Source organism: Capsicum annuum, chromosome 10 (genome assembly GCF_002878395.1).
Source record: "Capsicum annuum cultivar UCD-10X-F1 chromosome 10, UCD10Xv1.1, whole genome shotgun sequence".
Taxonomy (NCBI): Eukaryota; Viridiplantae; Streptophyta; class Magnoliopsida; order Solanales; family Solanaceae; genus Capsicum; species Capsicum annuum.
Genome location: NC_061120.1, coordinates 167,247,543 through 167,319,631, shown reverse-complemented (window position 1 = coordinate 167,319,631; position 72,089 = coordinate 167,247,543). Strand labels below are relative to the sequence as shown.

The window sequence follows — 72,089 nt, the reverse complement described above, 5'->3', positions numbered from 1 at the left end:
CTTTAGTTAACGCGATCGCGATTAAATGATCGTAATCGCGACTCAGTGGCCCGCAATTGCTATATTTGAGGCTATTTATCAGCCTAGACCAAAAATCCTTCCTGTCCATTTCTTCCCATTAGCTTAATTAAATAATATAACATAATTTTTAGATGTAAATGTTGATAATTAAGGCTTTTGTGTTTTCACAGGTTTTGAAAGCTAAAGATGGGTGATTTTGATCAAATCCGCCTCATGGTCGTAGAGTGCAAAACATTGTACTATGCTGACCTCTCAAAGACAAAGCTACTTCCAGAGAGAGGCATATACTTGGAAAAGGTACTAGAGAAGCTCCTGGCATTCCATGATAGACTTATAGCCACAAGGTTGAGATGTTTCATCCCAGATCTATGTTGGGTGAATAAACATTAGGTGAGGAATTGTACACTAACCTCAGGATAGTATCCTTCTCTGAAATAATTTTACAGCTCTGGGGGAAGAATGTTCACTTCAGGGCTAAGCAGATAAATGACCTTTATGGGATATCAGATAAGGACATAGATCAATTTGAGGCAAAAGGGTGTGAGCCGGGAAGTTTGTTAGTTAAAAAGTTGTGTCCTGGTAGAGATGTATCTTGGCCTATCACCAAAATAGGAATATCATTACATGACTTCATGGATGAGGCGAGGATATAAGTATCCATCATTTGTAGCCGGGTTTCCCCATGTACTCACATAACCTATGTCCTGGATGTTCTAGTCTGAATGGTTGCATGTATCTTAGACAACATTCCTTTGAATGTTGGACGGCTTGTGCTTTCAAAAATATGGCATTTCAAGAACTGAAGTGACTCCTTACACTTATTTACTTCTTTGATTACTGAGCTTTGCAGGAGAATCGAGGTTGAGAAGTATCTCGGGGATACTTGGGTGTGTCTAAAGAACCCACCCCATTTACCCTCTCATGATTCGGGGTGAAGGTGCACTTAGTAAGAGCAAAATGAGAAATATCGACTTAGGCAAGTCGATAGATGAGGACACAGACTTTTACAGGTTATCCACAGTAGGGACATTTGAGGAGATCTCGGTTGAGATTAGCGTAGTCAGAAAGCTGGTGTCTAGGTTGCTTACATCGCTAGGAGGGCCATCTATAGCTCGCCATTCTTATGTGGCTTAGACTGACTTTGAGCAGTTCTTAGAAAACCTGCAGGAGCAGGGGGCCAACATTTCTAGGTTTGAGAGGGCCTACTTGTCCCTGGCACAGCTGCATAGAGAGCTCAAGAAGTCTCATAATAAGATAAAAAAGAGGGAGAAGAAGAGAGATAAGTTCTTTACTAAGATGTGGATGGGGGTGAAGGGCCTGTAGAAGATCCTAAAACCCAAGGATAAACTTCCTTCTCCCTGGGCTGATAAGGATGATGAGGTCCCAGCTACATGGTCAGATTCAGAGGATATCGAGATCGAAAGAGACGACAATTCTTGATGCGATTACATGGAGCACCCTTTACTCTTTTATTATGCTTTCATGTTTATGCGGTGAGATCACTGCAAGCTTTTAGTCGGGGGTGCCTGTCTCCATGGTAGTCGTAGTTATTTGATAGGTCTATTTTATTTGGATATTTGTGGATGCTTTTATTTGTTTTTGTATAATTTGGATGATTATATTTTTATTTTGGGTTGGAATATTTAGGCACCTTTATTGTGCCTACATTTCATGGATTAGTTGTTTGTTTTATTCTTAGATTTTTAGTTTATCTTTATCTTTTTTATGGTGATGTTGGACAAGTCTTTCGCTATGATAGATTGAGTGACGACATTCTTAAGGTAAAATCATCGTGATTAGATTTGGAGCCATAAATATAAGGGAAGTCTAAGTACTCGTAGCATTGGAGTTTTGTGATCGCCCTTATGCCTATGGTAAAGTCTGAGTAGCCGTATGGTTTGCCCTCATGAGAGCCAAAATGTGAGATGATGGCATGGTTTGGTGCCACTAATGGCAAATTTTGCATGGTGTAAATTCAAAGCAAACACTCCCCCCATCAAAAAGTTTTGAGAACCAAGGGCGTGGTGTGAACAATAACAATGCTTTCCCTCTTTTTCTTACTCCAAAGTCCTTAGTTTTTAATACATGGTAAATACCTCATTTTTCTCTTTAGTAGGAAATGCAATTGAGCCTTCTTGAAAAGTTTGCATTTCATGTGCGGTGAGCATAGGTATTAACTCTTATGCTTGCTTGTATCATCTAAAACTAGCCCCGTTAGTCTCTCAAGGCTAATCGTGATTACGCTTGGTTGGTGAAATGATCTTAGGCCTTCTTTGTGAACATAGGAACCCATTTTTGCCTAAATAGCCTACCCATACATGGAATAGTATCCATAGTCACCTATTTGATACTTTAAGCATTTCTTTGGTAATGACATTACAAGCCTTGAACCATTGGAAGTTTACCCCTTTTTTGAACCCTACCCTCTTTGAACTTAAAAATATAACTTGAGGCCAAAAGGCTAAGTTGGGGGTGGTAAGTTTTGGAAGAGGTAACCTTGGGCCATGGTAGTGTCAATGGATGCCTAAAAACTAAACAAAGAGAGTAAGTGAAAAAAGTTAAAAAGAAAGAAAGCATCAAAATAAGGAAAAAACATGGATTGAACAAAAGAAATGATTGAGAAAAAAATACTTTCAAAGAATTGGGTGGATCAAAGTAGTGAAGGTAGGCAGGTGTGTGAAATAAAAACAAATGAAGTGGCCCATGGTCCAAATATTAATTAAATAGTGTGATGTAGATGTTTGATTAAATAGTGTAATGTAGATGTTCAAGGAGGGTGTAGTCACTTTGTGCCCAAAGGATATCATATCATTTCTCGAGCCTACATTACAAGCTTGAAAAAGCCCTTTGCGATCTCCAACCAAGTGTTTTCATGGTAGTGGCGATTGAAAATAAGGGAAAGCATATGGTATGATACTCGCTCGCATTAAGAGATTCCTTGTGAGAGTGAGTGTTTGCACTTAAATCCCTTATTGCATGATAGATAATTTAGTGAGTGGGATTTCTTTTTTGTGAGGAGGCATATAGACTAATGGAGGCAGGAAATTGTCATCTTCTGAAAATAAGTCAAAGGAGTATATTTGAGTTGTTATCGATGGAGAGTCACTTCTAGAATGTTAGTCATTGTTGCATTGTTATTCTTTAAAATCGTTTGCATCTTTGAAATTGTGCTTCATTTGTAGGGAAGTTATGAAAACAGCTTTACCCATGCTTGAGACCTGCTTGTTGGTGCTAACCAAGTTTGAAGTTATTGTGATTATTTGGTCGTATAAATGGGCTTATAATTGCATAGTCTCATTGAGTACGAAGAAGTGTTGCATGAGGACGAGCAAAGGTTTAAGTTGGGGGTGTTGATGAGCGGTAAAATACAACTTATTTACATCAAAATTTGTGCACACTACTATGGTTAAATAGTGTTAATGAGACAAATTTGTCATTTGAAAGCACTAATTCCCATGTTTTGCAGGTTCACAGGTAAATAGAAGAAAACTAGTGAAGTAAACTAAAAAAGGAACAAAAAGGGAAAAGTAGTGCAAAGCTAGAAACTCAGGAGCAAGGCCTGACCCTCAATTACCGCGATCGCGGTCTGAGGGTCATGATCGCGACAAGGCAAGATTAGTCAAGGTTGGCGATCGCGATGGGATCATCCCGATAGTGGGAGCCGCTATCGCGATCAAGCAATGGTGGTTGCGATCACGTGGCCAAATGCTCATGGCAGTTTTGTAATTTCCCACAACTAGTTCCAATTCTCTACAGGTCAAAAACCCTTTCACTTTTGCGATATCTCCAACTAGAATTCAAGTTTTTGGCATTATAAAACTCTACTAAATTGTAAAAGATTATTGTGGTTAATTTTCCAAGGATTTTAGATGCAATTGAAGTTGAATTTGAGAATACTCTTGCTTATCCTTTTTAGTGGAAACTTTGAATGTCAATTTGGGTATATTTCTTCTTTCAAACTACATGAGTAGCTAAACATCCATCTTAGGATTATGTTGAAATAGGGTGCAAATATGTGTGAGTCTTGATTGATAGTTTAGATTCTTGGTTAATGATGTTGGGTTCCACTAACACTTTATTGTTAAATTGGAGTTTGTGGGTGAAAGCCCCAAATTCCCAAAATCACACATCATCCTTGAAAGATGAATGTGGGTATTAATTTAGATCCAATATCATCCTTGAAAGAGGGATATGGGTAACAAGTATTTGTGAACAATAATTAGATATTAGATTATTCCTTTACATTGTCTTAGGAATAAAGGTGGATTGTGAATTTGCTATGTCATGGGCATATTCGTAGAAATAAGGATGCCCCATTGAGGTTTTGGGTTAATTTTTTTACCACACCCATGAGGTATTTGATAGAATCCATGGGTGATATTTTTGGCCTTTGGTTGAAAGACTAACTCCAAAACCCCTTCCCTATCCTACCCAGATACTCTTTGACTAGAATTTGAATGTGAGTCTCATGTACCCATACATTTGGATGGAGCCGTATGACGCGAGAGTGTCACGTACGGTTCCTTTGAGAAGGGTGCGATACCATTTTACCCTAGGAAAACATAATTCGAAGACCATTATCCTATTGGAATTTCATCTACAACTGTTGCTCTATATTGGTGGTTCAAGTATATTTTGTCTAGAAATCCTTTGAAAGCATACCCCCCCTAATTTTAATTTATGTCTTACTTTTTGTTTACATTACGGGTAATACTTAGTAACTTTCAACACGCATAAGATTTGAATATTAGTTACACTCCTTGTGGATTCGACCCCAACTCAAGTTGGGTTATTATATTGGACAACGATCATCCTACACCCAAAATATGGTATAGGTGAGTGTGATCAATCTTCTACTCATTTAATTCCTAACAGATATTACATTGAACCTTAGTAGTTCCTTCTATTCGAGTATAAAAATTTCAGACAATAATAATTCTTTTTAGATCTTACAGGAGGCCCGAAAAGAAGATTAACCAATTCAAATTGAACTTTAACCTTACTGGATCCAATTTAACATCAACATCATCATCATTTTCATCTGTGTCTACAGTTTTTACTTTATTCTCTTCTTCTATAACATAATTTTCATGAGCCTCTAATTAATTCATATCGTGAGCACCTACACCGAGTTTATTATCAAAGGGTTTGCAAAGTTACCGAGGAAACATGAGTATATCGAGTATTTGAACTACCTCTACCATAATTGAAACTAATTTATTTCTTAATACCACTACCACTTCTGGGACATAAATTTCTAACACTTTTATCGACTTTCCTTAATTTTTTCATATTATAAATTATGCTAAATAATATTCAAAAAGAACATACTATACAAATAAATATTCAACAAATAATACACTTTATAAACTCAAAAGTAAGAAATAGAATAATAATACCAAATTGCCGAAGTATCCAAAAATTGATCAATTGAGTACTTTTGGAAACATCCGCTTGATATTTTTAGCGGCTAAATAATATAATATAACTGAGCATTTTATGAAATAATTAGAATAATTTAGAGAGATTGAGATTTGAGAGAATGCGATAGTTGTGAATTATGAAAAAATGGTTTAAAATGGCATGGATTTATAGGATAAAATTTTGAATGTATTTATTTTTTAAAAAATCAGCCTAAAAGGCGGTTCGGTCCTCAAAGGTCCAAAATAACCTTTTCAAGAAGCACAAGCTGACACAACAGTCTCTCTCTCTCTCTCTCTCTATCTATCTATCTATCTATCTATCTATCTATCTATCTATCTATATATGTATATAAAATATCTTACCAGGATGATCCAATGCATTGGTGGGCCTGATCTGATCTCTGATTTGGGCCGATCTATTGATCTCTATTGATCTGTCTGCCTAGCCTCCCACCCCTTACCTTTATCGATTTTGGATTGGGTCCAGTTTGATTTCATAATGACCTAGTCTAATTGGGCTAAAACTGGGCCAACCCGACCCATTTTATAGTCTTACCCTATCAAAAAAGGAAAAAAATAATGAAGTCTTATTCTATTTACACAGAATAAGTCAACTTTGTACCAGCTGCAGTGTAAATGGATGTCATTGTGTTTTAACTAGCTCTAATCTTCCATTAATCATGAAAATATTTAGTGCTTAAATCCCCAAGATATACAGGTCATTTTGGATTTTTGTCTTAGGACTTTCTCCTCTATAGTACTCCATTTTTCAAGTTCTGCAAGAGTATTCCTTTCCTGATCAAATAGATCCAGAAAAAGTGGATCATTCTGTAATTTACCTTGAATAAATTGTAATTTTTTTCTAGCTTGTCCATTATCTATTTATTGTTTGACATATATGCATTTATGCTTTTTCATTCCATCTCCAAGGCTTTCAACTTACTCTACATAACTTGCATAGCTTTCTCTATATAATGTTTATTCCATACTGATTTGAAAACATCTGGAAAGTTAGGGTGCTCTATAACATTAAGGTACAGTCTGAATGGTATAACATGGAGCATTCTTTGTTGACTGCATTTTAAGAGGATTGGAAAGTGATTTGAGACTGAGGGGTTGAGGAAATGAGCAACCACATGCCCATGCTTATAATACCTCGAGTGTTAGGAAGTCAAAATTAAACTAAAAACGAACTCATAAGGTCCCTAAATTGAGTGTAGAACACTCCGAGATAGTTTCAAATGTGTTGGGAAAGGTTTGGGCATAGAAAATAGGTTATGCATCATGAGGGGGCCAACACGCAATAGCCCTTCTCCTTGAGGGGGCCCTTGAGGTATCACTGCCTCGCCCTCGTACCATCTTTGTATCGCGAGGCTATGCCTCCACGTTGGTTCCCGCGCTATTACCTCTCTTATTGTTGTTGATGGGATATTGTTTTATTATGTTTTAAGGGTGTTTGGATCTTTTCACATCCTATAAACCATCCTACCTTCACTTAACCTATTTCTAAACCTTAAAACTTTTGTATTCTCTCAAAAGATTCATTCTCTAATTCAAAAACTCAACTTGAAAGCTTTAAGGATAGGGTTCAAGATCAGGGGTTATCTTTTTGCACTTGGAAAAATTCTCGCCAATAAGGCATGTTGAAAACTTCTTTACTTTAATTATAATTATTTTGTGCTTTTGTTTAATAATCATATGTGTTAATGATTATTTTAAAATCAACGATTGAGGGATTTGGTTGTCGTAGACTCATATTGATTTTCCCTTGTCTTAATGGTTTTATATGTTTAAATAATGATTTGTAAACTGAAGTGTGACTTACAAAAAGAGTGGATTTGGTATCTTGATTTCATAAGGGATATGGTTTTTGCATGGTAAAAATATGAACCTCCACCTATTTCATAACTTGGTTTTAATGGGGATTTTATAATGTGTAACTCGTCCTTTGAAACATTGTATAACACTAATGGAAAATGTATTACATTGGATTTTCAATTTGAATTCGGAGTTTAAATCGTTTAAGGGAACAATATGGCATAATTTTAATGGCTTGCAATGTGGGAATTCCTTAATGAAGACTCTGTGGTTAAAAATGTACAAAATGTTTTAATTGGGCTTTAATGGGAATTGTGTATCTTCCCAAGAAGGTGTAATCCTTGTGACAAAAACTTGAAACCAAGTTTGCCAACATTGGAGATCAATGACCACTATGTGCTTGCTTCACGCAGTTGTACATAGTTATTCGTTTGGGAGGTTATTGTCAATTGGATAACATGGATTGAGGCACCACAGGATAGGGGTACCAGACCCATATAGCTCGTGGGTTACTGAAGGTCGATGTAAGATACATAGTTCAAGATTAAATTTTTAATGGTGATATATTAACGTTATAGGTCTTGTGCCCCTTATTTTATTATTATTATGGAGTATAGTCATGTGTTTTATAACTAATATTGGTACGAGTATATTTTATCCCTTTCCTTGGGTTGCATGCTAGTATTCACTATATTGACCATCCCGGACTCTATATTATTTCATGATGTAGGTTTGGAGGCCTTTTGTTGTGAACTTGTGCAATGTTAGGTGGATCATTATTCTATTGGACTTCTGGTGGGAAGTGGAGAGCCCTCTATCATTTGTAAGTCCTTGTTACTTTTCCATCACTTTATCATATCCATTTTTTTGGTTTATTTTGGCATAGTTGGGGTCATGTCCCAACTTAGTAGATGTTTATGGATAGAGGCTTGTAGACAGTATTGGGTTGTTATTTTATTGAATTTACTTTTGACATACAAACTTTATCTTATTGCTTATCAAACTCCTCATACTATGGGTTGGCTTTCACATGTTTTTCTCATTTTATTATACTTATGATGAAAGGCTAAGGGGTCATCTCATGCTTTGGTAGGCTCAGGGTTCATGTCACAGCCAGGGCCCCGATTTGCATCATGACAATCTTGGTATAAAATCACGATTCAAGGTTACTGGGTATCTACAAGTTATGTCGAGTAGAGTCCCATTTATGGGTATATAGTATGCCACACTTATAAGGGGGAGACTATGAAGGATTTAGGAATATTTCCCTCCCTTGTGTTCTACTTCATGCTAGAGAGTCTAGTTACTATGGATTTCCTCTAACCCCTAAATTTCTTATGTTTTATATCATGCCTCCACGAAGATCTAATGGTCGTAGGAATTAAACTAGAACTTTCTGTCCCGACCCGATTTTCGAGTCATGATGGAGCCTACCATATCCCACTAGTAGGTAAGCCAATACCGTAACCCAGAGCTATTGTAATGGGTTACCTTGGTAAGAATGTCCAACTTGGACACTATATGTGAACACAATATATAACAACAACATTTCACAACTACGGATAGCCGATATTCAAACACAAATCCCACAACTTGATAGTATTAATACAAGAGCTTCTAAACTTGACAAGAGGAATTTACAGTCTCAAAATCTAAAATGTCTTAAATAATCTCATACATTTGTCTCGAAAGCAAAAGACAAATAAGGAAAGAGGGGAAAGAGGGCAACTCGATCTCCAAGAGCTCACCCTGTCTCCAAATAGTCAACTCACATGAACTAGCTCAACGGCGGCAACTAAATCCTGGTCTGCACCAAAAAGGTACAAAAGTGTAGTATGAGTACCAAAACACGGGTACTCAGTAGGCATCATCGGCCGACTGAGCTCAAATATAATATAAATATGATATAAAGTAAGACAATGTTCATAAAGTCAAGGGATAGGATCAAACCTGAATCTGCTTTGATACTACTGTAACAACATCTATACTACTAAAGCAATAACTTGACATACTATCTCAATATACCCCATAATCTCCATAACAACTGAGTATCATTTTGAAAATGTAAAGCCATATACACAATCGCAAATCATCTACTTTCCATAATCATCATCAACCATTTTTAGAATATAAACACAAGAACTTACCACAATGTCCCATACCACCGAAGAAGTATACGAAAGAGAGCACAACAAAGAACTCATCACGACGTCCTATACCACCGGAGAGCACACAAAAGAATATCAAACAAGAACTTATCACGGAGTCCCATACCATTGGAGAGTACACCAAAGAATACAACCAATAATATAATAAAGCACAACTACTCCATCAATTTACCCAAAACCGCGGGTAGCACAACCCCACCATGGCTCATTACCGAAATCCACTCCCGAATACCCATACCGTAATTCAACATAAAGAAAGAAACATTGTCATAGCATAGCATGTAATCATTAATTCTATAATTCATTGATAAATACTGTGAAGTCCATACTAATTAACCTTAATCTTTCAAAAGTCAAAATATTACAATTCTTAAAATCAGTAGTCATTAAGTTGGAGAAAAACTACAAGCCACCCATAGTATAGGTTATTCAACTATCATAAGGCCATTCTTTAACTAGCATCATCATGACATGATTTATCAACTAAGTCACCTCAACTTCACATGTTAGGAGATAATTTAACTAACCATTATGCAATACTATATCCATCATCACTAAGCATGCCACAATGTTAAGGTCTAGTTTCCATATTTTAATCAAGTAAAGTTCACCAACTAGTTTACTAGGTTTCTGGGTTCCAAATAATAATCATATATTTTAGAAGTAGCTAGTTATCACATAAGCCATCTTATTAGGCTAGATTTCATAATATAACCTCTTATTCAAGTCAAGCATATATATAAGGTTAGCCCTTGAATTTTTGTGCAAGTTTACACATAACGCTAAGCCTTAACTCAACATGAGGCATAAATTTCCTCTAGTAGCTAATTTAGCATCAACAAGGGTCACACCTATTATATCGTGATTGGGAACAAGAAACAAATAACAATTTACCAAGAGAGACCTAATAATTCAAGAACATAGACGGTTGGCCCCACATGGCCTAACCTTACAAATATCAATGCATATAAGTAAATTTTCTCCACACGACATCATAATGTTCTTACCTCTTCTGGATTCATCGGGTATCATCATAATATTACACATTCCTCCGGACTCAAACCGGGCATTATCATAGTATCGATATTCCTCCGAATTCATCGGGCATCATCACACATTCCACCGGACTCAAACTGAGCATCATCATAATATCACATATTCCTCCAGATTCACCAGGCATCATCATAATATCACATATTTCTCCGAATTTATCGGGCATCATCATAATATTACACATTTCACCGGACTCTAACCAGGCATCATCAAAAATCACATATTCATCCGAATTCATCGGGCATCATCAAAATATCACATATTTCTCTGAACTCGAACCAGGCATCATCATAATATCACATATTTCTCAACATTCACCGGGCATCATCATAATATCACATATTCCTCCGAACTCGAATCGGGCATCATCATAATATCACATATTTCTCAAAATTCACCGGGCATCATCATAATATTGCATATTCCTTCGAACTCAAATTAGGTATCATCATAATATCACATATTTCTCCAAATACACAAAATAAATCCACATGCATAGCCAAACCAATAAGCATACACAAAAGTTCACAATATATAAAGAAGTAGGGATGTGGGATAACACTTGCCATTTTACCTTACTAATAAGCTTCACACGTAATATGAGCATTAACAAGAGCATGAGTATTTACAAGGCATGCACAATAGTCACTTAACAAGATTATTCAAGTCATGATCACAAGATAATCTGATAATCAAGTTTAACCATCACAACTCTTATGTACAAATAATTTAGACAATCACCACGTATCTAGGTCGCTAAGCATTTACTTAGTCCAAGTTTAAGGTAGGTCAAGTCCCACTTCTAAGTCCTGAGAATGACAAGCTTACTAACACAAGTCTAGATTCTACCCAAAATTAAGCTAGGTCATCCACACCTCACCATAAGGGCTTACCAATCTTTTCTAGGTCCATAGGGAAAGTCTCTTCAAGAATCCTTCCTAATACAACCCAACACCAAGGTCATCTCCTATCTAGGCATTATATTGGTCAATACACTTCTAAGGATAGAGAATTATGCCATTCATGTATACTTAGAACAACTAGAATGTTCTCATACTAGCCATGAGACCACAATTAAGCTAACTAAGGTCCTAGACTAAGGGTCAAATATCATAACTTACAAATCCATGGCCTATAGCAATTAATCAATCCCAAGTTCACCATCTAATCGAATATCATCTAAATTCCCCACCCAATCTTGCAAGATATTAATTATTACATTACAAAAAAGCTTAATCTAGACTACGGGTAAGCCTAACCTACCTTGAATCCAAGCAACTCATGAACCAACGAGTTTCTCCTTTCCTTTCCGACAAGCTTTCTCTTCCACAAATAATGCTATCAAAAATACAATTTAAGCATTACAACAACAATGAAAATACCCATTATAGAACCATTGTGACACGGATTTCAAATGGACACCAAAACCTCAATTGGGTTTCACCCTTGAAAATGAGTTTCCAAGATCAACCCATAGCCTAATTATCTTTAGGGAGTTAAAAACCTCAAGTAATTTGAGTTAATCACTCAATTTTGGGGCTACAATTGACCCACAATGATTTAGGGGTTTTGAGTCAAGAAACCATGAAATCAATATCAAATTAGAGGAATTCTTACATTGGATTTGTAAAAATAAAATGGATTACACAAGTTGCTAAGCTTCTAATCAACCCACAAGACTCATTTTTTGTCAAAAAATATTTATGGATGCTTGAGTTTTCAAAATTCTGAAGAATGTCTCAAAAATCAGCCAAAAAGACCCTTTTATATGAGTTTAGATGGGCCCGCAAGGTCAAAACTTATTTTTGACCTCCCGGATTCATTCAGACTCCGTTTTTCACAAATGAACTCTATAACCCCACTAAATTTGACATTTTAAATGTATTGGTGAATTAATATTTTCCATCCAGGGTCATTTAGGCCACTTGTGTGTCCCATACCCATATATTTTGATTTTTAACTTTTTCACTAATGGGTAGAAATAAGCTCAGGTGCTGTGGGATCTAAACCAATGGTCTACCTATACTAAAATCACTATTACATAGTCATTTAGAATCGATGAAGATTTCTAAATGGGAAATTGGTTCTAAAAACTAATAAACTACCCGGTAACCAAACTATCAATTCCAACAAGTCATAAATGACTTTGGAAAGCTATAAAAAAGCTCTAATGGTGAAAATAAAAGGGAATATAGAAAATGACCTGTAGGATCATTACACTTTCGTCCCAACTAGGGCTAATGCTGACAAGGTTTTCCCTACCCACATAATATAGACTTGGTATAAGGCCCATACATCTGACTTCAGTTCTCTTCCTGTGGTTTCACCAATCCTAACTAGTACTTATCAAGCTTCTCGAGCTGGTGCTAACCATACTCAATCCCTACAGAGGAATGTCTCTAATGTTGAGTTTTATCATTCCATTCACATACTTGATTGAATAATAACATCACTATCCCATCAGTTAAATTATGTTGGTTCCATCACAAGATCGTCTGAGGTCACTCAGGTTTGCCAATTTATAAGGCTAAATCCACCAACTTTTATTGTTTCTAAGGTTGAGGAGTATCCTAAAGAGTTTGTGGATGAGATAGAAAAAATCTTCAGAGTCTTCCATGCTAGTGATATAGAGGGGGTGGAGTTCGTAGCCTACCAGTTGAAAGAAGTGGCTTATCAGTGGTATGATAAGTGTGAATAGTTGAGGGGTTAAAATTTTGAGCCAGCAATGTGAAGGAGTTCTCAAACACCTTTCTTGACCATTTATTTTCTCGGGAGTTGAAGGAAGCCAAGGCTGCGGAGTTTGTGAATCTGAGGCAAGAAAAAATGAGTGCCAAGGAGTATGCACTAAAATTTATCCAACTATCTCATTACTCTCCTAAGCTTGTTTTTAGGAAGCTTGCTTTAGGTCCTTCTCATGATTTGGCATTAGAGTGTAAGGCTTCTATGTTGAACAGTGACATAAATATATCAAGGTTGGTGATTTATATAAAACAGGTGAAGGATGAGAAAAAAGAAGCAGACAGGAGTGGAGGAAAGGTAGAGTACGAAGACTAATATATAGAGCAGGATACGAGCCAGCAGAATAACGAGAAATAGGATAAGCATTGGTCTAAGAGGAATACTTAGGGAAATTCTTATCCTCCAGTTTGTGCTCCAGTCCTCAAGACTTCAGGTGATCAACGTTTCCAGTCTAGTAATGACCCTAGGGCGCAGGGTGCCCAATCTCAGGATAGTGTAGCTCAATTACCCCTATTTTACCCTCTCTGCCTTTATTGTGGAAAGCCGCACCCATGGCTATTATCATAAAGAGAAGAGCTTATGCTTTAGATGTGGTTAACCCGATCATATTCAATAAGACTGCCCCTCAGCTAGGGTTGTATTTAGGGATAATTAAAATCTAATTGCCACTTCATCAACTCCTACTGTGAAGGGTGCTACTTTAAGGGTAGGAAGTGATCGGAATTACTTATATGCACTCGCTACTCATCAGGAATATGAGGCATCCCCAGATATTATTACTGGTATGTTATAACTTTTCTCTTGTGATGTTTATATCTCGCTTAATCCCAGTTTTACCCTACCCTATGTGATTCCTTATGTGGCCGTACACTTCGGTTTTGGTCCCAAAATTATTTTAGACCTCTTTTTTGTTTCTACCCTAGTGGGTGAGTCTATTATTGCTAAGAAATCCTATAGGGGTTGTGTGGAGTCCATCTTTCATAAGAACACAGTGGTAGATTTGATAGAGCTTGATATTAAGGATTTGATGTAATCTTAGGAATGGACTGGCTTCACTCATGCTATGCTTCTTTGGACTGTAGAACCAAGAAGGTCACTTCTGATTTCTCTAATGAATCGGTGATAGAGTGTGAATGGAGTTTTTTAGTTCCTAAAGGGAAGTTTATCTCTTATCTTAGAGCTCAAAGGTTGATATCTAAAAGGTGTTTGTATAATTTAGTTTGAGTCAAGGACTCTAACTCTAAAAATCCTTCCCTGTAGTCCTTTTCTATGGTTAATGAGTTTCCCAAAGCTTTTACCAATGAACTACCCAAAATTCCTCCTACTAGGGAAATAGACATTGGGATTGATCTAATACATGACACCTATCCCATCATCATTCCATCGCATATAACGTCTCCGGCTGAGTTGAAAGAGATAAAGGGGGAATTAAAATACCTCATTGATAAAGGTTTTATCAATCCTAATGTTTCTACTTAGAGCGCTTATGTACTTTTTGTGCGAAAGAAAGATGGGTCTCTTTGGATATGTATAGACTACCATCAGCTGAATAAGGTTACCATGAAATATAAGTATCCTCTTTTTAGGATTGATGATATTTTTTATCACCTTTAGGATGCTAAGTGTTTCTATACAGCAAACCTCCATTTGAGTTACCATCAGCTAAAGATTAGGGAAGCTGACATTCCAAAGACTGCTTCTGAATTGGTATGGCCATTATAAATTTTTGATTATGTCCTTTGGGTTGACTAATGCTCTGGATGCTTTCATGGATCTTATCAATTAGGTGTTTAGATAGTTCCTAAACTTATTCATCATAGTTTTTAATGATGACATCCTAGTGTACTCCAAAAGTTAGAAGGATCATGCAAATTACCTCTGATTTGGGTTGTAAACTCTTAAGGATTAGGAATTGTATGCGAAGTTTTCAAAATGCAAATTTTGGTTAAGTTTTATGACTTTTATTAGGCATGTTGTCTCTAGTTAAAGGATTAAACTGGATCCATAAAAGATTGAGGCAGTAAAGAAATAGCCTAGACCCTCGACTCCAATAGACATTAGGAGCTTCTTGGACCAAGCAGGTTATTATAGAAGATTTGTGGAAAGTTTTTGCTCCATTGTTGCATCACTTATGAGATTGAATTAAAAGAAGGTAAAGTTTTTATGATTCGATGCTTGTGAGGGTAGTTTTGTAAAATTAAAAGATCAGTTGACATCTGCTCCAGTTTTGACCCTACCTAAGGGTATTGAAGGGTTTGTGGTGTATTGTGATGCATCCCATGTAGGCCTTGGGTGTGTGCTTATGCAGCATAATAGGTTGTGGCTTATGCTTCTAGACAACTTAAAGTACACGAGAGAAATTACCCAACTCATGATCTAGAGTTAACAGCTATGGTTTTTGTATTGAAAATAAGTGTCACTATTTGTATGGGGGGAATATGGATATTTACTCAAACCATAAGAACTTGCAGTATGTATTCATCCAAAAGGATATAAACCTCAGTCAGAGGAGATGGCTTGAGTTGCTTAAGGATTATAACATAAGCCTGCGCTACCACCCAGGTAAAGCTAACATTGTTGCTGATGCTCTTAGTAGGTTGTCCATGCTGAGTTTGTCCCATATGGAGGAGGAAAAGAGATATTTAGTAAAGGATATTCATTGGTTGCAAAATATAGGAGTGCACCTATTGGACTCAGATGATGGGGAGTGGTTGTTCAAAAAGTTGCTAAATTATCTCCTAAGGCAGAAGTTAAGGAGAAATAGGTCTATGATCCTATACTTATGTAGATCAAGAATGACATGGGCTAGTATAAAGTTATGGCATTTGAAATTGGGGGAAATGGTGTTCTGTGGTATCAAGGAAACTTATGCATCCCAGATGTAGATGGGTTAAGGGAGAGGATTTTGACCAAAGGTCATATGTCTAGATATATGGTTCATCACAGTTCGATAAAGTTGTATCAGGATTTGAAGGAGATATACTGGTGGAATAACATAAAGACGAATGTAGTAAATTTCATTGCCAAATGTATGAATTGCTAGCAAGTCAAAGCGGAGAACTGGAAGCCGGGTTACACCTCTCAAGAGATAGCCTTACCAGTGTGGAAATGAGGAAATGATTAACATGGATTTTATTACTAGACTCACACGATCCCAAAATCAGTACGATTTGATTTGGATCATTATTAATAGAAGGACCAAGTCTGTTCACTTTTTGTCAATGAGGATTAATTACTCGAGGGAGTATTATGTAAAGGTATTCATTTAGGAGATAGTACAGCTGTATGGAGCCCCAGTTTCTATTACAGGCAACTTCAGTGTCTATTATATCTAATCGAGGTATGAAGTTTTGTTCTTATTTTGGTGGTCTTTTAAGGAGGGGTTGGGTATGCTGGTGACCTTAGTGTCACTTTTCACCGACAAAGGGACGGATAAGTAGAGCATATTATTCAGACATTATAAGGGATTGTGTAATTGACTTTAAGGAAAATTGGGCTGATCATCTGCCACTCATTGAGTTCACATATAATAATAGTTATCATTCCAGCATCCAAATGGCTCCTTTTGAGGCCCTTTACGGTAGCATACGTAGATTGTTGATTGAATGGTATGACATGGGTAAGACTAGGTTATTTGAGCCTGGCTTGGCATATCAAGTGATGGTAGAAGTCAAGATTATCCGAGAAAGGCTTAAGACTACTCAGAGTTGCTAAAGTCTTATGCGGATATGAGGCAAAAAGAGCTTGTGTTTGAGATTGATGATTGGGTGTTCTTGAAGGTTTTTCCTATGAAAGTAGTTATTATATTTGGGAAGAAGGGGAGCTTAGTCACCTTTATATTGTTCGTATCAAATTTTAAGGAAAATTTAGAAGGTTGCATATGAATTAAACTTACGGACAAGTTTGGCTTTGATTCATCCTATTTTTTATATGTCTATGCATAAGAAATATGTGGGTGACACTTTATTGGTAGTGCAAATTGAGAATATTTATGTGACAAGTATTCTTTATCTTACAAGGAAATTCCAATCACAACCATAGACAGGCAAGTTAAAAAAATTGAGAACTAAGGATATAGTTGTGGTAAAGGTGCTTTGGAGGAACCAAAAAGTGGAGGAATCTACATGGGAATTGGAGGAGGACATAAAATCTAAATATCCATTCTTATTTCCATTATTAGTCGAGGGTGCTTGAGGTACGTATATTGAGTTTTCTCTTAGTTCAGTTGGTTTTATTCTCTAAGACTCTCTACATTCTTTCATATGTCGTTCTAAGGGTATCTCAAGCTCTCATTCAGGGACGAATGATCCCAAGGGGGGATAATGTAACATCTAGGGTGTTAGAGAGTCAAAATTGAACTAAAACTGAACTTATAAGGTCCCTAGATTGTGCGTCGAACACCCCAGAATATTTTTAAATGCATTGGGAGAGGTTTGGGAATACAAAATAGGTCATGCATCATGAGGGGGATAATACGTGATTACCCAACATCATGAAGGGGACCGCAGGGCCTCACCCCCATAATAGGACCCCCGCCGTGAGGGGCAAGCCTCACGATGGGCCCCATGCCATGATGTTGGGCCTCTACATTGGGCTTGCACCATGACCCCTCTCATTTTCATCAAAAGGACATCGTTTTATCATGTTTTTAAAGGTATTTAGGTACTTTCACATCCTACAAACCATCTCACCTTTACTTAACCCATTTCTAAACCTTAAAACATTTGTACTCTCTCAAAAGAGTCATTTTCTACTATTAAAAATCAATTTGATACTGCAAGGCTTGGGTTTAAGATTGGGGGCTATCATTTTGCACTCCTTTGGAAAACTTCTTGTCAATAAGGCATGTTGAACACTTATATACTATAAATATCATTATTTTGTGTTTTAGCTTAATAATCATATGTGTTAATGATTATTTTAAAAGATAGGGTTAAGGGATTTGTTTGTCATATACTCATATTATTTTTTCATTGTCATAATGAATTTCTGTGTTTAAATGATGGCCTGTTAAATAAAATGTGACTTACCAAAATGGTGGATCTGGTATCTTGATTTCATAATGAATATGGTTTTTACATGGTAAAAATATGAACCTCCATCTATTTCAAACATAGTTTTAATGGGGATTTTATAGTATTTATGGAAAATAGATTGCATTGGATTTTCAATTGAAATTTGGAGTTTAAATGGTTTAAGGGAACATTATGGCATAATATTAATGGCTTGTAAGTCTTGGTATAACGATACCAATGTGGGAATATCTTAATGAAAGACTCTACAGTTAAAAATATACAATCTTTTACTTGGGCTTTAATGGGACTTGTGTAGCTTCCCAAGAAGATGTAGTCCTTGTGACCAACACTTGAAACCACGTTTGCTGATGTTAAGGCCCTACAAAAATTGTATTCTTGCTTCACACAGTTGTACACAATTATTCTTTTGCGAGGTTATTATATTTTGGTGACTTTATCCTAATCCTAGTCCACGCGGTGAACATGAATTGGGGCTCCGTCGGTTGGGGATATCAGATCTATATAGCCCATGGGATACTGAAAGTTGGTGTAAGCTACATAATTTAGGATTAAATTTTTAATGGTCATGTCTTTACATTCCAGGTCCCCTACCCCTTATTTTATTATTATTATTATGGAGTATGGTCATGTGTTTTATGACTAATTTTGGTAAAAGTATATTTTATCTCTTTTCTTGAGTTGCATGTCAGTACTCACCATATTGATCATCCCCCAATGCTACATAATTTCATGATGTAGATTCGGAGGCCTTTTCTCGTGACCCTTTGCAACATTATGTGGATTGTTGTTCTATTGGACTACTGGTGAGAAGTGGTGAGCCCTTCATCATTCAGAAGGCCTTGGTAGGCTTGGGGTGCCCGTCACAACCAGGGCTCCAGTTCGGTCCATGACAACACTATTAAATCCTTTCAAAATTTCCCAAAGCGCAATCAAAATTTTGTTGTAAATTCTAGTCTCTGCAACTTTTTTGTTGCACCAAGTATAATGACATCTAGTAGCTCTAAGTGGGGTAAGTTGCAAAAGATCAATTGTTTCCTAGAATCCTTTAGTTTCAACCATAGTGACTAGTGATCCTTGTATTAGCATATACTATCAACCATGTGGTTCATGTTATAGTATTATATTTTTATCCTATGTAAAGACAATTTATTATATTTACTTAATTTAATAAAATTCTTATTTGAATATATCATTGTGTTAACATGCATGTCCTTTATTTATATAGTAGACAATTTTGTGTATGGAGTATTTTAACTCATGCAGAAAGATTTAAAGTGTCAGTTCTTATTAGTTATAAATTAATGTTCACAATCAAAGATAGGGCTGGACAAACATCTTGATGATTGTAGCACAAGATTAAATATTATTTGATCTTAATTATGGGAGTGGTAATATCTAACTTTTTGTGCTAGTACTTTTATATGTATTGAATGGATCAACTAGAGATGTTTGTTTATGTTCTGAATTTTAATAAACAACTTCTTTAGACTATTACATGTATTTATACTCTTAATCTTGATATAATTACTATGATCTATGTGGATTGATTTATTATTTTAATCTATTAAAAGGTGAGACACTTTTATGAGTCAATATATTCCTAATAGGTTGGATGATGACAAATCACTTAGTGAAATAATCATCAGTTGATAGAACCATGTCTCGGACTTGAGATAGAAGACACCCCATTATGGTTGCATATAAGTTTTCACGTGAAAACTTTGTAGGTGGATTTTATATCTGTCATGTGAAATAAGTTAAGCATATTAATAAAGGACTAAGTTAGTCAATGAATTGAATTTTTTAGAGAATTGAATTTAATTAATTGGTGTTGGTAATTCTAACATGGGAGTCAAATAAGATGTATTGATAGATTTTGAAATTAAATTGAGGAGTGTAATTACAGATTTTTAGTAAAATAATTTATAATGTATTATGATATGATAATTCATTCATCACCAAATTAATATCATGATAGTAAGCCTCAAATAATAAATCTGCAGTCACTACCATACCTGGTTAACTAATCAATTTTAGAAAAGAAAAGGAATTTTATAGTATAAGTAATATTATTTTATTTACTGGTCTTCTATTAATAAGGAATAAAACGAGTGAATTAAAAATTAGTTTTTGACATTATGATTGTATTAAGTCTCAAAACGATTATGACATTAAACCTGTAATAAGGGAAGAATTTTTTTTTTGCATTAAAGCTGTAATAAGGGCAAAAACGTTTTGCCTCTTTCTCTTTCATTCTTTAATAGAAATTGGAAAGGTTGGTTTTTGATTGAAGTTCGTCTCTTTTTTCTGAAAAATAATTACTTGTCACTCAAGTGTTGATTAAAAAAGGTTAATCCAATTTTGGTAGAAGATTGTATATCTACCAGACAAGGCGAATAAGATATTAAATGAATTGTGTGAAAGTTTTAACAATTAAGTAGATTTCTGATTTTTGTTTTTGATTTTATAATCTAGATGTTATGTAAGTTAGACTGATGCTTGTTAATTACTTCCATTGTGTATATTCTAACACATATTCTGTCTTCAGAGAATAACAAAGCATTGAAATCTCCACTAAGTAAAAAAGTGTTGAAAGCTCCACTAAGCACCCATGGAGTTGATGCAAATTTCTGCAATTGTGTAAGGTCTTTCCATAGCTCTTCCCTCTTCTGATAATAATTTTAGACATTGATAACTATGAGATAGCTTGTGAAATTGCACAAACATGCTCAACCAAATAATGAATGAATTGATCAAACATAGTGCAAATTTGGATTTAAACCTGGCCTTTCCAACATAACCAAATTCTACCTTTCCAAGTCTTACTATAGTTACAAAAAGTATTCCATCCCTGCAATACATTTTATTGAATTTTTTGCATTGTGCCCCTTTACCTTTGTCTCTAAATAGGCAAACATATTGTAATACTCCACAAGAATCTAGACAAGTTCCCAAATTAGTCGTCACATTTTAAAAAGGTCCCCAAAGCAATTATTCCACACAAAGTACAAGTGTCATGAGCAGTTTGACACCCCCAATTTTTTGAACATTTTATTTTGGGACTTCCAGTGTTCGAAACATTGATTTTGGGCTTAAAATATGTTTAGAAATGTTAAAGGGGTCATCTCGGAGAGTTTCAGAATTTTTGGAGGAGGTTCGGGGTGATTTAGACCATGAAAGCAGTGTAACTTCATGATTTTGACATGTCACAAAGGCTACCCTCTGTGATATGCAGTGTGTCATGGAGGCAATCCTCTGCGATAGGCAACGTGTCATAGAGGCTGGCCTCCGCAATAGAAGGATAGATGATTTCAGGGTTTTTTTTGTCTTTTTCTTCCCTTTAAACACCCAATTAATGAACTATAACCCCAAATAAACATAATTTGACCACTTCTCAATCAGCTATCAGTATTCATACCTCTTCCACTTTCAAGAATAACAAGTCTAGGGTTTATTCTAACAATTCATCTCCCAAGATCCCAAGTCCAAGTTCCCTTTGAGAAGTCGAGAAAATTTAGGTATGTGGGGTTTGAACAAGGATACTCTTTCATCCTTGTGCCCAAAATCTTTGGTTTTTGCAATTAAATTTATGAGGTTTTCAGTAAGGATGCATATCTATAATACCCCGATCGTTCCTTAAGCCTAAATCTGTCTTTGGAGTGGATAGGGGTGGATTCCAAAGTGACTGATCTTTATATTGTGTTGTATCTCTCTAATTTCTACTTTTTCCATGTAGAGCATTGAATAATATTTACATCGATGCCAATTTCATCAAAATCCAACATCGAACAAGGAAGTTATGACCATTTTACTAAGCGATGTCGGAATCACCCAGGCCTGACGGTAGACCTGAAGGACCGCTAAGTCCTTAGTGGACCGTAAATTGTCCCGTCAAGCCAAAGAAGTAACCACTTTTTCTGTCCATCTTGCGATGGCCAAAATTGTAGGCCACTAAAAATTTGATGGACCGTCAAGTGAACCGTTAAGTCGAGGCAGAATGTCCTATTTTTGGCCCCCGAGTGATGGACGATCTAATGGACCGTCAGTTTTCTTACGGATCATCACTTCGGCCGTCGTATCGAGGCAGAATGTCCTAGTTTTTGCACTCAAGTGACGGACGATCTGACGGACCGTCAGTTCTTCTGATGGACCATTAGTTCGACCGTCACAGACCCCGATCAACAATTTTCAACTCTTTTTAAAAGGGCATTTTGGTCTTTTCTGTCCATTTTGGTTTTATATATATATATCCAAGTGAAGGAGAGGAGATTATTTTTCTCTCATTTATACTCCAAAATTCTCTAGAAACTAGGGTTTCTTCTAAAATCCCAAATCAAATCATCTCCAAGAAATTCAAGAATCTTCCAAAGATTTCACCAAGTTGTTCAAGAATTAAGTTCTCCAAGACAAAGGCATCAAGAAACTTAGCTCAAAAGTGTAAATAAGAGTTTCCAATCAAGCTTGTTCATTTTAAAAATCATAATCCAAGGTATGTGGGGTTTTGAACAAGATCAATTCTTTCGTTCTTGTGCTCAAAGCTTTTATTTTCATTAAGGATTTATATGATTTTGCAAGTGGGTTTATACTCAAATTACTTCATCTTGAGATTATGAGAATATAAATATTTCAAGCTTTGTTATACATGATTATTTTACAATTTCCAAGTTATGACGATATTTAATATTGTGAATTTCAAGTTTCTACCGTGAGTTGGTATTTCAAGTGCTTTCAAGATATGTGTCAAGCTTTAAGCTTCCTTATGACAAATTGGATTATTGAGTATCTTGATTCATGAGAATTGAGTTGTTACAATGAGTCTTGATATTTTCTCAAAGTTATTGATGTTGCCATGACTTAATGAACTGATGCCTTTTGATATTGAGAAAGATTGATTTGATTTAAGCCAAGTTAGGAATCCACAAATTGATTATGATTTGATAAATGAGAAAGAGATTTGACTCAGTTTTCATGATAGACCCTTGGGATGTTTCTGGTGGATTTCCTAATGCGTTTAGAGCTTGTGTCTGGGAGTAGTATTTAGCACTGAGTGGGAAATATGGTATTTCCCCCAAAACTACGTGCCACCGTAGGATTGATGTTGATTATTGTTGGCCGAAGACCGAGTATGAGATTGTGATCACTAAATTTAGGTTGTACTCCCTGGCAAAAGTACGAAGCTCCCTCCAATATGGGGTTCTCTCCTTAGTAGGGTAAAACGTTGGACTCCATGTAGCTCACATGGTTTATATCGGTTATAAGAACCTCTCATGTCCATAAGAGTCGAGTTTCTTAAATTATAGAGTCACTCTGAGTCTTAAGTTAAAATGTTGAGTTGTTTATGATGATTTGTGAGTTTTTTATCGTATGATTTATTTAAGATAAAATCTTGAAAAGTATGTTTCAATCTAACTTAAGCCAAGTGAGCCATTATTGTACCTATTCATATTTTCATGAAATCGATGATGATATTTACATTGTTACATGCACCCCCACATACTCAGTACATTCTAAAGTGCTGACCCACATATTTTCCTATGGGCTACATTTTCTCGTAATGTAGGTTCAGGTACTCAACCGCGTTAGCGATATTCGGGTGCCTCTTTTCATTTGCTAGTGGTGAGTCCTCATGGTTTGAGGACCATGCTTATATTTTGTGATACCGTTTTGTTGTTATGGCTTTCAGTACTGTTTGAGTCAGTTGGGAGTTTGTCCCAATATCTCCATGATTTTGATGTATAGAGGCTTTGTCAGACTAAAGGGTTGGTATGTACAGAATTTTAGTATTTTGGATTGTACAGGCTAGTTTCTTATCTTATTTCAGTATGTTTATGATATGTCATTCTCTCTTATATTAGCACGACTATTGTCAAAGTGAGTTCTAGAAGTGATGGCAGGTTTAGAGGGTTAGCTTAAGGCCGTATGTGGCCTTAAGCACCGTGTGACATCTCAGGATGGGATCTTGGGGCGTTACAAGCTTAATATCAGAGCTCCTAAGGTTTAAAGAGTCCTAGGGAGTCTGACAAGCTGCATTACATAGAGTCTTAATCATCGGTGTGTAGCGCACCACATCTATGAGCAAGAGGCTACGGGACGTTTTAAGAAAAGTCATCTCTTTCTTTCAAAAGTCCATCATGCCTACGACTGTTTCCCCCTGCTATTAATTTATGTTATCTTATAGTAGAAAATGCCTCCTCATCGAGATCATAGAAATAATGAGCAACCCCAACCCGTTGATCCCCGAACGAGCATATGTCACATGCAGAATTTCGGGTAGCTTTTCAGACGCTAACCCAGGTAGTTACCGCTAATACTCAAGCTAACACTCAGGTTGCTGTTCTGCCTCTGCAAGAGAATAATTCTACTGTAGCTCAAGTTCGTGACTTTATGCGGATGAATCCGCCTAAGTTCTATGGGTTGAAGGTAGGTGAAAACCCACAGATATACTTGGATAAAGTAAGAAAGATCACCCAGATTATGCATGTGACTGAGGAAGAGAGTGTTGAAATGTCTTCCTATCGAATGAAAGATGTTACATATGATTGGGTGGAAATATAAAGGGAAAGTAGAGAGGAGAATGTTGCTCCCATGACTTGGCAGTTATTCCAGGATGTATTCTTGGACAGATTCTTTCCTCTTGAGATAAGGGAAGAAAAGATAGAGGAATTCATGAATTTGAGACAAGGCTCCATGACTATTAAGGAGTACTACCTTAGATTCAATCAGTTGTCCAAATATGCACCTCAAATGGTGGCTGACTGTAGGACCATTATGAGTAAGTTTGTGACCGGTGTGTCGAGTTACGTTATGAAAGAGTGTAGATCTGCTATGCTTACTAGGAAGATGGACCTTTCTCGGTTGATGATACATGCCCAACAGATTGAAGCTGATAAGGTGAAAGAGAGGAAGAGAGTAAGAGGGAATAAAAGAGCTAGATCAGAGCAGCAGGGATTCGGTCAGTCCAGATTCTATGAAGGGGACCGCCCTCAATTCCAGAGACATTTACTTATGCCCGCGCCTTTCTCAGTTAGTGATCCCTCACCTAGAATCAGGCAGGAGTAGGGAAACAGGCCTATCCCGTCTAAGTCTCAGGAAAATATAAGTAACAGACCTCATCCTCCTTCATGTGCCAAGTATGGTAGAGATTATTTTGGCGAGTGTTTTGTTGATCAGAGAAATTGCATTGGTTGTAGCAAGTTGGGCCACTGATTTAGAGATTGTCTGTATGCTAGATAGGGAAGTCGAGATGCTCATCCCCAGAGTCAGGCTACCAGTGCCCCCTCTCCCGTAGTCCGCCCAGTTCTTTCTCAGGGCGCCTCTTCTAAAACTATTGGCGGTTCATGCCAGAATTGCTTCTATGCTATACCACCTCGCCAGGAGCAGGAGAATTCTTTAGATTTTGTCACGGGTATGCTCCGTGTCTTTTATTTTGATGTGTATGTATTGATGGACCCCGGTTTGAGTTTCTCTTATGTGACACCTCTGGTTGCTATAAATTTTGAGATGGACCCTGATCCTATTCTGGTTTCTATCCCGGTAGGAGAATCTATCATTGCTAAGCGAGTGTATAAGAAGTGTCCTATTACTATCCTTCATTGGGTCATATGTGTTGATTTAATTAAGCTAGATATGGTTGATTTTGATATCATTTTGGGTAGAGATTGGCTTCACTAGTGCTATGCATATATAGATTGTCGTACCCGAGTGGTCAAGTTTTAGTTTCTTAAAGGGCCCGTGTTTGAGTGGTCCGGGAGTTTTGTAACTCCAAAGAGCCATTTCATATCCTACCTTAAAGATAGGAAGTTTATTTCCAAGGGTTGCATCTATCATTTGGTTCGAGTTAAAGACACCAAGTATGAGACTCCGACTATTTAGTCAGTTAGCATTGTTAGTGAGTTTCCTGATATTTTCCCAGAAGACCTTCCAGGGGTCCTACCTGATAGAGAAATAGAATTCAGGATTGATCTCCTTCCTAGCTCTCAGCCTATTTCCATCTCTCCATACCATATGGCTCCCACAGAACTTAAAGATTTGAAGGAGCAACTCAAAGATCTCTTAGAAAAAGGCTTTATCAGACCCAGTATTTCCTCGTAGGGTGCGCCTGTTCTATTTGTGTGGAAGAAAGATGGTACATTACGTATGTGCATTGACTACCGTCAGCTCAACAAGGTGACTATTTAGAACAAGTACTTTCTTTCTAGAATCGATGATTTATTTGATCAGCTACAAGGTGCAAGTTATTTCTCAAAAATAGACGTTAGACCTGGCTATTATCAGCTTAAAGTAAGAGAGTATGATATTCCAAAGTCAGCTTTCCAAACCTGCCATGATTATTTTGAGTTTCTTGTTATGTACTTTAAGCTAACCAATGCTCCAGCGACTTTCATGGATCTTATGAACTGAGTATTCAAGAGGTATCTGGATTTGCTTGTTATTGTGTTCATAGATGATATTCTTGTATATTCTCGAAGTGAGGATGACCATGCAGATTATCTTCGAATTGTGTTGGAAACCCTTAGAGCTCATCAGTTATTCGCTAAATTTAGCAAGTGTGAATTTTGGTGTAAGGTCAGTTGCTTTTCTGCATTATATTGTTTCTTCCAAAGGTATTAGAGTTGATCCTTAAAAGATCGAAGCTATGAAGAATTGGCCTAGACCTATCTCCCCATCTGATATTAGGATTTTCTTGGGTCTAGCTGGTTACTACCATCATTTTTTTGAGGGCTTCTCTTCTATCGCGTCTCCCATGACCCGATTGACCCAAAAGAAAGTTAAGTTCCAGTGGACAGATGCCTGTGAGAAGAGTTTTCAAGAGTTGAAGACTCGACGCACTTCATCCCCAGTATTAGCTTTACCTGATGGTACTGATAGTCTTGTGGTGTACTGCGATGCTTCTAGAATTGGTTTGGGTTGTGTGTTGATGCAGAGGGGTAAAGTTATAGCTTATGCCTCTAGACAGTTGAAGCCTCATGAGAAGAATTATCCAACCCATGATCTTGAATTAGCAGCTGTAGTTTTTGTTTTAAAAATCTGGAGACATTATTTGTATGTTTATGTTGATGTGTTTACTGATCACAAAAGCCTACAACATGTGTTTACTTAGAGGGAGTTGAACCTTAGACAAAGAATATGGTTAGAGTTGCTAAAAGACTATGATATGAGTGTGATGTATCACCCGGAAAAGGCCAATGTTATGACAGATGCTCTTAGTAGGTTGTCTATGGGTAGTATAGCTCATGTAGAGAATCATAAAAAAGAATTAGCTCATGATGTGCATCATTTGGCTAGGTTGGGTGTTAGATTGCTTGATTCTGCTGAAGGGATTATGTTAGTTCAGAGTAGTTTCGAGTCCTCTTTGGTCTCCGAGGTAAAAGAGAAGCAGGACAGTGATCCTAGTTTGGTCCGACTGAAGGAGTCAGTTAAGGACCAGAAGGTAGAGGTTTTCTCCCTAGGGGGAGATGGTGTGTTGAGATTGCAAGGTAGACTTTGTGTTCCGAATGTTAATGATTTGAGGCAAAGAATTTTGGCTGAAGCGCATGGCGCACGATATTCTATTCATCCCGGTGCTACCAAGATGTACCAAAATTTATGGGAAATTTATTGGTGGAATGGTATGAAAAAGGATATAGCGAAGTCCGTAGAGCAATCCAAGGTATGTGGGATTTTGAACAAGAGCAATTCTTTCGTTCTTGTGCTCAAAACTTTGATTTTCATTATGGATTTATATGATTTTGCAAGTGGGTTTATACCCAAATTACTTCATCATGAGATTATGAGAATATAAATTGTTCAAGCTTTGTTATACAAGATTATTTTACAATTTTCAAGTTATGACTTGATATTTAATATTGTGAATTTCAAGTTTCTACCGTGAGTTGGTATTTCAAGTGCTTTCAAGATATGTGTCAAGCTTTATGGATGATAGGGAAATAGTGGTCCAGAATAGTTTGGAATCATCCTTAGTGGTGGAAGTGAAGGACAAGCAGCGCAGTGATCCCATACTTAGCCAGGTACTGGATGTAGTTCAGCTGCAAAAGGTTGAGGTTTCCTTCCAAGGGGGAGATGGTGTTCTTTGTTATCAAGGTCGGCTTTGTGTTCTGAATATGGATGGACTGAGAGAAAGGATATTAGCAGAGGCTCACAGTTTGAAGTATTTGATTCACCTGGTACTACTAAGATGTACCATGACTTGAGGGAAATTTATTGGTGGAATGGTATAAAGAGGGACATAGTAGAGTTTGTAGCCAAGTATCCTAACTCTTAGCAGGTAAAGATTGAGCATCAAACGCCTGGAGGTACACTTCAGGATATTGTCATTCCTACTTGTAAATGGGAGGTCATCAATATGGATTTTGTTACGGGACTTCCTCGCACCAGATTTCAACACGATTAAATTTGGATTATCGTGGATCGAATGACCAAATTCACCTATTTCTTACCTGTTAAGATTTCATATACAACAGAATATTATGCTAACATGTATATTCACAAATTATTAAGACTCCATGGGATTCCCTTGTCCATTATTTCATATAGAGGCATACAATTCACTTTCCAGTCTTGGAAATCCTTTCAGAAAGGCCTTGATATAAAGGTGGCGCTTTGTACGACTTTTCTTCCACAGACAGATGGTGAGGTTGAGCGTATAATTCAGACACTGGAAGATATGTTAAGGGCATGTGTGATGGAATTTAAGGGAACCTTGGATGATCATTTACCTTTGATTGAGTTTACCTATAATAATAGTTATTATGCTAGTATTCAGATGGATCAATTTGAAGCATTGTACGGGCGTAGATTTCGATCATCTATGTTGGTTCGAAGTTAGTAAAGCGGCCTTGATTAGGCTGAATTTTATTCTCGAAGCTATGAAAAAAGTCCAATTGATTCATGAAAGGTTGAGGACTGCTCAAAGTCATCAAAAATCATATACAGACGTAAAGAGGAGAGAAATCAAGTTTGAAGTGAGAGATTGGGTATTCTTAAAGGTGTCATCCATGAAAGGGATAGTGATATTTGGAAAGAAACAAAAGCTAAGTCCCCGATTTGTTGGTCTGTATAAAGTAATAAGGTGAATCGGAGAGATTGCTTATGAGTTAGACCTTCCGCCAGAGTTAGCTATTGTCTACCCAGTTTTCCATGTTTGATGCTAAATAAGTGCATTAGGGATTCATACCTAGTCCCCTTAGAGAGTATTAGAGTCAAGGATAACTTATCCTATGATGAAATTTCTGTCAAAATTCTTGATAGGCAGGTCCAAAGGCTAAGAAATTAGGTTGTGGCATCAGTAAAGGTTCTTTGGAGAAACCATCGGTTGAAGCCACTTAGGAAACCGAAACAGACATGATGACCAAGTACCCTCATCTTTTTCCCTACGATTCAGTCCCTACGGAAGGTAAACCATTTCTCTTCAGCAAATTCTTCATCTCTCAGACCATCTAAGTATCTTCATATCATATCATGCATTCTTAAGTTGTTTAGTACGTGTATTAGTTGTATATTTAATGAACAGCTCAGTACGGAAATGTTAATTTTTCACCAAAATCCTCACCCTAGATAGTTTCATTCGGGGATGAATGATCCCCAGGGGGAGATATTGTAATACCCTACAGGATTATTGACAAGTTTCCATATTAGTCGTCACGTGTTAAAAAGGTCTCCAAAGCAATTATTCCACACTAAGAATAAGTGTCATGAGTATTTTGACACCCTAAATATTTTGAACATCTTATTTTTGGCCTTTCTATGTTCGAAACATTGATTTTGGCTTGAAATATATTTAGGAATATTAAAAGGGTCATCCGAGAGAGTTTCAGAATTTTTGAAGAAGGTTCGGAGTGATTTTGGACCACGGAGGTAGTGTGCCTCTGTGTTTCAACTTGTCATGGAGGCCACCCTCTGTGATATGTAGAGTGTCACAGAGGCAGTGTCCTCCGTATATGCAGTGTGTCACTAAGACAAGCCTCCGCGATAGACAACGTGTCACAGAGGCTGGCCTCAGCGATAGGCTCTGTGCCACGCTGCAGAGTAAAAAGTCATGTAGTCACTTAAGGCTTAAGGGATTTTTGGTCTTTTTCTTCCTTTAAACACCCAATTCATGAACTATAACCCCAAATAAGCATAATTTGCCATATTCTCAATCAGTTATCAACATTCATCCCTCTTCCACTTTCAACAACAATAATGCTAGGGTTTCTTTCACAAATTCATCTCCCAAGTCCCCAAGTCCAAGTTCCCTTTAAGAAGTTGAGAAAATCTAGGTATGTGAGGTTCAAACATGGATACTCTTTCATCGTTGTACCCAAAAGCTTTGGTTTTTACAATTAAATTTATGAGGTTTTAAGTTAGGGTGCATACCCAATTTTCATGTTCTTGAGATTATGGTATTATCATGTGATTTAAATGTTCAGTTTGCACAAGAATTTACCTAATCGCCTATAGAAACCTACATAGCCCAAAAAACGTTGAATTTCCTTAACTGAAATTAGCGGTGACAGCTTCAACCACTTTAATTTTTGCCTTGTCAACCTCTATGACTTTTTTCAAGATCTTGTGTCCAAGAACAATTCCTTCTTTCACCATAAAGTAGCACTTCTCCCAGTTAAGTACCAAGTTGAATTTCTCAGATAGACGCAGAGCATTGTCCAGGTGAATCAAATAGTCATCAAAAGAATTACCAACTACAGAAAAATCATACATGTTTTTACTTGCATGATTGCTATTATGGGATGAATTTCATTATTTTAACATAAAGTTTGATATTTCGATAAGAAGTTTCTATGAGATCATGAATGATTTCATGTTTAAGCATAAGTTACTAAGTTTTCTAGAAGTTTAAGAGTATAAGCTTAAGTTACAAGTACTACAACATGATTAAATTTCAACTTGATCCTATGATCTAAGATAAGACATGAAATCCACAAATTTCGTCATGAATATGGTTTAAGTAAGAGAAGCATAGTTGGTTTTCAGTTTATAAACCATATGCTATTTTAAGGTGGATTTCATAAGTATGAGCATATAAGTATATGTTTTGGTAGTAGTATTTAGCACCGATAAGGGAATTTGGGTTCAGTGCATCCTATTCTCCAGAAACTACGTGCCACAGTAGGTTTATGTTTAGGGGTCTCACCAGAGAGTGTCCCCTAGTCTACCCAATATGGGCTAAGTATAGTGATCACTTTAAGTTAAGGTTATATTCTGATAGTAAGGGTAGAACAGATCTCCCCAACGTAGGAAAGACGTTGGACTCCATGATAGCTCACATGGTTTATGTCGATTATAAGAATCTCCCACAAAAGTAAAGATTTCAGTAACTAAGTGTAATGACTCACTAAACTTATTAGATTATGCTTTATTATTCATGCTTTATGTTGTTACAACTTTCAGTATTATTCATGATCAAGGTGAGTCCCTTTACACTTAGCATGCATGTTTTGAAAGTATGTTCAGTTTAAGTTTTACTTATTACATTCACTCCCACATATTCAGTACATTCCAGAATTACTGGCCTACATATATGTCTATGTGCTACGTTGTTTCATAATGTATGTTCTAGTGTTCGTCCCTAGCAGCACGATTAATTGCGGGCACCATTTCCTACATTCAGACAGTTGGTGGGTCCTCATAATTCCAGAGTTTATGATAATTTCGGATGTTAAATGCAATTATTCCAATTACTTAACTTTCAGTTTGGGACAGCTGGGGTCTGCCCAGTGGGTTTTCAGTCATTAGATTAAAGGCTTGTCAAGACTAGTCAAATTATGTTTCTTTCCGTTTTCCACAAATTTGAAGGTTATTAAGTTACAGAGTTTTAGCTGGGATTATTCATATGATTGTTCCATTTTAAGTCTTCTTCGTTATTCATTCATGATTCACGCTTACCTTTTTGAGAGTTCAGAGCTGAGTAGATATCATGGGTTAGCTTGGATTATTCATAGTGTTAAGCACCGTGTGATGTCCAGGATACCTTCAGGTGTTACACATATCCACTTTATTCTTCAAGAAAAAAAGATGCACCTTTGTCTGCTTGTGGTCCTTATTAGGCCCCTTATGTTCCAAGTTGAAATAATCATGGGGTTGGTATGTAGAACCAACCTCCTTCTACATCTCAGTAGGCAGAGTTCGACCATATTCACACTTGTTATGAGGGAAAGAGGATTCAATAGTTTACTTCGCTCTACCAGGTGTGGTATTTGACCATTTGCTATTCTTCTGCACATTTACACTAGCCATATCTTGTTTCAAAGTTCAAACTCCGAACATAGCAAGAAGGGATACTGCTAGCTTGCAATATTTATTATCTTGAAGTTTGACTATGGTTCAGAGTTGGATGAATCTTCATGTATCGTTATTACTTTTGGTATAAAATAATCGACGTTAGTTGTTTGATTAGTGGGATAAAGGATGAACATTTCAGGATTACCTTATTGCATGTTCGATTATAAATATTAATTAATTTTGAGATTATTATATATTAAAATGGTGAGATTAACTATCTCATATAAAGGTGGGATAGTTATGAAATATACCAATCCATAAATATATCTTTATCCATCCCATCAAATAACAGAATAACCTTTAATACTATCATGCATCTTATGTTATCTAAAATTTTCTCTTCTCTTATATTATAACAGACAGTGAGGAGCTTAAGGTCGTCTTCCTTGCCGGCCAAATGTCTAATTGCTCCGTGAGTTTATTATATTAGTCTTAATTAATTATTATATATTATTTACGTATTAAAATATTAATATTATTAATTAAAAAAATAAAATAAATATTTATGACATTTTGCTTCTGCTGCTTCAATCATAATTTTACTATATCACCTCAAATTAATTATTAATAGGTCGTTTAAGTATGAAAAAATTAATAATATTGAATAAAATTATAAATTGACATAAAATAATAAATTAAATCTTTATATTTTAAATAACTTGACGTCTTATATGAGATTCATTTAAATTTTTTCACAAGTATTTTTATTGCAATCTTGCTATACCACTTCTAGTTAGTTATTATGAGTCATTTAAGATGTGTCTGCTTCGCTACTTCAATCGTGATATTTGGTTGACTCTCGAAATTATGCTAGTGTCACTTAAATTGGAATAGAAGAAAAACGATTATAAATCATATTAATTAAAAACATAAATTATTTTAAAAATATAATTGACTATCAATGCCATAAAAGTTTGGACAAGGACAGAGTATAGTAAATTACAATCTAAAGTCTTAAAATAGTAAATTACAGTGTCAAAAAGGTATTATAAATTACAATAACTAACAACTTAAAATATCTAAAAACAAATTAAAAATATTGATTATCTAAATTTTATTTGTATCACATAAATTGAGATAAAAAAAATAGCATATATTTTCTCTTATACAATAAGAGGGAGTTTGAGAAGCTTTACGTCATGCGGCTTTCTGACTTTTAATTATAATTTTACTATATCACCCCTAATTAATTATTATAAGTCATTTAAATATTAAAAATTAATAGTTATTATAAGTCATTTAAGTCAGGTCTGTTTCACTGCTTCAATCATGATTTTACTATATCAGCCTTAATTAATTATTATGACCATTTAAGCATTGTGTCACTTAAATTTTAATAGAAGAAAACGTATTATAAATAACAATAATTAAAAAGTAAATTACTCAAAAAATATAATTGACTATCAATGACACGAAAGTTTGGACAAATAGAGAACATATTATTTAAAAATTACATAAAAGGTATAATAAATTACAATAGTTAACAACTTAAAATTTCTAAAAAAATAATTGTTATATATTTCAAAAAACAATACGTAAAAAATATTATAAATCACAATAATTAACAATTTCAAAAATTAAAAAGTCAACCTGCCTACTTTGATACAGCTTCATTGGTTCTTTCCCTTGCCTCCATTTTTTTTCCTCAATTTTAATTTATTTGTCTTATTTTTTAAATCTTTTAAATATTTCAAAAAAAAATACTATAAATTACAATAATTAATAACATAAAAAATTCAAAAGATATTAAACATTTGGTCAACTCTCGAAATTATAGCACTACCACTTAAAATGAAATAAAAGAAAAATTATTATAAATCACAATAATTAGAAATTTAAATTATTTTTAAAAATATAATGTCTATCAATGTCACAAAAGTTTGAACGAGGAGAGTAACATTTATTATTTCAAAATTACATAAAAAATATTATAAAGTACAATATTTAACAATTTAAAATATCTAAAAAAAATTATCTACCATATATTCCAAAAAAAATATATTATATACCATAATAATTAACAATTTAAAAAATTCAAATGATATAAAATATATGGTTAACTTTCGAAATTATATCAGTGTCACTTAAATTGGAATAAAAAAGTAATATAAATCTTCATAATTAAAAATTTAAATTATTTTAAAAATATAACTGACTATCAATGTGATAAAAGTTTGGACAAAAAAAGTAACATATATTATTTAAAAATTACATATAAAGTATTATAATAACAGTTAACAACTTAAAATATTTAAAAATATATTAAAAATATGATTGATGATCAAATTCTATTTATATCACATGAATTACAATAAAAAATAACATATAACACGAACCCTCGTTATCTAGTATCAAATATATATTTACCTAACCCCGAAAAACGACCGTACATATTACTGATGGACGTCAACATGTCAGCATTCGAAGATACTGTAAAACATTATTGTTAAAGGTAATTTTGTCATTTAAGACTTTGCTGCAAATAGGCTCCACACATTTTCACCAATTTTGAGGGGGTAAATCAAGGGCTCATTTGAATAGCTCACATGGCCAGATAACCTTTAAAATTTACGACTTCTCTTATTTTGGTTGGGGGCCGAAATTTAATCAACAGTTATTTAAAATATATAATATTATAAGGTTAGACTGAATCTTAATACTTTTCATGGATAACTTTTAGTTTAAACTTAGTATAAAATTTAAGAAAATAACAAATACACTTTAATAAGTTAAAAATAAATAATCAAATTAAAATAATGAGAATATATTTAACATGGCTTTATATCAAATAAAAATGTAAAAATTAGATAGTCAAATCATTTGTTTTCATAAAAATCGATAGTTAAATTATTTATTTGTATGATTTTAACTTGACCCAAATTTTTAGAATTAAAGAAAATTTTAAAATCTTGTAATTTTGAATTAAAATATATAATATATGTCAAAATATTTTTTAATATTATAATTTCAAACATGTCATATGAAAAAATAAATTAAAAAGCTACAAAAAAAAAAAGACATTTTTTTGTTGGACTCAAAAAAAGCCGAGCAAATAACTAAAGCTGACTAAAAAGAAAGTATTTGTTATGCAAGGGCTATTGATAACTAATCCATCTACAATTGAATGGCAAGTCAATGTGTTAGCACACTTCTCAAAATAAAAAGTAGTTTTAAGTCATTTTGACCGATCTATAAACTCTTTCAAACACCCTCTAAAGTCAGAGCAGTCAAGTTCTTTGGAAAAAGACAAACAAGCAAATACCAATTCAAGAAAAATGTCAATTATTGTCCCCAAGAATCCTATGAAAACAATTTCCCTGTCCCCTTCAGTTTGTTTTATGTACTTTTTTTTTATGTGAAAAAAGATAATTGTATATATATAATAATATGCTTCAGTACAACATAGTTGGGGTTATATATATACTTGTGGTGATAGGCCCGTGCTCAGCACAAGCTCTAGGATTGTACAAAAGCTGAATCGATAAAAACGTTATTGGTTTATTATTATTGGGTTATTGGATTAACAGTTTTTTTAATAATTTTATAAAAAAAAATTATTAGATTTTTGGTTCGATTCGATTTTTTCTTATTGGGTAAACCGATAACCCAATAAGAATATAAATATATATATATATATATATATATATATATATATATATATATATATATAGATACATACATACATATACATATACATTAGATACTTCTCTTAATTTCTCTTTAATCTCTACAAATTAACAAAACTATTATTTCAATTATACAAACTCTTAATTTCTCCTAACAACATTTAGTTCAAACTTGAAGATTCTTGTAAACTAAAACACATTATGTAGGATTTTTGTTTGCAACTAAGATTCAATTATTTTTCATGCTAGTTACTACTATTTCTATTTTATGAGTATTTTTTTATCTGTTAAACCGAAAATCGAACCGTTAAGGACTAAAACCGATAAACCGAAAACCAATAAAAAATATCTTATTGGTTTAGCATATTTAAAAATCGAAAACCGATAAACCGAACCGATAATATGTAAAACCGAACCAAACTGACCGATGCACACCCCTAACGAACACAATATGCTAAACTTTAATTTTTAAAATTATTATAGAATCAATGAAATAAATTATTATTATTAAATAATTTTAAATAATTAAAGTTTTTAATTATTTAATTTATATTATTTTCTTAATTTTATTTTAAGTGACACTACTTTCGAAAGTTAAGCAAATATCACGATTGAAGTAGCGAAGCAGACATGTCTTAAATGACTTATAATAACTAATTAGAAGTGATATAATAAAATTTCTATAAAAAATACTTGTAAAAATAATTTAAGTAAGCCTCATAGAAGATGTCAAGTTAATTTAAAACATAAAGAGTTAATTAATTATTTTATGTCTATTTTACTTTTTTATCAAATTTATTAACTTTTTAATACTTAAATGATTTATAATTAGAGGTGATGTAGTAAATTATGCTTGAAGCAGATGAAGCAGACATGTTATAAATGTTTACTTTACTTATTTATTTTATTAATTATTATTAATTTTCTAATACATAAATGAAATATAATAATTAAGGGTGATATAGTAAAATTACGAAGCAAATAGTGGTCAACAAGCATGTTGATCACCGAAACGAAAAGGTTGTTACAAAAATTAAAATTGAATTTCCTTGTTTATCTATTTTATGCTTCATTTAATTGTACCTAATAAAAAATGATGTTTTAATAACTCAGATCTACATCGTAACTATGTATTTAATTTTTCGTTTGAATCTAATTATTTAGCTCTCAATAGGTGTACTGCTTTCGCACCTTTTTTGACACAGATATTACTATTGCAAAGTACTTTATCCGATCATTTAAATTTTTAACTTCTTTTATCTATTTTATCCTTATTATTAAATATTATTTAAAATCTAAGACTTAAATGACTTAAAATGACTATTTAGAATTGATAAATAAAATTACTATAAACGTTACTTGTGAAAATTTTGTAAGTGAACCCCGTATAAGGCGTCAAGTTAATTTAAAACATCAATGGTTAACTAGTTAGAAGCGATATAATAAAATTACTATATAAAGTATTTTTGGAAAAAAATTAAAGTGGACTCCATATTAATTAATTAGGTGTGATATAGTAAAATCACGATTGAAGTAGCTGAAGCAGACATGTCATAAATGTCTATTATATTTTTTTAATTAAATATTATAAATTTTCTAATACGTAAATGACTTATAACAATTAATTAGGAACAGTATAGTAAAATTACTGTTGAAGCAGCTGAAGCAGGCATGTCATAAATATTTTATTTACTTTTTTCATTATATATAATTAATTTTCTAATACTTAAAAGACTTATATAATTAATTAAGAATGATATAGTAAAATTACTGTTGAAGCAGCTAAAGCAGATATGTCATAAATATCTATTTTATTTTTTATTAAATAATATTAATTTTCTAATACATAAATGACTTATAATAATTAATTATCTAATACTTTAATGACTTATAATAATTATCTAGAAGTGATATAATAAAATTACTATAAAATTTACTTGTGATTTTTTTTAAAGTGAACCCCGTATAAGTCGTCAATTTAATTTAAAACATCAACGACTAACTAATTAGAAACGATATAATAAAATTACTATAAAAAGTACTTGTGGATAAAAATTTAAGTGGACTACATATAAGTTGTCAAATTAATTTAAAACATCAAGAGTTAACTCAGAATTTTGTGTCTATTTCACTTTTTTTTATGAAATATTATCAATTTTTTAATACTTAGATAATCTATAATAATTAAGTAGGGGTGATATAATAAAATCATGATTGAAGTAATTGAAGTAGACATGTCATGAATGCTTATTATATTTTTTAATTAAATATTATTAACTTTTTAATACGTAAATGACTTATAATAATTAATTATGAATGATATAGTAAAATCACGATTGAAGTGGCAAAGCAAGCATGTTATAAATATCTATTTACTTTTTTAAATTATGTATTATTAATTTTTTAATATGTAAATGACTTATAATAATTAATTAATTATGATATAGTAAAATCATGATTGAAACAACTGAAGCAGACATGTCATAAATATCTACTTTAATTTTTAAATTAAATATTATTAATTTTCTAATACGAAAACAACTTATAATAATTAATTAAGGATGATATAATAAAATCACTTGTGAAGCAGCTGAACCAGGCATGTCATCCATAAGCTACCTGCTTCAGCAACTTATCCTCACTTAAAATATTATTAATTTTTTAATATGTAAATAACTTATAATAATTAATTAGGAATGATATAGTAAAATCACGGTTGAAGTATTTGAAGCAAGCATGTCATAAATATTTATTTACATTTTTTAATTATGTGTTTTTAATATTCTAATATGTAAATAACTTATAACAATTAATTAAGAATGATATAGTAAAATCACAATTGAAACAGTTGAAGCAGACATGTCATAAATATCTACTTTACTTTTTAAATTAAATAATTAGAAATGATATAATAAAATCACGATTGAAGTAGCTAAAGCAAGCATGTCATAAATATCTATTTACTTTTTTTAATTATGTTTTATTATTTTTCTAATATGTAAATAACTTATAATAATTAATTAAGAATGATATAGTAAAATCACGGTTGAAACATCTGAAACACACACATCATAAATATCTACTTCACGTTTAAATTAAATATTATTTTCTAATACAAAAATTACTTATAATAATTAATTAAGGATGATATAGTAAAATCACTGTTGAAGCTGCTCAAGCAGGCATGTCGTCCACAAGCTGCCTGCTTCAGCCGCTTATCCTCACTTATATATTAGTAGTAGAGTAGTATATATATATATATATATATATATATATATATTAGATCTATGAGAGACTCGTGCTAAGTTCGGACTCAAATTCAAGATATAAAATAATTATTTTTAATTTAAAATATAATTTTTATATATTTTTTACTTTATAAATAACATAATCTAATGATATGTCAAATATTTCTTGTTAATAAATTTTCCTACTTATTAAAGTTTTTAATAACATAAGTAGATAATCTTTAAGAAAAAAAATATTTGTGAGTAAGAAAGTATTACCAGAGAATAAGAATATATCAAATGTCCACCATCAATTCAATATTTTGTAAATAACATGATTTAAAATAATTAAATAATTATAATTTGACGAAGATCATAAATAAATAACTATTTATATTTTTATTATTTTGTGAGTATCTAATTGTTTACTTGTATGCAGAAATAAATTTCTTTTGATATTTATTGAGTTTTAATTTCATTCTTTGTTTCATGTAGCAAGTGTTTTTTGATAATCCATTTTTTTCATTTTATAAAATTATCTAATACAACAAAAGATTTTCATGACTTCAAGTTTATATTATATCTTATAACCTTAATTTAGAGTTTTTACGCAAATTAACTTCATAATAATCTCCAAGGATATTAAATAATAATTAAATTGCATAAATAGATTACTCCATTCAGTTCATTTACTTGTCGTGTTTATGTTTTACACATACCCTAAAAGACAAGCATAACATTAACCAGCAGTTTCTCGTTAATGACTAACCACGAGTTTATAGTTATGGCAGTATTTTGTCAATTTTCTTTTCTATAGTTTTCGATCATTTCTAGGTGCTTCTGTGTCGACAATCAATCACACATTTTTTATGATGTGCAAAATTATTTCCAAACAACCTGCAGTAAAAGGTGGCATGCTTGGTGGAATTCGATTAGGGGAAGGTGCATTTTTTAGCTAAATATTTAACGGAGGAATATTTTTGAACCAAAAAATTAGTGAGTGGTATTTTTGATCCATTTCATATATATATATATATATATATAGAGAGAGAGAGAGAGAGAGAAGACATCATTTCCCCCTGAACTTGTGCTCAACTTGCTTTAGCACTTAAATTAAACTTCCATTTATTTACCCCTCTTAGCATCTTTAAAGTGTATTAGTTTCACCCCTAATATTGACGTGAATTTTTTTTTTAAAGAAAAGAAATAAAAAGCGCATTTTTTATTTAAAAATTGAGATGGTCCCACTATTTTTTTAATATATATATATATATACTTAAATAAACCCACCCCTTACCTCTCACCCCACCCGTCTTCTTCATACCGTTCCACCCCCTCACCCTCACCCCTCACCCCCTCCTCATCTTCTTGTATTTTTTCTTACACCCCACCCCAATTCTCTTTCTCCTTCTTTTAACACTCCATTTCCACTTCTATTATATTCATCTTTCTCCTTCTTCTAACTCTCCATCTCCACTTCTATTATCTTCATTAATTTTTCAAGAAAGAAAAAACTACATGTGAAAAGTTATGAATATTAATACACTTTTCAAAATTCATCATTGAGAAGAAGAAAAAGAAGAAGACAAAATTTATAATCAATTCATCTTCAACAGAGATTTGAAGGGGGAAAAATGAGCTACCACTTAATTGATTAGAAAATAATTTTGAAAAAGAGAGTCTTTCAATACATTATTTTTGAACTAAATTACTTATATGATTTTTGAAGAAATCTATTGTTGGATTTATGAGATTGTCCTTTGTATCCACCATTATTAAACCTTGAAAAAATTTGAAGACAAAAAAAATGAGTTTGTCGAATTCATGGTTGATGTCTAAATTAACTATTGGGGTTTTCTTATGACAATGTGAAGTTGTACTTGAATTTTGAGTTTGATTGATATGAAATTTGCTAGTTTAATTTTGTATCAGCCATTATTGAAAAAGCTTGAAGACAAAAAAAAATGAGTTTGTTGAATTCATGGTTGATGTCTAAATTGATTATTGGGGTTTTCTGATGATGTTGTGAACCTGTACCTAAAATTTGAGTTTGATTGGTATGAATCTTGCTAGTTTAATTTTGTATCCACCATTACTGAACCTTGAAAAAGCTTGAAGACAAAAAAAATAAGTTTGTTGAATTTATGGTTAATGTCCAAATTGATTATTGGGGTTTTCAAATGATGTTATGAAGTTGCACTTGAAATTTGAGTTTGATTGGTATGAATTTTGTTAGTTTATGTTGGAATTTGAGACCCAAAAATGAAGAACCCATATATGAGCAATGTTGAAGATGACATATGAGGAGAAGGGGTTTGGGGGGAGGGGGGCTGAAGAAGATATTTTTTAATATATATATGAAATTATTTTAAAAAATACTTTTCTTGTGTGGCTCCAACGTGGCAGTGATGTGATGCTAATTTGTCGACGCGTGTGATGCACTCTCCATTGTGAGAGTGGTATTCAGTCTTAAGGGGTGAAATTAATACACTTTAAAGATGTTAAAGGGGGTAAATAAACAGAAGTTTAGTTTAGGTGCTAAAATAAGTTGAGCGGACAAGTTCAGGGGGGAGATGATGTCTTTTCTCATACACACACACGCGCGCGCGCACACACACACACACACACACACACATATATATATATATATTATTTATTTACTTGTCTATAGGAAAAGACATCTCTACTTCATATGACGTAGTGATATGTTCTGAGTACACTTTACACCTCCAGAACCCACTTTGTAGGAATACACTGAATATATTACTGTTATTATATATATATTTATATATTTAATGTGGTGCAGACATGCAATAACAATCTCAAACAATTGGTATATAGGCGTGTTCCAAATAAATAATAGGCTTAAGTCATCGATTGACCCTTAAACTTGTTTCGAAATTTCACTTGGACCCCTCAACTCAGTCTTGTACCTATTAAACACTTGAACAACCCAAAATTAGAATCTATTAGACATTTTGTGGACAATCAGCAAAAGGTATAGAATGTGTGTAAACACTCGTGTGACGTGGCAAAAATGACCAATTAAAAGAAAAACATGTGGCAAATGGATTTTAAAAATTAACTTTGAGTTAAAAAATTATATTTAAATATAAACCTAATCTAACCAGCCCCCCACCCCTACCCTTACTCCACCCTCTCCCCCTCCTACTCTATTAACGATATCACTATTGACACTATTTTCATCACTGCCAGCCAAAAAATTCAACCTCATTAATGGAGTAAAAATCCAAACTAATACAAATGAAAAATTATTGAACAAACTCAAGAAACAGAACCATTGAAATCAAAATTTTCATGGATTGGAAGGAAATACAATGAGTAAAGATCAATTTTTTTCTGCAAATCAAAAAATAGAACCATTGAAATCGAGAATCAAGTTGCAAATCAAAGTTGTAAAAATTTTAATTGAAACAGAGAACAAATAAAAAAAATTATTTCAGTTGATGTTTTTCCAATTTTTCAGTTGTTAATAAAGGAGTTTTGATTCGTTTCATTGGTTCAAATTGCTATAAACTCAATGTTATAATGGTCTTTTTTTTACGTTTTCTTCCTCATCCACCCTTTAGATTTAAACATCTTTTGTTGCAATTTTTTTTGAGTGTGATTCTTTTTTAATTTTCAATATGTTAGATGAGAAAGAGAAGAAGCGAAAGAGGAAGAGCAGAGGGAGAGAAATATATGTAAAGAAATTATGAAATTTGAATGTTTTAATGGTGGTCTCCATTTTTTCGGCGAAGAAGGCAATAGACTGCGGTGGAAAATGTTAAAAAACTATAATGGAGATTGCAGAAGACTCCCCCCTCCCCGAAAAAAGAAAAAAAAGAGTAAAAAATAACTTTCACGCGTCACTCTCAAGTGGCTTACACTTACTATGACATGTCAGCAAAAAATATTTACGTGGTTTAAATTTTGGGTGGGTTAAGGGTCTGATAGGTACATGCCTGAGTTAAGGAGTTTAAGTGAAATTTTGAGACAAGTTTAGGGTCCTATCGATTGTAACAACATGCACAACGAAAGTAATAATTCTACAGGATCAATACAACTTACATATAATCTACATAACATAATCAAAATAAAAGTCAGAAAACTTACCTCTTGATGCTTTCACACAATTCGTTCAACACCTTGTTTGCCAGTTTTGTTGCCTTCTACTACTTCCTGATTGACCTTACTAATCAACTTTGTGTGGGCAAGTATTTTTGGATTGAAGAAGGATATGTGAATTCTAAGAAATCAGCCTCTACTTATTCCCACTTTCAACGGGATGAGGAAGGAAGAGAGACAAACGTTTTGACCCTTCATTATAACCTTAAAGTCAAAAAACGTTTTTAGCCTTAATGTCACTTAATGCCGAAATGTTTTAAAGCTTTAAATTTGTCATAATGCCAAAATTAATTTTTAAATTCTTTTATTCCTAATAGAAGATCGGTAGTTAATATTACTTTTCTTAGCAGGCTTCTTTACTTTTCCAAAATTGATTAGGTAATCAGGTGTAGCAGGGACCACAGATTTATTAAATGAGGCTTCCAATTATGATATTAATTCGGTGATGGAAGAATTATTATAACATAATAAATTATAAATTATACCACTAAAAATATATAATTGCACTCCTCGATTTAATTCCGAAATCTACCATTACATCTTATTTAACTTCCCATGTTAGAATTACCGATACCAATCAATCAAATTAAATTCTCTGGAAAATTTAACTTATTGATTAGTTTAATCCTTTATTTATAATTCTTAACTTATTTCACATAACGGATAGAAAATCTACCAGCAGGGTTTTCACGTGAAAACATATAAGTAACCACAAAGAGGTGTCTTCTATCTCAAGTCTGGGACATGGCTCTATCAATTAATTAATATTTCACTAAGTAGTTCATCATTATCCAACCCACCAGGAATATATTGACTCATAAAAGAGTTTCACCTTTTAATAGATTAAAATGACAAATCAAACCAAATAGATCATAATAATTATATCAAGATTAAGAGTATAAGTACATGTAATGGACTAGAGAAGTTATTTATTATAATTCAAAACATAAACAAGCATCTTTAATTGGCTCATTCAATACATATGAAAAGTACTAGCACAAGAAGTTGGAATATTACCACTCCCATGATCAAGAACAAATTATATTTAATCTTGTGCTACAATCATCAAGATGTTTGTCCTACCTCATCTTTTAATTGTGAACATTAATTTATTACTTATAAGAACCGATAATTTTAATCTTCTGCACATGAGTCAAAATACTTCATACATAAAATTGTCTACTATATAAGTAAAGGACACACATGTTAACACAATGATCTATTCAAATAAAGATTTTATTAATATAAGAAAGTGTCTTTACATTGGGATGAAAATATAATACTAACACAAACTACATGGTTAATAGTATATCCTAACAATCTCCCACTTAGACTCATAACCATGAATGCATAATTTTAACTCTCATTTCTTCCACATGCTTATCAAAAACCTTCTGGGTTAAGCCCTTTGTAAATGGGTCCGCCAAATTATTCTTCGACTCAATCTTCAAAAGTCTCACATCACCTCTTTGAGTTATATCCCAAATCAAGTAATATTTTTCTCAATATGCTTACTTTTTTATGGCTTTGTGGTTCTTTCAAGTTTTCAACTGCACCATTATTGTCACAATGAAGTGTTAGTAGTGTCAGAACTGAAGGAACAACTCCAAGCTCTTTCAGAAAGTTGTCGAGTCAAACAGCCTCCTTAGCTGCCTTAGAGGCAGCTACATATTTGGCTTTCATGGTGGAATCAGCAACACATGATTGCTTGATACTCCTCCAAATAATGGCTTCACCTCCTAAAGTAAACACATATCCTGAGGTAGATTTTCTAGAATCTTTATTTGACTGAAAAGTTGAATTAGTATACCCAATAGGTATAACATCCCCAGAGTAAAAAACAAGCATGTAATACCTAGTCCTTTTAAGATACTTGGTTATAATGCTTAACCGCAGTCCAATGTTATTGCTAATGATTAGACTAAAATCTGCTAACCATGCGAATAATAAAGAAAATATCTGGTTTAGTGCCCAATATAGCATACATGAGGCTCCCTACAACAGAAGTATAAGGGAACACCTTTACTCTTTCTATCTTATTGATCATTTTGGGCGACTGATCTTTTCATAGAGTGATTCCATGCCTAAAAGAAAGGAATCCCTTTTTGTAATTTGTTTACTAAACCTTACAAGAATAGTATCAATATAAAGTGCTTGAGATAAGCCTAATATCCTTTATTTATGATCTCACATGATCTTGATCCAAAGGATATGAGCCGTTTCTCCCAAGTCTTTCATATCAAAACATAAGGACAACCACTCCTTAATAGTATTCAACATGCTCATATTATTTCCTATGAGAAAAATATCATCTACGTACAAAATAAAAAATACTACTCCATCTCCGTCCCATTTTTTATAGACACATGACTCATTTTCACATTGATCAAAACCAAAAGTCTTAATCGAATTATCAAAACAAGTATTCCATGCTCTAGATGCTTGTTTCAAACCATAAATGGATTTCTTACATTTAAAAAACTTATGTTCATTACCATTTTTCATGAAACCTTCTGGTCGTGCCGTATAAATGCACTCATCAAGACTTCCATTGAGGAAAGTCGTCTGGACATACATTTTCCAAATCTCATAATCATAATAAGCAATAATGGATAAAAGCATCCTAATGGATTTAAGCATAGCTACCGGTGAAAAAGTTTTCTCATAATCAATTCCTTCTTTTTGAGTAAACCCTTTCGCAATAAGCCTAGCTTTAAAAGCTTGCACTTTTCCATCCATACCTCTCTTTTTCTTATTGATCCATCTGCAACCAATGGGTTTGACTCCCGTAGGTGGTTCTATAAGTTTCCAGACTTGATTGGAATACATAGACTCCATTTCAGATTTCATAGCGGCAATCCACATTTTATCATCTTTATCACGTAGTGCTTCGACGTAATTAAGAGGTTTTGTATTAGGATCCTCAGTAATTATATCATAATATTCTCCCAAGAGCGTAAATCGTAAAGGTTTTCTAATAATTCTCCCACTACGACAACTAGTCACTATAGGATCTTCTATATTTGGAACTAAATTTTGAACACTCTGAATGTCTTCCTGCACTATGACAGGTTCCTCGACATTATCCTGAACGTTTTTCTTCATAATTGCAGGTTGATCGATATTACTCTTACTATTTTGAGGTAGTGTTTTGTCAAGTGTTTGCTCTTGTGTAACCTCTTTTCTATTAACATTTCTCCCACTACATGGATGCAGTAGTATATCAATAATGGTTTTTAGAATGTGTTCTTGTGTTTCATTATCCGTTATTCTATTGCTTAATTCCTATAAAATAGTTTTACTTCTAGAAACATGTTTCATTAAATAATCCTCTTCAAGAAATCTAGCATTTGTCAAAACAATTACCCTATGTTTCTTTCGACAGTAAAATAAACCCTCTTTCATACCTTTTGGATATCCAATAAAAACACACACTTCTGTCCTAGATTCCAGTTGATCAGTTTTTTCTTTTACCACATATATTGGACAACCCTAAGTTTGAATATGTTGTAGAATAGGCTTGCACTCACTTCACAATTCAGATGGGGTTAAAGGTACTGATTTTAAAGGAATCAAGTTCTGAATATAATTTGTTGTTTCTAATGCATAACCCTAAAAAGAAAAGGGTAAATCTGAATAACTTAACATTGATCTAACCATTTTTATAAGATTTCTATTTCATCGTTCTGCCACACTATTTTGTTGTGGTGTTTCCAGAGTAAAATATTGAGATGTAATTCCTAATTCTGATAAGTATTTAATGAGTTTTGCAAAAGTTATTCACCACCACGATTAGATTGTAATGTACGTATATGTTTGTTATGTTGCTTTTTCATTTCCATATTAAATCCTTTGAATTTTTCAAAGCATTCAGATTTATGGAGCAACAAATAAATGTATTCATATATTAAGTAATCATATATGGAAGTCACATAATACCCAAAACCACCTCTTTCTTGTATATTCATAAGATGACACAAATCAGTATGAATTAATACTAACTTATCACCGGCTTTATTTCCGTTGGAAGAAAATGGTCTCTAGGTCATTTTACTTTCTAAACAAGATTTACAAGTTGGAAGTGCCTCCACTTTTAATAAACTAAAAGGTCCATCAAAAAAACAATCGTGAGATCCTATTTTTATTAATATAACCTTGACGTAAGTGCCATAAGTATGTTTCACTCAATTTTGAAATATGTTTTCTTTTATGCTATTGATCAACATTATTAAGTTCCATTATTTGTAGAATATTATGGGAAATATCAAATACAAACAAATCATGTTTTTTAGGAGCAAAAATAATAAAATGCTTATTAAAGTTTATAATTGCACAATTATTAGCAAAATAAACATGATAACCAGCATCCATTATTCTTGAAATTGGAATTAAATTCCTTCTTATAGAAGGTACATAAAGAACATTATGCAAAGTCAAAAGTATAGAACTACTAAACAAAAGAAAAATATTTTCTATAGCTAAGGCTGGTGCTGGTTTCCCATTTGCTTGAAATACATTCAGTTCATTTTCACATAGGCATTGTATTTCCTGAAACCCCTACAATGAAGTGCAGATATGATTAGTGGCTCCCAAATATATAGCCTAAAAATTAGGAGGAAACAACTGCTAAAAATGTTTCAACGACATATGAAAAAGATGTACCTTGTTTTTGCATCTTAGCTATATAGTCAGGGTACTGTTTCTTACAATGACCAGGTTGCTTGCAATAATAGCACTTGCCCTTAGGCTTAGCCACACCACCATTAGCTCCTGGAACCTTATGAAGCTTATTTTTCTTTTTGTTTTTGCCTTTCAGCTTAGAATTAGAACATGAAGGTTTGTCAGACATCAACGCTGCATGAGGATCTTGCTGCATAATGATATATTCTCCCGCTTGCAGCTTATTCAATAGTTTTGTAAGGTATAAGTCCATCTTATTTATGTTATAATTTAAGTAAAACTACAAAATATTATCCGGCAGAGTCTGTAGGACCATCTCTACCTGAGATTCCTTATCAATAACCATACCAAGAATTTGCAGCTCATTCAACAGACTCATTGTAATGCCTATAGACTACACCCTGGGCGTCACACGGTGTCTATGACCCCGAAGGACCACAAGCTAACCCATGACTGGTATCTATTATAAATACTGAATAATCATTATAAAACATATGTAGAAATGAGCTGAAAATGCTATAAGGTCCATAATACTGAAAAACAAAGATTGAGTACATCTATGGAATAACTGCTAACTGAAAGTGTCTGAAAGACTCTAAACATCTGAAATAAAAGAATTGGTGGGACAAGCCCCAACTAACTTCAATTACTGTCTGAAAAAAACTGAAATATTGTAAGTAATGCAATGACTAAATAAGTATCACGTACTCGATGGATGAGGACTCACTAATGTAGCTGTGGATGATTGTCTGATCTAACTAAGTACGATCAGGAACTCGAGCGTCCGAACCTATGATATGAGACATCATAGAGAAAAGAGAGTATGCATCAGTACTTTGAATGTATTGGTACACTAGGTGAGGTTAGGCAAATATGCATGGGTTTATGTGCATGAATAATAATAACTAAATATCATGAAGTAACTGGATAAGAGTATATGCAAGACTGGGACTACTAAAAGTACTGAACATACAATACCAAACATATATCATCTATCTGAATTAGACTGTAATTAAAGTACTGAGTTTCTGATAACTGAATACTGATAACTATAAGTTTAGACAAAAAATAAAGTACTAAATTTCTGATAACTGAATAACTGATAACTTTAAGTCATAATCGTGTAGAACTGAACTGAGTTCTGTACTGAATACTGAAACTGAGACTATGAGAGTTATCATCTAGCTGACATACCCCGATTATTAACTAATTTGGGGTCCAACCTGTAACCTCAGTTAGAAGGGTGTTAGCACCGTTTCATGGGTTACTAACACTGGCTAGGTCAACCCTAATCTGGCAGGAAGACTCATGAGATGTATATGGTTATGTCAACCCTAGTCTGGAAGGAAGACGATTTGCCGTACGTGTAAGACCTCACAAAATCTTAGCTCAACTCAGTCCTTTAGAGTATGAAAAGAGGTCTCAGACTTAGAAAATTTCAGCTAAGTAATGAGACTTAGTCGCATTTTAGGACCTCAGTATTTCTATGATTTTATTTATGACCCTTATGACCTTAAAATATTAATTTTTAAGTTGATTTATGATCAAGCATGTTAATGGGTGCTCTCGGGCGGTTTTGAATTTTTTGGACCTCGCTAGAAACTTGTTTGGATGTAAAAAATAGTGAGTCAGTGAGATCTCGATGTGTCACATCACTTATCGCGTCAACGGATATTTTTCTAGCATTTAGTGCGAATTTCAGTGAGCTGATGCGATATCAATGCGATGCGTTGGTCTGCGCATCACTGGGCACTTTTTTAGTAATTAAAAGTCCACATCCAGAGGGATATTTAGGTCATTTTCCCACTTTTATTCATCCCTAAAACACGAGATTAAATTATCCTAAGGGCAAAACCACTCACTTTGTCTCAATTTCTCTCAAATTTCTCTCAAGAACAAACCCTAGGGTATTCAATTTCAAGTCCAAGCTTCAAGAATACATCATCAATCTTCACGAATTTGATTACCAAGGTATGTTAGGTGTTCATCCAAGGGTTTCTTTCCACTCTTGGAGTTCAAGAACCTTTTTTAAAACTACAAGTTGATTTCTTTCATGAATTTTATGTTGAATTTGATTGTGTTCATGATTATGATGTTATTTGGGTTTGTAATCCATGATTTATGTCAAGTTTCAGGTAAAGTAACTAACCTGTGTGTAGTATTATATGGATTTATGTTAAAAGCCCCTTTGAATTTGTGAGTTGGGATTGTGATCATGATGTTTACATGTTGATTATTTTTAGGTGCATGAATTATGCTCTCTAAGTGTTTAATAAAATGTTCATGTGAGTTGAAGGGTGAAATCATGACATAATAGTATGTGCACAAGTTCATGCCCCTCAAGTGTTTAACAAATGTCTAAATGAAAGCATTGTTAACAAGCTACTATTGTTATGCTATTAAGATCATTCCATGTTTTACTTTCAATGCTATCGAGTCCTGGGGATATTCAATACTCGAAAATCTAGCTGTTTCCCTTAGAATTTTAGTAGCTACAGAATTGTCTCAATAAATGTCACAAATAGTTGTACTCAGTTAGTTACAGAACTTAGTGAACTCAGTCCAGTTCAATTAGACATCACGATCAGTAATAGTTCAGTCAAGCCTAGAAAAGTTTAGAAATTATTTCAGTGTCTATTCAGTTTGGTGTAGGAATCAGCACCGAGCGAACCCAGGAATGGGGGACATTCCTGATAGTAGAGGGTTTGGCCCTTAGAAGCAATCCCTGCATTACAGAACTACATAGCCGGCGTAGGTTGAGATATCTTCCTGCCAGACAAGGGTTGATGCATCTTGTACGAGTTTTCCTACCAGCGAGGGTTGACGAAATGTCTTCCTACCAGATAGGGTTAACTCACAGTTATTGTTAGTATCCCTTGGTAAGGTGCTAGCACCCTTCCAACTGGGGCCACAAGTTGGACCCCAACTCAGTTTATAATCGGCGTATGTCGGTTAGATGAATACTCCTACAGTTACAGTTTCAATTTCAGACTTAGTATAGAACTCAGTTTAGTTCTACAAAATCAGGACTATCAGACACAATTGCCCAGCTCAGTATGGAACTCAGTCTAGTTCTATAGAATCAGGACTTTCAGAAATAGTCAGCCAGTTATCAGTAATACAGTTATCAGAAAAACTCAGATATCATTTATTTAGTTATCAGAACTCAGTATCTAGTAATAGTATGATCTCAGTTACAGTATATGTAGCTATGTGCATAGTATTGCATAATCAATATTTCAGCAGTTTTAGTCATACATGTACTCTCATGCAGTTATATTCATACCATTCAGTCAGTTATTATTAATACATATGAACCCTTGCATATCAGCCTATCCCACTTAGCATACCAGTACATTCAAAGTACTAATGCATACTCTTTCTTTTGCGCTATGACGTCTTATATCATAGGTTCAGACGCACGGGCTCCTAACCGTACTTAGAAGTCTAGGCTATCAGCATTAGATATAGTGGTGAGTCATCATAGTTTGAGGACATATTTATTATTTCATTATTTTAGTAGTTCAATATATTCAGTAGTCAAAGTTAGTTGGGGACTTATCCCATCAACTCTATATTCAGACAGTTAGAGGCTTCAGACTAAATTATTCAGACAGATGTCTAGTTTTATTTCAATATTTATTTATCAGTATTTGTTTATCAGTTATGAACCTTACGAAAACTTCAGCCTAACTTCCGCATTTATTTCAGAATTATTATTCAGTGCTTACAGTAGGTACCAGTCATGGGTTGACATGTGGTCCTTCAGTGTTGTAAGCACCGTGTGACTTCCAAGGTGCAGACTCGGGGCGTTACACTACATTGGCTATTTAGTTCTATAACTCAAAGACTACAACTAAGGGTCAAACCCTAAACTCGAAGAAATGCCCCCATCCCTGGGTTCACTCAATGCTGAATCCTACTCCCAACTAAATCGACACTGGAACTGATCACTGGACTATACTAGGCTTGACTGTACTGAATATTGACTACATTAGGGTTACATAAATCAACACACATTTTAGTTTATTTACATGAACTCAAACTCTTCTTGGCTTGAAAGCCACACAACAACACATACATGAACACAATTGTATTCAAGAATGTAAATCATAATCTAAGTTTTGAAAAAGGATTCTTAAACTCCAAGGGTGGAAGGAACCCAAGGATGAACGCCTAACATACCTTGGTTTCTGAATTTGTGAGAATTATTGGTGAATTCTTGAGACTTGGACTTGAATTTGATGAACCTAGAGTTTTGTTCTTGAGAGGTTTTGTGAAGAATGAATGTGTTTTTCCCTTTTCCATGCTTAATTTTTTGTTTTTTACTGATTTAACATGGGGGAAATAACCCAACTACCCCTCTAGACTCGGGATTAATTGCATTAAATATGCCCAGTGATGTTGCAAACAGCGCATCATGTTGATGGTGTCGATGCAATTGCCGATACGTCATGTTGATGGTCACGACGGATGGCGAATACGACGCATCCTGATCGCATTGGCTCATTATTTTTGTTATCCAAACATATCTCAAACGATGTCCAAAAATTTTGAAACTCACCCGAGATGACCGATAGATAACCTTGATCATGAATCAATTTAAAAATCAACAATCTAAGGTCGAAAAAATAAAAAATGAGACCATTGAAATATCAAGGCCAAAAATAAGAATAAATCTTAACACTTGGCTAAAATCTTTCAAAGTCTGGGACCTCTTTTGGCATGCTATATAGGACTGAGATGGACTAGAAATTTATAGGGTCTTATAATACCTCCCCTGTGGGAACATTCGCCCTCAAATGAGACTAATTAAGTTGAGACGAACTGAGGTACTGCGATTATAATAACGTGCATAGCTGAAACATAACTAAATCTTGAGACATAACACATGACTGAACTGGTTCATAAATGCATGAATGATATGAGAATGATATGCAGTTGGACCTAAGCATGGAACAGAGTAAATCTAAAGAAAATTGTTACCTTAGGCTGAGTCTGAGTTTGTGGAGATAAGATGAGGGTACTTAGTTCGCATGTCTACTTATACTTCCTAAGTGGCTCCCTCAACGGACTGGTTCCACCAAAGAACTTTGACCAAGGAAACTTCTTTGTTCCTTAGTCTGTGAGTCTGACGATCAAGGATTTTGACTGGGACTTCTTTGTAAGAGAGACTATTCTGAACATCTACACTCTTTACGGGGAATATAACTGTTGGGTCACCTATGCACTTCTTTAACAAGGAGACATGAAATACTGGGTGCACTGATGCCAAGTCTGTAGGCAACTCATGTTCATAGGCTACCTTTTCGAAATGATTCAGAATCCTATAAGGACCAACATATTAGGGACTAAGCTTTCACTTTTTATCAAACCTCTTCACTCCCTTTATAGAGAGATTTTCAAATACACAAAGTCGTTAATCAAGAATTCAAGATATTTATTTCTCACATCTATATATGATTTTTATTGGCTCTGGGCTGTCTTAAGCCTCTCCCCGATCAACTATTCATTTTCTAAAGCATTAAACACTAATAGAGCCATCTGAATAATGAAATGATAGCTGTTATTATATGCGAACTCAATCAAAGGTAAGTGGTCATCCCCAAAGCCCTTAAAGTCAATGACACACGCTCTCAACATATCCTCTAAGGTCTGAATAGTCCTTTTTGCTTGACCATCTATCTGGGGGTGGAAGACTGTACTAAGGTGGACTTGGGTACCAAGACCTTTTTGGAAGGCTTTCCAAAAGTGAGAGGTAAACTCGTACCTCTATCTAAAATAATGGACAACGGGACACCGTGCAACCTAACCAACTCTCTAATATAGATCTTGTCATAGTCCTCGGCTGAATAAGAAGTATAGACTGGCAAGAAATGGGCAGACTTGGTCATCCTATCTACAATGACCCTAATCGAATCGTGCTGACGATGAGTACGAGGCAAACCCATTACGAAGTCTATGTTCACTTATTCCCACTTCCATGTGGGAATACTAAACTCTTGCATGGAACCACTAGGCTTTTGGTGCTCAATCTTCACCTGCTGACAAGTAGAGCACTTAGCCACATACTCTGCAATGTTCTTCTTCATCCCACTCCACAAATAGACTTCCCGCAAGTAGCTGTACATTTTAGTGGCCTATGTGCTTCAGAAAAAATTCACTGTCTCATATCATCTATATATAGAACATATAGCCTACCCTAGCAACGCAACGCACCATCTCCCCCTTGGGAGAAAATCTCTATTTTTTGGTCTCTGACTGACTCTTTCAGCTTAACTAAATTGGGATCCCTATCCTACTTTTCCTTCACCCCGAAAACTAAAGATTCTAAACTATTCTCCACCCAAATACTACCCTCAACCGAATCAACCAAACGGATACCTAATCTGGAAAGCTGATGAAATTCTCAAACTAACTTTTTATTACCATCCTCAACGTGAGAAACACTACCCGTGCACAACCTACTGAGGGAATCTGCCACTACATTGGCCTTGCTCGGATGATACAAAACACTCAAGTCGTAGTCTTTCAACAACTCTAACCACCTTCTTTGACGCCAGTTCAGGTCTTTCTGTGAAAACACATACTGCAGGCTTTTGTGGTATGTGAATACATCAACATGTACCCTATACAAATAGTGCCTCAAAATCATTAAAGCAACAAGACCGCTGCAAGTTTAAGATTATGGATGGGATAATTCTTTTCATGGGGCTTAAGATATCTAGGGGCGTAGGCTATGCCTTACCCTTATGCATCAAAACACACCCCAATCCAACTCTGGAAATATCACAGTATATAACAAATCCATCTAAACCGTTGTGCAAAGTCAAAACTGGGGTTGTAGTGAATTGAGTCTTCAACTCCTGAAAACTCTTCTCACAAGAATCTGACCACTGGAACATAACTTTCTTTTGAGTCAATCTGGACATGGGGGATGCAATAGATGAAAATCCCTCAATGAAATATCAGTAATAGCTGGCCAAACCCAAGAAACTCCTAATATCTGATGGAAAGATGAGTCTGGGCCAGTTTGTTACTGCTTTGATCTTTTGAGGATCAACTCTAATGCCATCACTGGAAACTATATGACCAAGAAAAGATACTAAACTTAGTAAAAATTTGCATTTACTAAATTTAGCAAACAAATGATGGGATCTAAGATTCTGTAATACTATTCTAAGATGGTCTGCGTGATCATTTTTCATAGCGAGAGTAAACAAGAATGTCATAGATGAAGACTATAACGAACATGTCCAAGTATTGCTTGAACACACGGTTCATTAAGTTCATGAAAACTGCTGGGCCATTTGTAAGACCAAATGACATGACTAGAAATTTAAAGTGACCATATTTAAAGTGACCATACCGAGTTCTAAAAGTTGTTTTCGGAATGTCACATTATCTTATTCCAAGCTGATGATAGATGGATCTGAGGTCTATTTTTGAAACATAACTGGCACCCTGATGTTAGTCAAACAATTCATCGATTCTAAGAAGTGGGTATTTATTCTTGATGGTGACTTTGTTCAATTAGTGGTGGTGTAAACACATTCTAAGGGAACTGTCTTTCTTTCGCACGAATAGAACGAGTGCACCCCAAGGAGATATGCTGGGCCTGATGAACCCTTTGTCTAAGAGGTATTTCAACTATTTTTTCAAACTGTTAAGTTCATATGGAGCCATTCTATATGGCAGAATAGAGATTGGTTGAGTATCAGGAAGAAAGTCTATTTCGAAGTCAATTTCACTTTCGGGAGGAACTCCAAGAAGATCTTCGAAAAACACATCTAGAAATTTACTTATGACTGGAACTGACTTAAGATTAGGAGTCTCAAAACTAGAGTCTTTGACTCACACTAGATGATAGACACACCCCTTGGATATCAGTTTGCTCGCTCTAAGGTATGAAATAAGTTAACCCTTACGTGTTGTGGTACTATCCCTCCACTTAAGGACAGGTTTATTCGAAAACTGAAAATAAATTATTCTGATCCTACAATCAATTGAAGTATAGCATGAATGGATCTAATCCATACCGAGAATGACGTTAAAATCTGACATCTCTAGTTCTACAAGGTCTGTTGAAGTAACTTTATGAGACACCATAATCGGACAGTTCTTGTATACCCATCGGGCTATGATAGACTTAACCACTAGGGTAGAGACTGAGAAAGGCACTGTTAGGATTTCGGGAATAACTCAGAAGTTGATGGCTATGTAAGGAGTTACAAAAGACAAAGAAGCTCCAGGATCTAACAAAGCATAAATAATTAAATAAAAGACTTGCAACGTACCAATAACCACATCAGAAGAACTCTCCTGATCTTGTCGGGACTGAAGTGCATAGAGCCTGTTTGGGTGCTGCTCACTGGTGGCACTGGAAGCAACACCCTACTAAGATAGGCGGCTGGACTAAACTGGAGAATGGTTATGCTGACTCTGCGAACCTACCTGAGGAAATTCTCTTATCTTATGGCCTAGCTTACCATACCCGAAACATACATCGTTGACAGCCCTACAGACACCCTGATAGTTTCTGCCATAATTTTGGTAAAGAGGATTTGTTCGAGCACTGTTCGCACTATCCTGAGATTTAGAGCCTGACGCCCTATCCTTATTACAATTCCTAAATTTAGGCATCAGTGCACTAGCGAAAGACATAGTTGGGATTGAAGATTTTGGGTGGAACTGAGGACAGTTACCACCTTCGAACTTTGGCTAAGCGAAATTGAAGCTACCTATTCTATCTATCTTGTTCTCCCACTCTTTCTCCTTAGTCTTATGTTCCTTAATTTGTTGAACATGTACCATCAACCTAGACAAGTCCATCTCCTTAATCAGCATTGCAGTCCTACACTTCTTGACCGCACTATCAGATACACCAGACATGAAATTGCTCATCTTAGACCTGCTATTAGTCACCACATGAGGGGCATACCTAGCCAACTGGGTATACCTTAGAGAACACTCTTTCATACTCATGTTGCCCTGCTTCAAGTTGATGAACTCTAACACCTTAGCCTCCCTCAACTCCAACGAAAAAAATCTATCTAGGAAGGTAGTAGCAAACTCTTACCAATCTATAGGCCCAAAATATACGCCTCTATCTACTTTTCACTGCTTAAACCACGTATTAGCTATATCTTGCAGCTGATAGGTAGCTAACTCAACACTCTCACTAGCAGTTACCCCCATAATGTCTGTTACCTTCTGCACCATGTCGAGGAATTCCTGTGGATCCTCTTTAGACTTAGACCCTAAAAATGAAAGAGGGCTCATTCAGGTGAAGTCCCGAATTCTAGCTACAGTAGTATTGGCCACTGGGTTGTCCTGAACAGCAGTTGGCCGAATATTCTAAGCTGCTATAGAATGGGCTAGAGTGGTAAATTCTACTCTGAATTTTGCGTGAGAAACGTGTTCATTCAAGGGATCAACCTGAATGGGCAGAGGTGATGGCTAGTTCCCAGTTGTTCTTCCGTTAGTATTTTTGGGAGGTATGTTTTGTACATAAAAGGAAAATTTATATTAGACAGAGAGTTTAACTTGAGATCATACTCACTCGTACGATATGAACATTGAAAGAAGAGAACTTTTTCTAAAAATAACTCATAGCCTCTTGTCCATAAGTGTGGCGCGCTACATACCCAAGCACAAGACTCTACTTAACGTGACTTTCAGACTCTCTAGGACATTTTAGAACTTTAGGCTTTGATACCAAGTTTGTAACACCTCGAGACTACACCCTAGGCATCACATGGAGCTTACGACCCCGAAGGACCACAAGCTAACCAATGACTGGTACCTGCTATAAATACTAAATAATTATCATAAAATATATGCGAAAGTAAAGCTAAAAATGCCATAAGGTCCATAATAGTGAAAAAAATACTGAGTACATCTATGGAATAACTGCTAACTGAAAGTGTCTGAAAGTCTTTGAATATTTGAAGTAAAAGAGGTGGTGGGACAGGCCCCAACTAACTCCAACTACTGTCTGAAAATAACTGAAATACTGTAAGTAATATAATGACTAAATAAGTATCATGTCCTCGATGGATGAGGACTCACTACTGTAGGTGCGACTAATCGTCTGATCTGACTAAGTATGGTCAGTAATCCAAGCATCCAAACCTATGATATGAGACATTATAGTGCAAAGAGACTATGTGTCAGTACTTTGAATGTACTAGTACACTAGGTGAGGTTAGGCTAATATGCATGGGTTCATGTGCATGGGTAATAATAACTAAATATCATGAAGTAACTAGATGGGAGTATATGCAAGACTGGGACTACTGAAAGTACTGAACATACAATACCAATCATATATCGTCTATCTAAATTAGACTAAAACCAAAGTACTGAGTTTTAGATAACTGAATACTGATAACTGTAAGTTTAGTCTAAAACTGAAGTACTGAATTTATAATAACTGAATAACTGATAACTGTAAGTCATAATTGTGTAGAACTGAATAGATTTCTGTACTAAATACTGAATACTAAAATTGAGAGTGTGAGAGTATCATCTAACAGACATACTCCGATTATTGAATGATTTGGGGTCTAACCTGTAACCCCAATTGGAAGGGTGTTAGCACCATGCCACAGGTTACTAATATTGCTTGGTTCAACCTTAATCTGGTAGGAAGAGTCATGAGATGTATATGTTTATGTCAACATTAGTCTGGCAGGAAAACGATTTACCCTACGCTGGCTATGTAGTTCTGTAACTTAGGAACTGCTACTAAGGGTTAAACCCTAAACTGGAAGGAATGCCCCTATCCCTAGATTTGCTCGATGCTAAATCCTACTCCCAACTAAATCTATACTGGAACTGACCACTAGAATGGACTAGGCTTGACTGATCTCATACTAATTCTGTTAACTAATTGAATATTACTATTTAGGATACTGTAGAATCATTGTATTTCGACTGGATACTAGATAAACAACTAATTTTGGGTATTAAATACTCCCAGGACTCGATAGCATAGATAATGGAACTATATCTCAACTTTAAAAGCATCACACATAGGTTACCATGGAGGCAGAATATAGCATCTTGCCATCTCATCAGCCTTAACTCACTTATCATAGGCTTTAGTCTCCTCATCAGTCAATTCATCCTACTTAACAGGACATTCCACAACCAACACAAATTTAAATCCCTCATCAGTAAGAACAATATCCAAATTACATTTTCAGTTCACATAGTTAGGGCCTTCTAGTTTATTTTAATTCAGGATAGAGGTTAAGAGGTTGAATGAAGACATGGTTAATCTGTTATATAATCCAAACTAAACAGATCATTAGACATAATGCAGAATAATAAAATTCTTAAAAATCATATCACATATATAACCATGCACATAAAGAGTTAGAATCGTTAAGAAAACTTAACCATTTAAGCAAATAAATATGTAATGTCAGATATTTTATCTCTTAAGTAAAACAGAACCAACTCAGTTAGAGAGTAAACTGTTGATTTAATATAGATAAATATCACATTTCATAAGTCTCTTATACTATTGAACTAATATGTAACTTAGTTGGAAAGTTAATACAAGTCATCAAAAATAAGAGAGTAAAAATAGTATTACACTATACAAGTTTATCCGATAGGGAAGATGACTGTGTCAACATATAAAATCATATTATTTACTATTATTAACCATTGAAATTCATAAGGAATGATCCCTATCACTTCTGGTTTGCAAAAAATATTTTTTTCAGAATTTTTAATTTTTTTGAAAACATAAAAATGCCTAAAACATAATCAAAACAAAAATAAAAAAAATTTAACTCTTGAAGCTTTCACACAGTTCGTTCAACACCTTGTTTGCCAGATCTGTTGCCTTCTACTACTTTCTGATTAATCTTATTAATCAACCTTGTATGGGCAAGTATTTTTGAATTGAATAAGGATATATGAATTCTCAAAAATCAGTCTCTACTTATTTCCATTTTCAATAGGATGAGGAAGGGCTAGACAAATGTTTTGGCCCTTCATTATAACCTTAAAGTCAAAAAATATTTTTAGCCTTAATACAGTGCCAAAACATTTTTCAACTTTAAATTTGTCATAATGTCAAAATTGATTTTTTTAATTCTTTTATTCCTTATAGAAAACCAATAATTAATATTACTTCTCCTAGCAGGCTTTTTTTCTTTTCCAAAATTGAATAGGTAATCAGGTGTAGCAGGGACCACAGATTTATTAAGTGAGGCTTCGAATTATGATATTAATTTGGTGATGAAATAATAATCATATCATAATAAATTATAAATTATACCACTAAAAATATGTAATTGCACTCCTCGATTTAATTTAAAAATCTACCATTACATATTATTTAACTCTCCACGTTAGAATTACCGACACCAATCAATTAAATTAAATTCTCTAAAAAATTTAACTCATTGATTAATTTAATCCCTTATTTATAGTGCTTAACTTATTTCACTTGACAGATATAAAATCTACTAGCAGGGTTTTTACGTGAAAACTTATAAGAAACCATAAAGAGGTATATTCTATCTCATGTCTGAGACATAGTTCTATCAACTAATTAATATTTCACTAAGTAGTTCATCAGCATCCAACCTATCAGGAATATATTGACTCATAAAAGAGTCTTACCTTTTACTAGATTAAAATGACAAATCAAACCACATAGATCATAATAATTATATCAAGATTAAGAGTATAAGTACATGTAATGGTCTAGAGAAGTTGTTTATTATAATTCAGAACATAAAAAAGCATCTCTAATTGACCTGTTCAATACATACGAAATGTACTAGCACAAGAAGTTGGAATATTACCACTCCCATAATCAAGATCAAATTATATTTAATCTTGTGATACAATCATCAAGATGTTTGTCCTACCTCATCTTTAGATTGTGAACATTAATTTATTACTTATAAGAACTGATAATTTTAATCTTCTCTGTGCATGAGCTAAAATACTCCATACACAAAATTGTCTACTATATAAGTAAGGGACACACATGTTAACACAATGATCTATTCAAATAAATATTTTATTGATATAAGAAAGTGTCTTTACATGAGATGAAAATATAATATTATAACACAAACTACATGGTTAATAGTAGGGTAAGACATGTCCCCCCCCCCCCTAAATTTGTAATGAAAACTCACTTTAGCCATTAATCTTCATCTTTAATTATTTACCCCCTTATGAACTTTATAGTGTTCGTGGTCGCATATAAACCTGACAAAACAAGGCGTGTTAAGCGCTGAATGAGACCCAAATTAATTTTTTTAAAAAAAAATTAATGGTCATCTTCTTTTTCCTTTAAAATCCGACCCTTTATCCCAATTTCAAAACCCTAACTCCTCTCCTCATTTATCTTCAATCAACTCAAACCTTACTTTTGTTTGAAATTGCTTAAAATATCAAGAACATTATTTCATTATTTTCGTTAATTTGCTATTATTTTTCCTTCATATTTTGTTTCTCTTTTTGATTTCTCCATTCATTTTTTATTCGTATAAAAAGGGTATATTCCTTCTTCTTTTTGTATGTAGATTTTATTGTTATTTTTTGTTATGTAATTTGTGGATTGAATTATTTTGTAGCATACTATGAGATCAGTTAACTTGTCTAAGCTTTGTTTGAAAGAGAACGATTTTTTTTGAATCAAAAAGTTCGTTGCAATTATGGTTTTATGGTTCATTTGAAGACATCCTGGACTTTAACTAATCCCAGTAGAAGATATTGGGCATGTCTTTATTATGGGTAAATATCTGAAATTTTTATCTTTTTCTTTATCCCGGTATATTTAATTGAACACTAATTTTTTGTTTAAATTGTTGAAGGGTCCAAGATCTTGTGACTTTTGGTGTTGGAGGGACAAAGAGGACATTGATCCAAGATCCAAATTTGTAATTCCTAAACTAATAAAAAAGTTAGGTGAGTTTGAGAATTTAGTGGAATCTTGTCATCAAATTATACAACCATCAGTCAATGAAGTTTTGAAGATGGAAGCTTCCGACAAAGTTGACAAGCTTAGAATGTCCAAACAAGATGATAATTGTGTAAACATCAAATTGAAGAAATTAGAAGGAGAGATTTAGAAGATGAAAGAAAGAGAGAAGAAGTGGATAAGTATCATGGCTAAAAGAAGGATTAGGGAGAATATTCTTATATTTATTGTGTTTTGTTGTTGCATTATAGTTATAAGATATTGGTTTAGAATGGTCTATGTAAAGAAAGAATCAATAGAGTTACCTTAGGATTTTGGTGTGTAGCAGCATTTACTTTGATTAGATCTTTTGTAATCATCCTTGAAGTATCTATGTAATTCTTTGTTGGGGATCCCTTCTTGGTTTGTGTATTCTTTTGCAAGTTAATAAGAATCTTGTTTGAAGCTTCTTATGTTGTTATTCTACTAGCAAGTACATAGAAATAGACACAAAAAATGGATGACAATGACAAAAATTATATATATATATACCCAAATGTGCAGTCTTGGCTTATGTATTGCTAGAAATATTCATGTGACAAAACTGCATAATATATTAAAATGTTGCAGTCACAGCTGCATAATTAAGAGATCAAAAATTGCAGTCACAGCTGCATGATTAAGAGATAAAAAATTGCAATCACAGCTGCATGATTAAGAGATCCAAAATTGTAATCACAGTTGTATAATTGTTTGAAAAAAAATAGACAATACAAAGCAGTCACAGCTGCATAATTGTTTTACAAAAACATATCTATCCAGGTACAACTACAGAATTTAGTGGAACAAATTAGACTTCTAACACTAGACAGCTGAGGAACTTGTTTGGCTCAATTGATTCATTTCTACAGCTTTGGTACTTGTCTTCATTCCTTTTTGTGCTCTCATTTCTTGAAGTCCTTGTTGGGTGACGACAGATTTTCTTTTCCATTTCACACCTGATCTTTGTTTATAATGCCTAAGATTTTCAGTTACTAGAGAGGAGGTCAAAGCCATTCCAGACTGGATTAACAAAAAAATCATTAGTCTTTTGATGATTAACTTGAATATTGAAAAGTGTAAAATCATTCAAGAACTTACATTGTGGATTTTAAAACCACTTTGTGTATGTAGAACACCCATCCCAACCATTCTTGGTCTTTTAAAACTTGTCCCTCGACCCTTACTAGTAACACCACAAAGATTAGATATAGTATTTGATATAGTAGCATCACTCCCTCTACCTTTTCCAATGACACCAATAATATTTGCAACAACAGCAGTAGTCCCTCTACCCTTACAAGTCCCTCTTCCCCTTCCAGTGGCACCACCTATATTAGCTGCATGAGCAGCAGTCCCTCTACCCTTTTTAATGACACCACCTACATTAGATGAAAGAATAGCAGTCCCTTTAATATTTGCAGTCCCTCTTCCCCTTCCAATGCCACTAATTATATTTACAGTAGCAGCAGCAGCAGATGCAATAGTCTAACAGTCAAAATAAGAGATATCAAGCAGCTGCAACATCCTAAAAATAAAAATAATATCAAAATTCAATAAAACTTAAGGTGAATTATAAATAAATTTTACCTGTTTTGTAGACCCTTTTGGTCTTCCTCTTCCTTTGTTTGTGCTTGCTTGAGACTGACTTGAAGCTGTAGAAGAACCAACACTTGAACCAACAGTTGTAAATTTTTTACCAAAAGAACAACTCTTTTTACTGTGACCCTTTGCATGACAAGTGTTGCAGGTCATTTCAGAACCTATTTTGGATAATTTACCTGTCTTGTTCTCAGTTTTCTCTTTCTTTATTAACTTAGGGGGCCTGCCTGGAATTTTTCTAATTTTTGGTGGTATAACAGGAAGATTGGTTGACTGTGGCCATATTTGCATTTCAGTAACAGGCTGAATAAAAAAGCTATAGGTCTTTTGGTATATTTCCTTACTATACTAATATGAGACATAGTTAATAGGCTCCAATATTTTAAAATGAAGTGCAGCTATAGCATGACTATAAGGTATGCCATATAGCATCCAAGATCTATAAGTACATGTTCTATTATTCAACTGCATTATAAATGTATTTCCCCAATTGTCCTTAACCTCAAAACCATGTTCATCATTCCATTCAAGGGTACACTTCATTGATTTTGAAGTGTTCTCAACCAATACCTTTAAAGCCATTGGAGAATTATTACTTATCCAAGTTTCAGAGAACTGGCTCAACTCTGTTACTCTTCTCATTACTTTGACCTTTATTTCCTCAAGCATTGTGATAATAGTCTTGTATCTTGCCCCAGAATACATGAGTTAAAACTTTCAGCCATGTTATTATCAACACTATCACAATAACTAGAAGTACTAAAATAAACCTTGGACCACCTTTCTGTGTTGTACCACAAAAGTTCTTCACAAATTTTATTGCCTAACATCTCCATATAGTCTAGATTTTTTTTCAACTCTTGCTCATATGTTGACTTGGCATATTTCTAGAAATAATTCCTTCTTTCAATGCCTCTCCAATCTTTAGACCAATTAGCCAAAATATGCCTTGCACATATTCTTTACTCTGCATTTGGCAGTAACTGTAGAATTGTAGTGTCAAGACCCTTTAACAACATATAAAATGATTAGTTGACATAACAATTTAGAAAAAAAATAAAGTAGTTAAAAGGATAAATGAATAAGATAGAACAAATTACCTTCTGCATATCAGTCATGGTTGTCAATCCTGTCCCATCACCAAGCTCTAAATCATTCCTAACAAGTGTAATAAATCATATCCAAGTGAAAGTGTTTTCAACTTCAACCACTATCCAAGCCAGTGGTAGCATTTGGTTATTCCCATATTTACAAACAGTTACAAATAATTGCCCTTTGCAAACACCTTTCAAGAAACAATCATCAAATCTAATACATCTTCTACATCCAGCTTTGAATGCTTTCTTCAAAGCATCAAAAAGTATATAGAAGGATTGAAACCTTTGTCTTCCACCTTCAAAAATTTCTTCACCAAGCCTCACAACACATGTACTGCCTGTATTAGTCTTTAATAGTTTATCTCTATAATCAAGATATGTGCTGCCAGTATTCTATCCCTGTATCTCTCTGCTAAATACTTTGAATTGACTAATTTATTTCTGGTTATGGCAGTGTATACATGCACTGGATTATACTTTTTCACAAGAAAATCTCCCGTCCTTGAATCATAGCTGCCAAACAGTAACCATGGACAACCATCACCACATTTTACCCTTACCCTGGTTGGTTCATTTACATACTTGTTCAGCTCTACATATTCTTGAACTGCATATCTAGTAACAACTTCTCTAAATTGCTTAATATTTTCAAAAGCTAGACCAGTTTCCCAAATAATTAACTTACAAGTAGGATAAAAAAACAACTCTGTTTTTAGTTCTTTTTGCCCTCTTTGCCTTTAGTACACTTCTTATAGGATGTTGACTCTCATCCTTATCATCAAAATCTACATCTGTATCTATTTCAAAACTAGTATTTTCATCTGAATCAAAGTATGGCTCATCACCACCTAATTTATCCCGCAGGTTGTTTTTTTCTTGGACACATACTCATTATATCCCACATCAACTCTCTTTTTTCTTAAATTAACCCCTTTAGCTCTAGGCTCTCTTTCTTTATTTTTATTTGCTTTGTCATCTCTCTTTTTTCTCTCTCAAAATCCTAACCTCCTCATGAGTATAACTACCATATTCATCATCACATTCAAGCAAATCACCATAATCAAAATCTTCACTATCTTGACTATTACTTTCCCAATCAGAATGTACTACTGAAATATCTGATGCAGTAGTAGCACAAGTTCTGCCTAAATCTTCCTCAACAGTAGCACCACCCTTACCTAAATTATCCTCAAGACTAGCACCACCCCACCTAAATATTCCTCAACAGTAGTACCACCCCTACCTAAATCTTCCTGAAGACTAGTACCCCCCACCTAAATCTCTCTCAATGCTAGCACCACCCCCACCCAAATCTTTCTCAACAGTAGCACTAACCCCACCCAAATCTTCCTTAATAGTAGAAGAATATCTACTTAATTTAATAGTAGAAGAAACTTCACCAACAGCAACAGTATGTCGTGCAGTTTCTTCAGCTTCTTCAAACCCTAAGTTATCCACAGAGGTTTGTGCAAGGTCTTTATCAAAAAATTCTTTACCCACATGCTTACCATATTCAAGGGTGGGGACCATATCAAGTTCATCTATTAAGTGTGACACATACAGTTCAACCACATCCCTATTTTTAATTTAGGTATAATACCCAAAATATCTATGTCACGTGTAATCTTTACCAAATTATTAGACTTAGGTGGTCTAATATAAACAACACAGGAGGAACAATTGTATCCAATTTCCTTAACATAGCCTACAAACTCAAAGTAAGATAATTTGTCAATATCTACGTCTAAACAATCAGTCTCCATACCTCTGATGTATTTAATACGGGGGTTATTGTAATTTTCGTTCATGGTGAAATCTCAAGGTAATATACACAAAAGCCATTTTCAAACTACAAAACAATTGAAAAAATACAAGCTTTAGTCAAAATCAAAAATCTAAACATGAAACCTTTGAAAATCGATTGGATAAAAACCCTAGATGCAAAACAAAGGTAAAAGAAAGGGATTACTAACCATCAAATCACTATAGTCTTAGCGGCTCCAAGAAATGAACGATTGATTAGGTTTTTTTTTTTTTTATTAGGTTTTGCCCCTTTTGTTTTTTACTTCTAATTGATGGCCTAAGAATGGGAAAGGGAATGAGGGTTAGGTGTTTTTGATAGGATTAGGGTCGGGTCGGGTTCTATTACAAAATGGGTCGATTTTTTTAAAATTTGCTCATTAATGACGTGGACCAATGAAATGGTGAGTACCTATACAACAATGGACCGTGACTTGGTCTTGGCCATGAAGGGAGCAAAATAATACATTATAGGGTTCCTAAGGGGGGTAAATAATTAAATATGAAGTTTAATGGCTAAAGTGAGTTTTCGTTACAACTTTAGGGGGGAAACATGTCTTTTCCCTTAATAGTATATCCTAACATCGATAACTTAAGCCTAAATAATATGTCACATATCACATACATATAAAAAAAAATACATCGCCAAGCCCTTCAACTTGACGCTATCTTTCACTTTGGCACCTCAAGTAGACGTTGTTCACTTTTGGCACCTCAAGTAGTGTACGGGTGTGTCATTTTGACACCTTTTGCAGAGTTGACAAGGTGTGTATTACACCCGCGTGAAGGCGTGTGAAAGTCTTTTTTCGGCTGATGTGACGTTTGAATTGACCCACAAATAATATATTAACTCATCTCCATTAATTTATACCTTCTTCCTCATTTTTAGTCACCATTTTTATCAATCTTAAGCTTATTTAATGAAAAAAATTATTGGGAGAGATTTAAAAATTAAATACACATTTAGAAGTTCATGAAAATTAAATAATAAGCACTATTTTTTTAACCATATCTTTTCTTTTCAAGCATTAAAAGTAGACATATTTTCTCCAAAAAGGGGTTCAATTGAATAAAAAAGGTAAAAAAAATAGACAAAATTTGTTGTTGGATTGTATGAAAATCTTTACTTTTCATTATCACTATTGCATAATCTTATTTCCTTCTGCTACCATTGAATATGTTGAATATCTTATTTTTTTTTATTTCCATTGATGAAGATGACATTGAAAGAAAAAAAAAAAATAAAAATGTCTGATAAATGGGGAAAAAAATGAAAATTCGGGATGGGGGAGGGGGGAGAAGAAGAAGGGGGGGGGGGGGGGGTGGGTATTTACAGAAGGGTGAAGGGAGTGTTTGAAAAAAATGATTGGGGGTTGAGGTGGGAGGTGTTTGGAGAATACAACTGTCGGATGGAAAGGGAAGGGGGATTTAAAAAAAATGATTGGGGGTTTGGGGAGGGGAGGGGGAGGGGGTATTTGGAGAAGAAGCCTGGCGGGTTTTCGAGTGGGGAGTGGGGAGTTGATTTATTTTAATTTAAATTAATTATTTAGAAATTATATGGATAAAAAATGATAAATGCCTTAATATTATTGGTCACTTTACAAGTTATATTTATCGCTTTACACATTACGGCACGTGTAATACACGCATACCATATATTTTTATGGTTTGTGTAAAAGGTGTCAAAACGTTACATTCATACGCTACTTGAGGTGTGAAAAGTTAACAACATCTACTTGAGGTGACAAAGTGAAAGATTACACCAAGTTGAGGGATCCATATGCTACTAGAGGTACGAAAAGTGAATAACATCTATTTGAGGTGCCAAAATGAAAGATTACGCCAAGTTGAGGGGTCTGACGCGATGTAATCCGCCTATAAAAAAGATAACTTTATCTAATAGAGGTGCACATTGTATAGAAAGTTACCGTCAGTCAACCTCAACTTTTAATATGCCAAATAAAACAACAATTTGCTTTCCTCTGTCGTCCTAAGTTTTTCAGTTTTTGTTTAATTTGAAATGTTATTATTTTACTTTGACTCTTGTTTTTAGTTCTCTTCCCTTGATCTTAGCATCTAAGGTCCACATTTTGATCTCTTAGCCTACTGCAAGTCTGCAACCATGATGATCACCTACAAGAAATTATGAGATTCTTCTTTTATGTATTAACATGAGGATAAAAAACATAGATTTATTTGAGTAACAATCATGACGAAGAATCTCCAATGAGATGTGGAATTTGTAAAACTAACCCTTGATTATATGTCCCTCTCAATACAATTGTAGAATTGCTATACAGCCAGTTTACTTCAGAATTTTGCAACCGTAATAGTTTCAGATCATTTCTACATACTAATTACATCAAACAAAACTTAAGGGACTCATGAACTCCATTCTATCTCAACCTCGTTACAAACAAAAAAGTGAAATGGAATTATAACTACCGATAACTGGACCGTCGTGTTCTTGGTTTCGGACCACTCCCCAAAGGTTTGAGTTTGTATTGACAAGGTTGGAAGTGAGGTTGATATTTTCTCTAAGTGGCTCACTGAATAAGAACTTGTTAATTCAATAAAGTTTTTCCGCCCGATAGGTACCGTATAGTGGGAGATTTTCCTAGTAATCGGCATTTTAGAAGCAACTTTTTATTCTATTGTAAGGACGACAAGTGAAATGAACCGAAGGGTACCACGTAAAGAATGTTGACTGGTTTTTCCAATTACTAATACAATTTTATACTTTCAAAGTTCAAATTTTGAGGGAGTAAATTTCATCCATGATTACTTAATTTTATGTCTATTACATAAAAGTTTTTTTTCTTTCATTCATTACACAAAAGTCATTTAACTTTGCTCCGTCCATCACAAAAGTCACTACGATCGAATTTTACAATAGTCTCATCGAAGAAATGATGTGACAACCTTAATTAATTATTAATTTTAATTTAAGTGAATATATAATATATTACTCATATTTTGATCCTTTTTATATGTGCACAACCTAATTTTTTGTATGGGCTATTTAATGAAAGAATACCAATTTCTTAATGGATTAGACTAACTAATGAAGACTATTTTCATTAAAAATTTTGGTTGGTATTTTTATGAAACATTTTATAATATTGCAATTATCTGCTAAAAAGCTACATCGAAAAAGAGTGATAAACAAGATAAATTCTTCAAAACACATAAGTAGAAATACATGTATGATATTATTTTTTTTAAAAAAATATTTTAATTCTTTGAAGATAAATCAACATGCTAAAGATAGTTTTAAAATAAAATCTTTTTAATTGTATGTGTCATTGAATAAGTATTGTCAAAATTTGTACCAATAATGTTATTGGTAGTTGTGTTAATAAAAGTCATAAAATATAAGTACTTTAATAGATAAAGAAATTATAGGATATTTAATTTTTATATTTATCAATTGAATTAATTAAATAATATGTAATTTATCTGAAACTGAATATTTTAATGAAAACTTTTAAGAGAGTTTATCGATTAGTCAAACAATTAAAAATACAAAGATAAATTCAATAAATAGAGTAGTTTACCATATTATTATGATATACCGAATGCAAAGACCCAAGTGGCAAGAAAAAAATGTATGCATAAAATATAATTTTATAAACTATATGTCTCAATTTGAGAGGGATAAAATTAATTTTATCTATTACATGCCATAATTTTAGAGGAGAAAAATAATTTACCAGCACATGTCTCAACTTTAAAGGATTTTAAGAATATACAAGTATAATATTATTTCATAAAAATATCAATCAATTTTTTTTTATGAAAATAGTCTTTCACTAGGTAGCTTAATCTATTGAGAATTGATATTCTTCCGTTATATAATCTATAAGAAAAATCGGGTTGAACACATATAAAAAGGGTCAAAATATGAGTAAATATAGTATATTCTCTTAAATTTAAATTAAGAACTAATTAAGATTATCACATCATTTTTTCGGTGAAACTATTGTAAAATTTGGCCATGGTGACTTTTGTGATGGTCAGAGCAAAGTAAAATGATTTTTGTATAATGAATAAAAGAAAAATAACTTTCATGTAATAGACGCAAAGTTAAGTGACCATGAATAAAATTTACTCAAATTTCAAGCATAGCAAGAAGGGTTACTGCTAGCTAGCAATGTTTATAATCTTGAATTTGACTATGCTTCAGAGATTCAGTACGAAAACAATAGACACTAGTTGTTTGATTAACGGAATTAGGGATAAAAATTTCAGAATTATCTTATTCTGTTTTTGATTATGGATATAATTAGTTTTGAAAATCATTTTTTACTAAAATGTTGGGGTGTTACTTGTTAGCTACTCCATATAGAATGTTGGATAGTAACGGATAAAATATCCTAACCCATAAATATATCCCTGTCTATTCCTTATGATAACCGAACCACCCTTAATATTATATCTTTCAAAAAGTGATTATAAATCGCATTTGATTTTATCTAATTTAACAATTTCTTTTTATCTAAAACTGAAAACTCATCGAACTTATCTATCTATATCTACTACTCCCTCTGTTTCATAATAAATGAATTGTTGTATTTTGACACAAAGATTAAGAAAAAGAATCAAAGATACAAATTTAACATAGTTTTCCATTTTTATCCTTTTTCAAAATACATAGTCATATTTATATCATTCTTTTTTAGTTGGTGGGCCCCTTGATTGTCAAATCCTCAAGGGTAAATTTAAAAAAAAATTTCAATAATTCACTTATTTTGAAACACCAAAAAAACTCAAACAATTCATTTATTATGAAACGGGAATTACAATAGAATTGAATGGCAAGTCAATGTGCTAGAGCATCTTCATTCGGCAAGCCAATAGACAAATATAAATCCAAAAAAAGGTCAGTTATTGTCTCGAAAAGCTTGTAGCATCCTATGAAAACAATTCCCCACACCCCGACACTGCAGTTATGTACCTCAATTCCACAACCATTTTTCAGTCCATTTATAGTACTTTTAATTTAGAGGAAGAATGATCTTACCTAACTCCTATTTACAATGTGCCTTAGATATTTTTAAAGTTTGATACGGTGCGATAAATCAAACATCAACACAATAAATTGTGATACAATTTGATAATTTAATGTTTGGTGATTTACGTCCATCCCTACTATTATTATTGCATGAAAAAATAAAAAGAAACAAGAATCACTATGAAATCATTACCTCGTAAAGAAAAAAAAACTCATCACAAGCACCACAGTAAATCATCAATTTCAGGATGGAAATTAACATTATTATACATGTTTTGATTTTAAAAAAAGTGTTCAACTAAAGTATCACAAATTTGAAGTTATGACGCGTGGTACCTGAGGCCCTCAGAAACAAAAGTTTAACTTATAGATAGCGGATCGTATATTCTTTACACAACTTTT

General features: G+C 33.8%; 1 protein-coding gene across 1 annotated transcript; it reads right to left on the bottom strand.

Moving 5' to 3' along the window:
* Nucleotides 1-48,125: 48,125 nt before the first annotated feature.
* On the bottom strand, nucleotides 48,126-48,575 carry LOC107844430. Its single transcript, XM_016688847.1, has 2 exons — nucleotides 48,519-48,575; nucleotides 48,126-48,386 (listed from the first exon to the last, which is right to left on the bottom strand). The coding sequence occupies exons 1-2, from the start codon at nucleotides 48,573-48,575 to the stop codon at nucleotides 48,126-48,128; spliced, it is 318 nt and encodes a 105-aa protein (XP_016544333.1).
* Between the last annotated feature and the right edge of the window lie 23,514 nt (nucleotides 48,576-72,089).

Coding starts and splice junctions, on each gene's coding strand:
- LOC107844430 (XM_016688847.1), bottom strand. CDS start 48,575: ATGAGTCTGTTGAATGAGCTGCAAATTCTTGGTATGGTTATTGATAAG. Junction 48,387..48,518: donor TTATTGATAAGGAATCTCAG/GTAGAGATGGTC, acceptor ATCATTATGCAG/CAAGATCCTCATGCAGCGTT.